The sequence below is a fragment of the Pelecanus crispus genome, chromosome 26, assembly GCF_030463565.1.
Source record: "Pelecanus crispus isolate bPelCri1 chromosome 26, bPelCri1.pri, whole genome shotgun sequence".
Taxonomy (NCBI): domain Eukaryota; kingdom Metazoa; phylum Chordata; class Aves; order Pelecaniformes; family Pelecanidae; genus Pelecanus; species Pelecanus crispus.
This window is the reverse complement of record NC_134668.1, coordinates 2,908,365-2,969,312: the sequence shown is the minus strand read 5'-3', so window position 1 is coordinate 2,969,312 and position 60,948 is coordinate 2,908,365. Positions and strand designations below refer to the sequence as shown.

Sequence of the window (60,948 nt, the reverse complement as noted above, 5' to 3'; positions counted from 1 at the left end):
CCTCACCTTCCCGGCATTGCCCGCATCCCCCGCGCAGGGGATTGTGGGAAGTGTAGTCCGCGGGGGGGCGGAGCGGCAGCTGCGCTGCCGCTCCGCCCCCCTCGCGGACTACACTTCCCAGCATCCCCCGCGGCACCGGATTCCCATCGTCCCCCCCGCGGCGGGGCGCGGCGCCGTCGCCCCCTGGCGGCGCGGGCGGCGCGGCGGCGGGACGGAGCGGCGGCGGGGATGAACGAGGAGGGGGCGGGCGGCGGGGCCAGGCGGAGCGGCGGCTTCCCCAGGTACCGGATACTTCCCTCTCCGCTCCGGGATATCCCTCCCACCCGGGGATCCACTCCCCGCTTTCCCCAAACCGGGATCCACCCCCCCCACACCCCTCCCCAACCGGGCTCCTGGCGGAGAGGGGGCGGTTGCGGCCTAGGGTAGGCCCCGCGGTCACCGGGCCTGGGTGACGGGGTCCACGCTGCGTGTGTGTGTGTGTGGGGGGTGCAGGGCTGTGTCCCCGCGCTGCGTGGGGGCTCCGGGTCTGTCCCCATGCTGCGTGGGGGCTCCATCCCCCTCCCCAGCGCGTGTGGTGGTGCCAGCCCCGTCCCCCTGCCCCAGGCACACGGCAGTGCCACCACTGTCCCCTGTCCCCATGCTATGTGGTGGGGCCAGCCCTGTCCCCATGTCCCCATGCACACGGCAGTGCCACCACTGTCCCCTGTCCCCATGCTATGTGGTGGTGCCACCCCTGTCCCCATGTCCCCCTGTCCCCATGTCCCCAGGCACACGGCAGTGCCACCCCTGTCCCCCGTCCCCATGCTATGTGGTGGTGGCAGCCCCATCCCCCTGTCCCCATGTCCCCCTGTCCCCCTGCCCCAGGCACACGGCAGTGCCACCACTGTCCCCTGTCCCCATGCTATGTGGTGGTGCCACCCCTGTCCCCATGTCCCCAGGCACATGGCAGTGCCACCCCGTCCCCCTGTCCCCATGCTATGTGGTGGGGCCAGCCCTGTCCCCATGTCCCCATGCACACGGCAGTGCCACCACTGTCCCCCTGTCCCCATGCTATGTGGTGGTACCACCCCTGTCCCCCTGTCCCCATGCTGTTTGTTGGTGCCAGCCCCGTCCCCCTGTCCCCATGTCCCCAGGCACACGGCAGTGCCCCATCCCCACGCTACATGGTGGTACCACCCCTGTCCCCCTGTCCCCACGCTGTTTGTTGGTGCCAGCCCTGTCCCCATGTCCCCATGCACATGGCAGTGCCAGCCCTGTCCCCCTGTCCGCCTGTCCCTATGTCCCCATGCACATGGCAGTGCCACCCCTGTCCCTGTGTCCCCACGCTACGTGGTGGTGCCACCCCTGTCCCCTTGCCCCCATGTCCCCACGCACATGGCAGTGCCACCACTGTCCCCATGTCCCCATGCTCTGTGGTGGTACCAGCCCTGTTCCCATGCTGTGTGGCGGTGACACCCCCATGACCGTGTCCCCACGCAGCATGGGAGTTCCACCCATGTCCCCGTGCTGTGTGGGGAGTCCAGCCCTGTCCCCGTGTCCCCCTGTCCCCATGTCACACGGCAGTGCCACCCCTGTGCTGGGTCCCCACGCTGCCTGAGGCTCCAGCCCTGTCCCCATGCCATGTGGTGATGCCACCCCTGTCCCCGTCTCCCTGTGCTACGTGGCAGTGCCAGCCCTGTCCCTGTGTCCCCGTGCTGCTTGTTGGTGCCAGCCCTGTCCCGGTGGCATGTGGCAGTGCCAGCCCTGTCCCTGTGTCCCCGTGCTGTGTGGTGGTGCCAGCCCTGTCCCCATGGCGTGTGGCAGTGCTATCCCTCTCCCTGTGTCCCTGTGTCCCTGTGCTGTGTGGTGGTGCCAGCCCTGTCCCTGTGGCGTGTGGCAGTGCCAGCCCTGTCCCTGTGTCCCCGTGCTGCTTGTTGGTGCCAGCCCTGTCCCCATGGCGTGTGGCAGTACCAGCCCTGTCCCTGTGTCCCCACACTGCTTGCTGGTGCCACCCCTGTCCCCGTATCCTAATGCTGCAGGGCGATGCCACCCCTGCCCCCATGTCCCCATGCTGTGTGACGCTGCCAGCCTCTCCCACCACCCCACTTTCCCCTCGCCAGCCCCCTCTGACCCCTGCTCGGGCTGGTGACAGCCCTGTCCCCGTGTCCCCATGCCATGTGGTGGTGCCACTCCTGTCCCCGTATCCTAATCCCATGTCCCCACACTACATGTCAGTGCCACCATGTCCCCACGTCTCCCCACTACGTGTCAGTGCCACCGTGTCCCCACGCTATGTGTCAGTGCCAGCCTCTCCCCTCTGACCCCTGCTTGGGCTGGTGACAGCCCTGTCCCCATGTCCCCATGCCGTGTGGTGGTACCACCCCTGTCCCCATACCCCAGCGCTGCGGGGCGATGCCACCCCTGCCCCGAGTCCCCACGCTGCGTGGCTGTGCCGGCCTCTCCCACCGCCCCACTCCCCTGCAATCCGTGCCCCCGCGGGTCCCCTCTGACCTCTGCTCGGGCTGGTGACAGCCCTGTCCCCAGCCTGGAGCAGATGCTGGCCGCCAACCCCGGGAAGACGCCCATCAGCCTGCTGCAGGAATATGGCACTCGCATAGGCAAGACCCCCGGCTACGACCTCCTGAAGGCCGAGGGACAAGCCCACCAGCCCAACTTCACCTTCCGCGTCACCGTTGGGGACATCAGCTGCACCGGTGGGTCCCCGGCACCCTCCGCTCCCAGGCTGCGGGGCGAGGTGCAGAGGGTGCCCTGGGGTGGACCTCGCTTGCCTGGGACGTTGGGGACAGCGAGGATGCGGGGATTGTCCCCGGGATGGTGGGAATGTGCTGGGGGATCCCTAAAAGTGGGTTGTCATGGGGGCATCCCCTGAGATCCGTAAAAAAATGGGTCCTGGTGGGGGATCAGCTGGGATCCTGATGCCTGGGGACACTCAGGGAAGCCTTGGGACCCCAAAAAAGTGGGTTGTGGTAGGGGATCACCTGGGACCCCCGATGCCCAGGATGCCCAGGGATCTCCTAGGACCCCGAAGCCTGCACTGATGCAGGGATCCTCCTGGGGACCCAACATCTGGGATGTGCCATGGGGATTCCTTGGGAACCCAAAAAACGGGTCCTGGTGGGGGATCACCCAGGACCCCGATGCCTGGGACATGGAGGGTCCCTTGGCACCCCAAACAGCAGGTTGGGGGGGGGGGGGATCGCCTGGCACCCTCATCTCTGGGGGACACAGGGGTCCCCTGAGACCCTGATGCCCGGGCTGTGACACAGGGATGCTCTGGGACCCCAAAAAGCGGGTCCTGGTGGGGGATCGCCCAGGACTCCGATGCCTGGGACACCTGGGGACCCCTGGCACCCTGCCACCAGGGTTATGGCAGAGGGGTCCCCGGGAGCCCCACCCTCAGCTGGCCTCTCCCCCAGGGCAGGGGCCCAGCAAGAAGGCGGCGAAGCACAAAGCGGCCGAAGTGGCCCTGAAGCTGCTGAAAGGGGGGGACATGCTGGAACCCGCCACCCCTGAGGAGCCCAGGTGAGGGGGGACGGGGTCCCCAGGGTGCTGGGGTTCAGGGTGGGGGTTAGGGTGCAGCACAGGGGAGGGTTGGAGGGAGCTGGGGGGGGGCCTGGGGGGTGCTGGGTGCACAGGGGAGGGCACTGAGCGTGTCCAGGAGGTGCTGCGGGGAGTTTGGGGTGTGCTGGGATGCTGGGGGGGGTGGGGAGGGCGCCTAGGTGCTCTGGGGGTACCCAGGGGGTCGGGAGTACCCCAGGGGTGCTGGGTGCCCAGGCCCCGTGGGTTTGGGGGATCTGCGGGGGGGTTGAGGGCATCCAGGGGAGTTTGGGGGTACCCAGGGTGATGGGGGATGCCGGGCAGCTTGGGCACCCCAAGGGGTTTGGGGGTGCCCAGAGGGGATTGAGGGTACCCAGGCAGGTCTGGGGGTGCACAGGGGGGGTCTGGGGGTGCACCGGGGGGGGTTAGGGGTGTCTTAGGGGAGCCAAGAGAATTGGGGATGCCTGGGGTGGGTGGGGATGCCAGGGGGTCTGGGCATCACAAGGGACCTGGGGGTGCCTGGCAGGATTTGGGGCCCTGGGGGGCTGGGGGTGCCCAGGGGGGCCGGCTCGGGTGTTAATGTCTCACCTTTTATCCCCAAGCTCTCCTTTCCCCCCAGAGCCCCTGGCTGAGCTCAGCCCCGCAGCCGCCCCCCCCACCCCTGCCGCGCCCCCGCCCTCGCCCAGGTAATGGAGTGGGGGGCACCCAGGGGCCGGGGCTGGGTGGGGGGGCACCGATCCCCCCAAACCCCCAGCTCCCGGCACCCCCTTACCCCTCCTTGCCTCCCCGACCCGGGGGTCCTGGCGTGGGGGGTTCAGCATGGCCGCCCCGCTGTGCCCCCCTCACGCCGTGCCCCCCTCACGCCGTGCCCCTCTGCCCACGCAGGGGCACCCCCCTGGAGATGAAGACGCCCGTGTCCCCCCCACAGTCGGAGTGTAACCCCGTGGGGGCTCTGCAGGTGGGTGACACCACGGGTTGGGACAAGAGGGACCCCCCACACCCCCCGGCTCGGTGGCCGTCCCTGTTTTGGGGGCGACAAGCCTGCTTTGGGGACGGCCATCCCTCTCTGGGTGGGGGGGGCCATGTCCCTTTGGGGGTGACCTCACCCATTTTGGGGGTGGCAGTGACCTTTGGGGGTTGCCTCTGCCCAGCTGGAGGGGGCTCTTGCCCCTTTTGGGGACAGTTATCCCCGTTTTGGGGATGGTTGTCCCTGTTTTGGGGATGGTTGGACTCATTTTGGGGACAATTATCCCCATTTGGGGACAGTTACCCCATTTTGGGGATGGTTATCCCTGTTTTGGGGATCGTTTGACTCATTTTGGGGACAGTTATCCCTGTTCTGCAGACAATTATCCCCATTTGGGGACAGTTACCCCATTTTGGGTACGGTTATTCCCATTTCGGGGACGGTTATCCCTATTTTGGGGGCAGTAGACCCATTTTGGGGCTGGCCCTGCCCGTTTGGGGGCTGGCAGTGCCCGTTTTGGGGCTGGCAGCTCCTTTCCACGGGCAGCTCCCCCCATTTCGGGAGGGGTCCATGGCCTTGCCCTCCCCGGACCCCCGCGTTTGCATCCCCACCCGCAGGAGCTGGTGGTGCAGAAGGGCTGGCGCCTGCCCGAGTACACGGTGACACAGGAGTCGGGGCCAGCGCACCGCAAGGAATTCACCATGACGTGCCGCGTGGAACGCTTCGTGGAGATCGGTGCGGGGCCGGGGCACCCTTGGGGGACGTGGGGGGACAGGGCGGGGTGCCGGGCTCACCTCGGTGTCCCTCATCCCCTCCCGCAGGCAGCGGCACCTCCAAGAAGCTGGCGAAGCGCAATGCGGCCGCCAAGATGCTGGTGCGGATCCACAACGTCCCCATGGAGCCGCGGGAGGGCAGCGAGGCTGAGGTGGAGGAGGACCAGTTCTCCATGGTACCGGCCAGCGAGGGGTTAACGGGGGACACGGGCACCCCATGGGCACCCCGGGGGGGGCTAACGGGGGACACGGGCACCCCGGGGGGTCCATGGGGGACACAGGTACCCCATGAGCACCCCAAAGGGGTTAATGAGGGACACAGGCACCCCACGGGCACCCCAAGGGGTTAATGGGGGACACGGGCACCCCGGGGGGGTCCATGGGGGACACAGGCACCCCACGGGCACCCTGGGGGTGCTAACGGGGGACACGGGCACCCCACGGGCACCCCGGGGGGGCTAACGGGGGACACAGGTACCCCACGAGCACCCCAAAGGGGTTAACAGGGGACACTGGCACCCTGGGGGGTCCATGGGGGACATGGGCACCCCACGGGCACCTCAAGGGGTTAACAGGGGACATGGGCACCCCGGGGGGGTCCGTGGGGGACATGGGCAGCCCATGGGCACCTCAAGGGGTTAACGGGGGGCATGGGCACCCCAAGGTCACCCAAGGGGTCCATGGGGGACACGGGTACCTCTGTATCCCCTATTTCAGGGCTTATGGCCCCCCAGAGATTAAAGTCGGGGGGGGCAGCAGGGGCAGGGGGACACCCAAGGGTGCCCTGGGGGGGGCTGCCTGGATTTGGGGTCCTTGGGGGGGGGGGTGGGTGTGTCCCGCAGTCCCCAGGTCCCCGGGGGGGGACACGCTGCGTGGGGGCTCCCAACAGCCCCCACATTCCTGGCATGGCCCCATATGGGGGTCCCTGAGCCCCCTTGCTCCCAGCGTGGCCCCACACGGGGGGGTCCTGGCGGTCCCCGAGCCCCTGTGTCCCCAGGGTGTCCCCGTGTAGGGTCCCTGTGGTCCCTGAGCCCCCGCGTCCCTGGGGTGTCCCTGTACGGGGGTCCTGGTGGTGTCTGAGCCCCCATGGGTGTCCCCATGTCGGGGTCCCCATGGTCCCCGAGCCCCTGCGTCCCTGGGGTGTCCCTGTACGGGGGTCCTGGCAGTCCCCGAGTGTCCCCGTGATCCCCGAGCCCCCACGTCCCCAGGGTGTCCCTGTACGGGGGTCTTGGTGGTCCCTGAGCCCCCGTGTCCCCAGGGTGTCCCTGTACAGGGGTCCTGGCGGTCCCTGAGCCCCCGTGGGCGTCCCCATGTTGGGGTCCCCGCAGTCCCCGAGCCCCTGCGTCCCTGAGGTGTCCCCGCGTGGGACCCTGGGTGGTCCCTGAGCCCCCGTGTCCCCAGGGTGTCCCTGTACGGGAGTCCTGGCGGTCCCTGAGGCCCCGTGTCCCCGGGGTGTCCCTGTACAGGGGTCCTGGCGGTCCCCGAGCATCCCCATGTCAGGGTCCCTGCGATCCCTGAGCCCCCGTGTCCCCAGGGTGTCCCTGCATGGGACCCTGGGTGCTCCCCGAGCGCCCGCATCCCTGTGGAGGGGTCCGGGTGGTCCCCCCATCGCTGGGGGGGGGTCGGGATGGTCCCCGAGCGCCCCGTCCCCGCAGGCGGGCCCTAGGCTGGAGGGGCTGCGGGGCCGAGCGCCCGGCTGTACCTGGGACTCCCTGCGCAACTCGGCGGGCGAGAAGATCGTGCAGCTGCGGAGCCACCCGCTGCCGCTGGCCCCCGTGGGCGCGGGCGCCTGCGCCCTCCTGCAGGAGCTCTCCGAGGAGCAGAGCTTCGCCATCAGCTACCTCGACATCGGTGAGCCCCCCGCCCCGCGGGCGTCCCCCTCCCTGGGCACCCCCAGCCCCACCGGCTGCCCCAGCCTGGGCTCGGGGGCGTCGCGGGTGGGTTTGGGGGGCCCGGGGTGCCAGCGGCCCGTCCCCGTGTGCCCCCCAGATGCGCTGAGCCTGAGCGGGCTGCACCAGTGCCTGGTGGAGCTGTCGACGCAGCCGGCCACGGTGTGCCACGGCGCGGCCCCCTCCCGCGACGGCGCCCGCTCCCAGGCCGCCCGCAACGCCCTCCAGTACCTCCGCATCATGGCGGGGGGCAAGTGAGCCCCCCCGCCCACCCGCCGACAGCCGGATGGACCCACGGACACTCCGACGGACCCACAGACGGACCCCCCCCCCGGACTCACCGACAGACACACGGACCTCTGGACGGACGCCTGGGCCCACTGGTGGACACCCGGCCCCCGCCCACGGACACCCGGGCAGACACCCGGCCCCACTGACGCACCCCGTGGGCGCCCAGACCTGCTGACAGACAGACGGACAGACCCGCGGCCCCCCCAGACGGAGCCTGGACAGACCTCAGGGCCCTGGGGCACCCCCCGCCCTGGCTCCCCAGGGGCGAGGAGGGTCCCCGGCCGCCAGCCAGCCCCAGGAATAAAGCTGGGGGGCTTGGGGACTCCCCGCGTCGGTGTCTTTGTGAGGGGGCGGGGGGTGGGGGGCAGGGAGGGCCAGGTCCCCCCGCCCCCGCGGCAGAACCAGAGCGAGCGTTCGGAGTGGGGGGCAGTGGTTTATTGGGTGACAGATGGACCCACGGACAGATGGACTCACGGACGGGCTTGTGGATGGGCTCACAGACGGCTTCCCAGACAGACGGCTCCCAGGACGGACGGCAGGACGGACAGACGGACGCTCAGCGGCGGCGGCCGAAGCGCTGCGGCGTCGCCATGGTCCAGAACGGGGCGGCCGGGGGGTCCCAGCTGCCCCCGAACCTGCCCCAGGGACAGCGCAGCGCTGGCACCCGCCGACAGGCCGGACAGACAGACAGGGCCGGACAGACGGGGATGGATGGATGGGGACAGAGGGGGATCCAGAGGGATGGAGGAGGATGGACAAACGGACAGGGATGGGTGACGGGACAGACGGAAGGGGACAGACTCGGTGCCGTCGGGTAGGGGCAGTGGAGCAGGCAGGGACGGACGGACGGACACACGGATAGACGGGACAGATGGGAACGGACCGAGGGACGGGGACAGGTGTATGCGGGACGGAGACAGACAGACAGACACCAGCGCAGCCCCCCGCCCCCCCCGCCACCGGCACCGGCCAGGCCGCCCGCTCCCCCCCCGGGTGCCCCCAAACACCCGGGTCCCTCCCCGGCCCCGGAGCCCCCGGGCCCCCCGGCCCCGCACCCCGACACCCCCCGGCCCCCCCAGGCCCCCCTCACCTCTGCGGCGGGGGCGGGGAGCCGGGCCCGGGGCGCTGCAGGGAGCGGAGCAGCGCGCCCAGGGCGGCGGCGGCGGCGGCGGGGGGCGGCCCCGGGGGGGCGGCGGCGGCGGCGGCCTGCGGAGGGGCGGGACGGGGGGGGTCACGGCAGCCCCGGGCCCGGGGGCCGCCCCCCAAAAGGAACCCGAAACCCCCCCCGCTCCCCCCGCCCGAGGGCGCGGCGCTGGCCGGGGCTCACGGGGCCGGGGCTCACGGGGCCGGGGCTCACGGGGCCGGGGCTCACCGGGCCGGGGCCGGGGGCCGCGGGGCAGCAGCGGGCGGCGCGCAGGGCCCCCGCCAGCAGCAGCAGCAGCAGCAGCAGCCGCCCCGCCATGGCCCCGCCGCCCGCCGCCGCCGCCGCCTCTTATAGCCGGGCCGGGCCGGGCCGGGGGTCCCGGGGGAGCGGGGGGTTGCGGGGATCAATCCTGGCTCCGCCGCCGCTCATGAAACCCATGCGCCAGCCGCCCCCGGGGACGGACGGACGGACGGGGGCGGCCCCCGCACCCCCGGACCCTCAACCGGCAGCACCGGCGCTGCCCGCGCCCCCGGGACCCCCCCGTCCTGGACCGGGACTCCCCGAAACCCGGACCCTGCCCCGCATCGCCCCCCCCGCTCCCGGACCCCTCCCCTGCACCTGCCCCCCCCGGCCCCCCCATTCCGCCCCCCCCCCCCCGCCGCTGCTCGCTGCCGCCCCCCCGTGGCCCCGCCGCGCTTCTGCAGCCCCGACGGCGCGGCCGCGGCTCCCCGGGCCCCCCCCGACTTTCAGCCGCTCCCCCCGGCCCCAAAGCAGCTGAAATCGCCCCAAAACGCTCAGCCCCCGCGTGCCCCGGCGGTCCCCCCCCCCCCCCCCCGGGCCGGCTGACCCGCACCGGGTCCCGGGCAGGGCTGGGGGCACCCGGGGGGGGCCGGGGGGTCCCGGCAGCGCTGCCCCCCACCCCCCCCGGGCAGGGCACGGCGGCCCCGGGTACCCCCGACACGGGGGGGTCCCCACGCGAGCCGGCTCGGGCCCCGCGAAGCAGAGGGCGGCAGCCAGCGTCTCCTGGGTAATATTTTAATGTTATATTTGCAGCATAAATAAAAGGCACATTACATGTTTGGTACGACGCGGTGGGGGGGGCTGGGACGCGTGTCCCCCACGCGTCCCCCCCATGTCCCCGGGCCCCCGCGGGGGCTGTGAGGACCCGCTCACAGGAGCCCGTGCGCGGGGGGCCCTCGGGGCCCGGGGGGGGCCGTGGGCTGGGGTTACAGCTGGGAAACCGCTTCGCTGCGTACGGAGCCGCGCATCCCTTGGGGACGTCGATACATGTCTATATAGGTCTGTATATACGCATAGATACGGGGTTTATAGATACTGCACCCTCGCGGTTACGCTTTCCGGGGACTGCCTTCTCCTTGGCTTCTTCCACTGATCGACAAAGCTCGCCGGGGACGGGGCCCCGCGTCCCTCTGTCACCTCCTGGGCTTGTTTGGGGTGGCGAGCGTCACCACTGCCAGAGCCCGCGTGCGCACGAAACCGGGGTGGGGTGGAGGAACCATGAAGAAATGGGTCTGCAAGTCCAAAAATGACAAATTTCTGGGCCAAGCCATCAAAATCCAGAAGCAAGGAGCCCATTTGGGGGGACAAGGCAGTGCTGAACCCACCCAGCCCCAACAATCCCAAGGGATTTGGAGGCTGGCGAGGAGATCTTCACCTCTGCCGCAGGGCGACGAGGGAGCGCTCCCTGCCCGGGTTCAGCATTGCCCCCGCCGGGGGAACGGCCGCCCCGGGACGTGTTTTTCAGCCCTTTGTTTCTATCCCATTCCAGCCAAGACGACTGACAAAAGCCCTGACCCCCATCAGCCGATGCCGCCATCCGGGCTCTCCCTGACTCAATCACAACCCGAACGCAACCTTTAAACCCTGCAAGGCTTTTCCACGCGCCTGCGAGGAGCCCAAATACCACTCTTCTCCCCACCCCCATCAATTAGGCCAGAGAGGAGGGAAGGAGACCCCAGACGATCCAAGCACCGCGACCACAGAGATGGGTTTTGAGGGAAGACGCATGGGAAGCCGGGACTGACACCAGCACTGCCCAGGGTTTCGGTTAAGGCACCGCGGCCGAGGCGCGAGGGCTGGCAGAGGGAAATGCGGGTGCCCGGCGAGCTGCCGAGCGGAGCCTGCCGGGCGGCTGCCACCCCCCAGGAGCCTCTGAAAAGCAGAAGAAATCACCCTAGAGCAGAAATCAGGTTTTTTTTGTCCCACCCAAAGATGTGCGCAGTCTTCAAGCAGGAGTTGAACCCGCATGGGAAGGAGGAGAAGAAAAAGCCACCGTCACCCTCACCCGTCCTCACGGGTTGGGGGGAACCCTGCATCGCCAACCTGCCAGAAAGCCCGTCCTTCCAACCAAAACCGAGCCCCTCGCTACCAACCAAACTCGAAGCACGTCCTCTACCGCGCCTGCCACGCTGGCCTGGAGGAGAAACCGCCTCCAGGAGAGGCGACGAGGAAGGAGGAGAAGGCGTGGGGCACAAACGCAGCAGCCGTTCGGCCCCTCGGAGCGGTCTGAAGCGCTCAGCGAGGATCCCCACGCCTCGGAGCCCAAAGGCTCCCCGGGAGCAGCGCAGGCAGCTTCGCTCCGGGAGAGGAGACCACGCCGGTCCCGGCTTTTCAGCAGCTGCCTGGGCAGTGTGGTGTATCCATGCGTGGCTGCTCATCGGCGTGGAGGTGCCAGAAAAAGCGCCGGTGGAAAAACACGCTCTCTACCTACCCTCCTCTCCCGAGCGCCTGGAGAGTGACCTCTTCAAAACCAGACCTGTTCCTCCCACCGGAGGAGCGACAGCCACCCCGGCGTCGTGACGTTCCGCTCCTCCTGAGGTTCAAGACAGACTCAGCATCGTCTGCCGGGGAGGATGAACCTCACCCACGTGCCCCAAAGTCACGTTCACGGCTTGGGACGCCATCGCACTGGGATGGGAGCAGAGAATTGCCCCGTTGCCTGAGGCCGGCGGGGCGATGTGTTAGCTAAGGGTCACGCTGGGTTTTTTGGCCGCCTTCCTCCTCGCGGGCTCAGCCGCGCTGGGCTGGGAGGATTCCTGCTTTGCACCACCCATCTCCCTCCCTGCAAGCAGGGACGCTGTCGGCAAGAGAAACAGGGACTGAAACCTGCTCCAGGACCTGCTTTTGCACAGCAATGTTGCTGGGGTAAAACACACCCGGAAGGTACACAGGGAAGCTGCAACTCTGTTGACTGAAAAAAAAAAATGCTAAGGGATGGTCAAACACTTGTTCCCTGATTATGGCTGCCCGGGTTTGGGGCTTTATAACCGCGTTTTCATGGGTTTGCAGATTTTTCAAGACATGAAGTGCTTGCAGGTGGAGGGGAGCCGAGACGGGGAGATGCTGGAGCAGGGCAGCGCCGGTGGCACCAGGAGCACCGAGGCGCAGAGGGATGGGGAGAAAAGCCGCTTCCACACCCCCCGCTTGTCACCAGTGAGGCCTGAGCTACCCCGCCGTGCCCGACAGCTACGAGCTTTCAGGGCTCGGAGTGGTCAGGGCAGGGAAAGCCCTTCCGTGGGATGCTCTCGGGTGCTCCCGGCTCTCTCATCACACAGAATTGGGCCGCTTTAAGTCCCTAAGGGTAAAAATAAGGGCTCGGGGAAGCTGCTGCATTCAACGCCAACACTGCCGGGTGTCTCACTGTCCTGGGCTCGTAGCCTCTCCACCATCGCCCTTCACTCCCTCCTGCCAACCCCACCAGCAAAGCCCCCGGCTGCTCCTCACCACCGCGAAGTAACCAAGGCACCAGCGGCAGGATCAGCCCAGAGCTCAGTTCCTCCTTCCCCTCCTTCCAGCGAACACTCTTCCTCCAGACGGGGCTGCTCTGCAGAGCCGAGCGCTCGGCGAGCACAGGAGGAGCTGGTGAGCTGCAGCTGGACACAAGCGCTCGCTCCCCGCGCTGCCCCAGCTCCAAGCACTGCGCACCAAGGGACGGGGACCACAGGGCTGCCGGGCGACCAAGCAAATATGTTTACAACACATTTTTGTCATTCCTGCTGTTCCCAGACAAAGAAAGAGAGAGAGACGCTTGCTTCAAAGCCCCCTGAAGCAAACTGAGCAGATTTGAAGACCAGAGCAAATCCCTTTGCCGCAAGACGGGTCATTTTTACACCTTTTTGGGCAATGCGAAGGGGTGCAGGGTTTTCTGCCCTTCCCTGTCGCAGCTCTACAACCTGCACCCGGCAGCAGCTCCAAGAGGAAGCAGAGCCGGGCTGGATCTTGTACCTCCTGCGAACGCTCTGCCTTAGATCCCGGCCCCCCCAAAAAGGTCCTGATGCCCCGCTGCACCTCACCTGGCTGAAACCCCTTTTTGTCCAGGCCGCACGGCTTTAAGACGCGCCAAACCCCCGCGCTGTGTGCTCTTCTCACAGCTCGCCCTCGCTGCAGAAACACATGCCGTGTCGGGACAGTAAGAGCCAAAACACCTGGCTACGCAGCGATGCTGCAGAAACAGCTTTGCAGAAACAAAAGGCGGGTCTGGGGGGGCTACGCAGGATCTGAACCAGAAGTGCAAACTGCCGAGGCCAGAAGCGACCCCGATTACGCACAAGACGACTCTCGAGATGAGCAAGAGAAACCAGGAGAGCACGAGAGCAGCACCGCATCGAGACAAACCAAACCCAGGAAATGCCGCAGTTGGTACTGCCGGGAAGTTGAGAAAACCTGAAAAAGAGGAGAGGGGGAAAAGACAGATCCCATCGATAGAAAAACCAAACCGCTGAACTTCCCCATCCGTAACGGGATCCGGCTCCTTGCTCAGACTTTGCTTTGGGTTTTGCTGTCCCTGGAAACCTTCCAAGTCTGGATAAGCCAAACGAAATCACTTTGACAAACAAACTTGGCTCAAAAGTGGCAAGTGCAACCTGAGGTGGGCGAGAGCTCGGGCGAGGAGAGGCCTCCCGAGGAGGAGAGGAAGACCAAGGGCTGATGCAGCTCCACGGACTTTGGCGAGGTTCCTTCCAAGAGCCCGAACGCACGCAGCACCCCTTCCCATTTCCAAACTATCAACTCCAGTCGCTTGCCCAGGGCCAGCGGCAGCCTCGGGAAGCACACACAGACACACACGCACGCTACGCCCGCCTGGCAAGAAAGCAGACCCGATTCCAAGCGTCTTTAACATCAGGGCTGGGTTTTTAACCTGCCCTACGAAACTGGAAGCTCTGTGAATCCTTCGTTTGCTCTGGCTGGGAAGCAATGGATGCTCCATCACCGAGAGCAGAAGATAATCGTGAGGAAGAGGTAAAAGACCAGGCAAACAGAAACACTACTTCGTGCTCCCTCCCCTTGGAACAGGCAACTAATCCGTGATTTAAGGCCACCATTATTAAGGTCATCGAGGTTATGTGTAAAGGAGATGATCCTCGGAAATGGAGGGGTTCGTTTCCTAAGGTGTGCAGTGGCGCTGGGAGCAGCTGATGAGTTCTGGGACTCGCATTGTTATTGCCAGCTGGGCCGGCTCATCCTTTCACGCACGCCCCAGAGCGCCTTCGCACCGGTCCCAGCCGACGCGGATCAGCACCAATTTACTGTAAGGAAGACTGAGAGCAGCCCCTCCGCTGCTACAACACACGGTACCTTTTCTCCAGCAACCACAGCGTCCCGGTACGAGCGCAGCACACGCATGTCTGCAGCTCCCGGTGCGGCACAAGTGACCAGGAACGCGTCTGTCATCCCCTGGCCCCGCGTCCCCCTCTCCCAACCGCTGGGCACAAACCGATTTACAGCGATTACACTCCCATCGTGTCCAAAATCCGTCGCCGGCATCCTGGGAGTGAGTGTGTGACGAGACTAACCTCGATCCCTTTAACCTCAGAGCTCAAGGAGGCTTCTTGTGCGAAGGTGCAATGTTTCAGGTAGCTAGAGCAGAGGGGTGAGCAGATGCCTGGAAGCAGCACGCTGTTAAAAATAAAATACATTGACAGCACGACTAAATGTCAGAGCCTCCCCAGAGCTATGTTTTCCTTTGCTGAGAGCGGAGGAGGAGCGGGGAGGGGGGGGACCTGGGAGAGTGAAAGCGCCAAGGGGCTCCACCACGCATGGAGGTTTAGTGTTAATGTAACCGATACCTGGAAGTGAACCTTGCAAGGTGCTTTTCGAAGTGAGGCTCTGCGTGTTCAGATAACTCTGCCAGTTGACGGATCGTCAACCGAAGGATCGAGAAAAGCACTCGATCCACGGCCGTCCCGCGGGGACGGGCGATGGCGGGGCAGCGGTCGGGGGCCAGGATCTGTACAGGCTATGCAGTGTAAGAAGCGCCATAGCTGCCCTTAACTCACTTGAAAAAAAGAAAAAAAAATAAAATCCTTATGGGCCCCCACTCGTCAGGGACTTAGTTAGGGTCAGTCTCTCCGGCTGCGAGTTCGCGGTTAGCTCCGTGTCACACGCACAGGCTGTGACATCATCTGCCAGCAGACTGCGACTGTGGAGCCATGATGACGTGTGACGGTATCGGCATGCTCAGTTCTGTCCTTTGGCTCGCCATCTGCGTGAGCACCGACGTGGCAACCGCTTCTGCCGCCGAGCGGACGCTGAGCCCGTTGGGGGAGGCCGTCACAGAGCTGTGCTGGATGACGGGAGCAGGGGAGCCGGTGGGCTCGGAGCTCTCCTTGGGGCTTTCTGCTTGACCAGAGAAGGAGAAGGGGATGGGAAAAAAAGAAGAAAGCAAGGTTAGAGAGAGGCTGTGCGTGTTGCTACCGGCGTTAGCAGCAAGGCAACAGGATGGGACGCTGCTGCCTCGGAGGGTGTGCAGAAATCCGTCAGGTATTTACTTAACACTCACCTTTGCAGCCAAAGCAGCCTGGAGCAGAGAGGCTGATCCCTACAGGAACCCCAGCTCCCCCCACCAAGCTGGGCCACCCCTCAAGCAGCTGTTTGGCAAAAGCAAGTGAGGACTGGAAATAAAACTGATTAGAGTTGGGACATAACGACCCACCGGGTCCGGCTGGCCCCGTCCCTTGGAGAAACACCACCGAATCTTACTGAATTCGCGCCAGGAAGGCATAAAGCGCAGGCTTCACACCAAGGATGGCAGACCCAGCATAACCTTTATCGTAATAAATCTGTTTCCTCATTATAACAAATGAACTTTCCTACATGTTGTTGCCTGGCGTGGTACTTGGTTCAAGGCCATTTAGCCCAGAGACTGAATAGTTCCTTCAGAGTCCTTACCATCTGTTGGGTGAGCACAGAGGAAAGCGTGCAACAGAAAACCTTCTGCAAAGGCAGGGTTTTTTTTGCCATTTTTTATACAAATTACCTGGTTTGCTCTTTATTGTTCTCTAGAACATTAAAATCAATTAGAGCCCATTACAAACTGTTTGCTTGCTCGATTTCTTTCAGTAACTTGAAGCAATATGATTGAAGGGACGGGAGGCAAACAAAGACAGACCTTCTTCCGTGCTCTTTTCTGAGCGACGCAGATTGGTTTCCAAAACTTTGGATTCTCTCCCACAAACAGCCCACTGCGCCCAGGCAGCGCTTCTAACACAGAGGATAATTTGTGACCTATCAAATGCCAAGGCGAGAGCAATCAGACCTCTCTCTTTGGGGGTATACACTCATTATCTACAGATGTCAGGAGGAAATTCCCTCCTGTGCACTTGGCTAGATGAATTACGGGTAAGATGCGGTCACCTTCCTTTAAAAGAGCAAAATAATGGCACAAGCTAGGATACTTCTTCCACATCAAGAGGGTAAAGCCCATGACACTGGGGGGGTGGGCAGGGGTGGGAAATCAGAGAAGAGGTTTACCACCTCACTGGGCACCGGCGAACGTGTTTTAGGGCTCCGTTTTCTAGCAGGTGCTTGAGTATCACGCCCCGTTCCCGAACAGGTTTTACCTTCCCTTGCGAAGCCCCGGCTCGGCCCTCGCCAGCACACTGAAAGATGCGGCTAGCACAGATTTGAAAACTGACTTGGCGGTGAGAGAGAAGGTCGAGCGGAGCAATATAATAGTTTGGCATCCCAAAAAGGAGATTTACAAGGTATTACAAATAAAACAACCCAACTGTACATGAGGCAGCTGTAATTCCATCGAGGGAATCTGGCATTTTTGTTTAAGGACCTGCTTAGTCACAAATCTCAATAATAAAAAAGGCAGCCGGGGAGGGTGGGCATGGGGAGGGAGGTGTGAATTTCATTTTTATTATTCAGATGTGTGATGAATTCCTATTATTGGAGTAGACAGACTGTGAGGAATAATAATAGGAACTGTAAACTTTGGAAGTTAACAGGAAAAATCATGTCGCCTCTCTGCATTATACACAGAGCGAACACCTGTCTGCAAGGGCTGGGGGACAACGAGGATTTTCACGACCACATTACTCAAGCTCTGAGTCACTGTAATGAGTGAAAATAAACTGGCTGTGCCAGGCCCTGTGCAGCACGTATCTGTGCCTCGCCGCACAGGCGAAGAGCGTTTCAGAGACCCGGGAGATGGGGAGCGGGAGGCAATCAGGAAGGACAGTGCCTGCTTTTCTGGCTTTTGTTTTCCCCCTTTCCTGTTCTTATCTCCATCCATCCCTGCCTCTCATCCCGTTAATCCAGGCAACGCTAGGGGACTCCAGCATCCTCCCAAAGTCTTTGCACAAATACCACAGCGTGGAATTGTTATTGCAGAGATGACATAAGAATCCAGACATAATGTTTAGCTCCCAGGTTGATTATAATGAAATAGGCAGCATTAAAAAAAAAAAAAAAAAGAAAGAAAGAAAAGAAGATAAAAAAGAGGCCTTCTTGGTTCCAAACCTGAGCCAATTTGATGTGAATTGCAGAGAATGAGATACAGAGCCCCATGATGTCATTTATAGAGTCTGGCCTTTTCTGACTCTGGCTTTGCTTTCAGAGCAGCAATCGTTTTTAACTTCAAAGAGAATATCAAGTGCTTGGCACGCTGCCTGGGAGCGGGTGGAGAGACGCCGGCCCACACTCCAGGGAGAAGCGGAGATATGGATCTCTGTCAAATATTCCACACTACAGAGACGCAGAGGGAGATGCACTACCTCCTTCCCTCGGCGCTTTTGCACCGCGGTTGCCCTCGCTGCCTGGTTGCAAGATCTTATAAACCAGGTTAAAGTGCCAATCTGCAGTGCAAATTTGCAGGTCCAGCCTGCGTGATCCTCCTCACCGTGGAGGCCGTATCAGCAGAAGACACAGGACCAAGGTCTGTCCTGTCCTGCCAGGCGCAGTCGCTGGAGGGTGATGGAGCAGAGACTACGAGGAAGAACTCCCTTCCTTTACATCCTACGCAGGTTTCATCTGCCTAGACCTAATTAAAGGGTAGTAAGGACGAGCAACAGTCACCACTCACCGAGATAGCCCTGTGTTTTCTTCTGTAGTGCAGTGACGGGGCAGTCCTTGTGAGCCAGCAGGAGCTGTTTAAGTTGAGCAACTTCGTTCCTCAGTAGTGTAACTTCATTCTGAGATTGAAAAACAAACACGCACGTATGCATCACTCATGCTCTTGACAGCAGCCTCTAGCAACAGCAGGGCGTTAATTTATGTGCCCTGCAAACTTACAATTTGTTGTCTAATTGGAGTTGCCTCTGCCTCAAGAACACCAAAGTAAGTTTCTGGGTTTGGGGAATTCAGTGTGCAAGACATGGACCTCAGCACTTCCCTCCGGCAGTCCCCCCCGCTGCCTGGAAAGCCCCTCGCTATGTTAATCGCCTAATCCTGGACATGCATTTGCCTGAGCCCTCCTGCTAATGCCAGCTGCTTGAGTCAGACACTCCGGCGCGCTGTTGGCTCCAAAGGAAAATTAATCAGAGCGAGAAGCTGAGTGTCCAACCAGCTCAGCCCATGCCAGGCCGTGGGGCACATCAGAGCTCCTCCAAGCTCTCGGTACCTCTCTGAGCTTCTTCTGTAAACCAGGTCTGCTCCCCTGAAAACTTTGTGCAGCCTGTTATTCCTCTATTGAAATGTTTGGAGAAACAGCTGAAACCCAGTCAATTGTATTTCAAAATTGCCCAAGGAAACAGTTTCTATAATTATCTTGGGAGGAGAATAAAAATACCATGATCAGTACTATTGAAAAAATCCCACTGCATGAGTCACTAGCCAGCAGCAAAAGAAAAAGCCCAGAACGGACACAAATTCAGTCTTTGCAGACCCTTCAATCCTCGGCCAGCGCTGAGAGCATTAACAAGGGGGTAATGGCAATGGAAGTGAAGCCTGTATTTTCAGATGCGCTGCACTTCTGCTAGGCACACAGGGGGTGCTGCCAGTGAGCCAGGGAAACCCAGTTCTCCAGAAAAATCAGTATGGCTGCAGCCAGCCTCCCCGCTCAGCCCTGCGCCAGGTCCACCAGGCAGGGAAGGGAACTGGGACTGCTTCTGCTGACCCCGTGCCAGCAGACAGCTCTCCCTTGCGCAGGGGAGGGTTCCACTCTGCAAATACAGCTGCTTCCCGGGGCCTCTGCGCTTGGCTCCTGAGGCTGGCATTGCTCCTTGCGCTACCGCCTTGATGGGCAGAGGCAGAGCCCATTCGAGGGGGGCAGGGAGAGAAAAAAGAGCACTGAGGTGGCTCTTCCCCCACGGCCTCCTCAAGGCAGAGGATCAGGATGGAAAGCAGGGAGGGAAATCTACGCACAGAGGCAGCAGCCCCGCTCCGGAGAGCAGCATCCAAACGCACGTTGTCTCTGCAGCACGGGGAAGATGTTCCCTCCGGAGCGACGGTCCTAACGCTGGCGAAGGGCTGTGCTCAGCCTCCACGGTTACATACTCACGCTCAGCTGGATGTTCTGGGTCGTGAGCTCCTCGGCTTTCTTCTCCAAAGACGACACCCAGAGCTTGCGTTTCTGACGGCAGCGGGATGCGGCAGCCCGGTTCCGCTCCAGGAACCGCTGCCGGCGCTCGTCCGGGTCTTCGTCAACCGTGCGTCTCCGTCGCCCGCCAGTGCTGGGGGTGGGCTGGGCAGGGGAAACCTGGCGATGGGGGGCATGAAAGAGAGAGACTGAAAAGGAGCTCTGGTGCAAGCAGGCAGGCAGACACACACCGGCGTAACCAAGGTTTGGCAGAGGAGATGCCAGCTCTTGCGGCTGGAGCAAAAAGGGATTTGCTTTTGCAGAGCAGCCAGCACTGCACGCCGCAGGGATGGATCGAGGGCAGCCCAGGCTGCGGCGGGGGGCTGGGGACAAAGCCCCTTTCACAGCCGTTTCTGGAAGCCCTTCCCCAGCTGAGTCTGAAGTGTGCAAGCAAACTTAAGGTGTGAATCCACATGGACTCTCTGAGATCCTGAGCCCAGTGAACGTGTGAATATCAGGGGAATTAGTTAAATCCCAAACTCCTACAGTCAGCTAACGGCATGTAACTAACAGCAGAAGCTTCCTCCCCTCTGTGACGAGGAGCTAACTAATGTGGTAAATGACCACGGGCAATGCAGAGAAAACAGCCTTCCTTTTAATTTCACTTAAGAGACTTTAAAAAGCACTTCACACTGCAATGACTTAGGAGATTCCCACACGTCCAGCGACCACATATCAGCTGACGAGGGCAACTTCCAGCTGCAGGGCTGGGAGCGCTTCATCCTGCTCTGACGCACGTAACCACGCACGGTCAAAGCTCCGTCTCCATTTGGGTTCGGTAACTCACTCGCAGAGCACAAATCACAGTTTTTGAGCGGGTGATTTGCTTAAAAAATTAATTTGGGTTAAATTTTCCCTGAATGTCTTCAGCTAAACAAGCTCTCAGGCACCCGGTACAAAAAAGATTTTGTATGTAACACTGCACATTTCCCGGTTTTATTTTGGGAGAACAAAGGGAAAGTCAGCGAGGGCAAACAGTCCTGCAGACGCAGCCTTGCCGGCACTTCTGCGAGGGCTCTGTAATTACACTGCCACAATCGGGGAGTGCAGTTACACTTCGGTACTCGCTGTCAGGCAGCATATGGATATTAAACTTTTGGAAGCCTATCTAACTGACGGAGCAGGTGGCGATCCTGATGGAAGGCTGGCATTTGGTTAGCTGGCAGGAGCCAGTGGAGTTGATTGCCTAAGAGGGGAGCGTTTAACCCCAGTAATTGAGCAGGGAGAAGAGAGCGAAATATTCTTTCGGAACTCCAGACCTTGTCAAACAAATTAACATGTTGCTGAAGTTTTCTGCCTGGTGGTGTTTGAGAGAGCATTAGCGCTGAAGTGGCACTGAAAAAACAAGTTTTTTAACCCATTCTGCAAACCAGGAAGCTGCAAGATTTTCCTCCTCTTTCCCCGAGGCCCAGAAACCCGCAGCACCTCCAGCCCAGCCTCACGGGCTAAGCAGTAGCAGACCTGTGGCTGAGCCGGGGAAGGGGCGTCAGGGTGCTGGACAAGTATCTGACTTTGCTCTGGACGCGCAGTCACCATCGTGCTGGCTGAGCCCACCACCAGGTTGCTGCCATTCAGCGAGGAAGATGCCGTCAAGCTGGCCTTCAGCCTCTGTTAAAGGAGAAAAAAGGACGTCAGTGGACCTGTTCTCCGTGCTGTTAAGGTTTTAACCAGCTCCTCTATCATCCAAGGAGCCAGGCCGCGGGGGAACGGGCTCTTCAGGGACTGCAGCTGATTCAAATCCAACCGAAAGCCATCACCATCTGGCCTACTCAAAGACAGACAGCGGCTTCCAACTTAAGCCCAAGCAGACAGGTGTCCGCATCCCAAAATTGCTACTGCAACTGGCACCGATCCGCTCCCCAGCTGGCAGGCTCTGCAGAAAGACCACGGACTGAACAGGCTGCGGAGCCCAACTGTCCTTGAGCACCTGCAGAGCGGTCCTTCTGGGATGGAGAAGGACCTACGCATGATCAAGACCATGTCTTGCAAGTTCCTTCTCTGGGCAGCCAGGCACAGGCCAGCGGGGCAGGATGGCTGTTTCATGCCTCCGAGTTTAAGATCTCTCACCCCACCTGTAGATCCGATCTGCCCATGGAATCCTGCAGACACCTAAACAGGGTACAATGGGAGCAGCGACAACGCACCCACAACGGTGAGCAGCACGGCTCTAAGAGGTGGCTTTGCAAACATCTCCACCCTGTCTCAGCCAAAAAAACACGGGGTTTCGTTGCTCTTTGTTTGCAAACTTAGGTTTGCTTCCCCCGCTCTGCACGCACCTAGCTTGAGCCATGAGGAGCCAGGAGAGGAGAATTCCTTTCATACACTTCTAGTTAAAGAGGTCTACATGAAAACTATTACCAGGCTCCTTGGATTACAGCACAACATCTCTTCTCTTGGCTCTGCCTTCCTCAAGCTCACCTCCAACCCATCTGTTATCTTGGAACTAGAAGCAGCAGCTTTACAAAACAGCCGCGTTTAGGATGGGGCTGAGGTTTGTCTTGACAATAGCGTGCCTGCTCTGCCTGCCAGAGCCGCAGCGCTGATGAGTCTAATATTCCTGGTGGCATTTGTAACACCTGCTCTCGGTGCAGGGAGGCTGTGCAGGATTTCGGAGAAGCAGTGGCTCTTTGCAAAGGCTGCAGGGAAAAAGCCTCCAGATGGAGTCTTTTCTGGAGGAGCCTGTGAAGACTTAGGGATAACACCGTGGACGTGACACCCTGCCCGGCATGTATTTGGACACTTACCATTTTGGCTTCAGAATGCACTGGAAGTCCTGATGGTGAAATGGACCCACTGCTGTTGATGGGCGGCCCAGGAATACCGGGAATGTTCGGCACCATGGACATCGGCCGAGCCAGCTATCGGGGAGGAAGCAACGCGTGGGTTTTGGAAGCTGAGGTGCTTTCACAAGCCCGCTCTGCAAAGCATCTCTGTAATAATTCCCCAACCAAGCACATTTATAAATCTTGACAAACGTTCAGCGTTTAACTACTGCCATCAATTACGCCTGCTGTCACTGAAGGCCAGCAGCCACTCCTTTGGTGGCCACGGTGGCTGTTTCGGAATCACCCAGCCATAGCAGCCCAGCGCTGAGGACAGGGAGGAGTGCAGCCCTAAAGCCTCCCTCCTTCCCTTCCCTCCCAGAGGGCTTTTCCCCACCAGTACAGGAGAGCGAATGGAGAGGGAGGGTACGAGATCCCCTCCGATTCTCTGCCTGGCTCTATTGCAAAGCTGCTGCAATGCCAAGGGTAAGTCACAGCATCCCCTCCTAAAGACAGGGAGCTTTATCCCTCACCAAAGAGGGGAAAAACTGGAATTTGTGCTCGCTTTTATAAGCCACTCAGGTACGCTGTTGCAAAGCACTACAAACGCAAGTCGCGTTTCAAACAATCAGGAAGGTGCGAAGATGTTTCCGTGCCCACGAGCTATGCCGAGCTGCCTGCAGTCTGCCTACTTTGACGTCAACATTCCTGTTACCTGAGGCAGAAGGTTTTGGCCATTACTCACTCAAAACCCAAAAGACATGCCCAGCAGGACAGACAGGATTCACACGGGGTGCTCGGTCGGAAGCTGAAGCGCTCGGAAGACGTACAAGCCACCCACCAGGCAAATCTGCTTGTGAGTTCTGCACCACAGAACATTCTCCGTATGCAAAAAGCACAACCCGCAAGGCTGATATTCAAACAGCTCTTTAGCTCACTGGCGAGGTTAGGGTGTCTTTCCTGGACTGCAAAGACCAACATGTTCTCTGCAAGCTCGAATGGTTTCAATTGAGGCACGCTGTTCCAAATGGAAGCAGCTAATCAGGGATCCTACAGTTCCCAGCCCTGGATCAATGGCATGAGCCATCTGTCCAGGCAAGGCTTTGTTTTTTCCAGACTTATTGCCCTCTAGTGCGATCGACACGTTATTACTACCTTGCCAGAGCTGGGCCCCCCCCTCCTCCTCCTCTTCCAGTCGTATCTTGCACAGAGGGGGAGATATATTTTAATTTTTACAAAATGGAAGTGTCTGCATACATTTGGCAGGGGAAAAACACCGTCCCCTCCTCTGCCGCGCAGAGCTGTGTTGGAAGTTTCTCTCACCGATATAACAGAAGGCATCTGTACGGGAGGGCCTGGGAGGACGGGCATGGTCTGTCCGTTTGCAAGCTGCACGACAAGTGGAAGAGAACCTGTGGGAGACCTGGAGAAACGACAATTCAAGTTCTCATGGATTATTTCAAGTTTATGCTGTCCCAGCAGCCCCATGAGCTCAAGGGCAGAAGCACGAATTAGTTCTGCTTAGTGGATTTGGGCTCATTTTCCCATTTCTGAACGGCACGTTCTGAACGGGTGGGTGCAAAGCCCAGCTGAGCATGTGTTGGGGTAACCAAGCCCCCCGCACGCTCACTGCAGGGCAGCCAGCACGCGCCAACGTCACGCTGAGGCGACCCAGGCTGCCGCTCCTCGCTCGGGGCTGGCAGCGATGCCGATGGCCAGCGTTGCGACGTGCCCTGGTTAACTCCTGGGCGTATGCTAGCTGGCCAAAACACCACGGCTGCCAAAGCCCCGAGACACAATGCCCACCTGAACTGACAGAAAAGCACACCCAGGGGCTGCTGCAACTCCTCCTCGGGGAGATTAAGAGTGCTCTCCTGGCTGAGCCGGGCACTGGGCAGATGGGGGACCAGGGCAGCAGCTACCAGTGACTACTCGGCCTGGGAGCCACGTCTGCTGAGCTCCCACGAGAGGGTTTGCAAGGATTTAGCTTTCCATTAACAAGCGCTTCTGACTCTGACTCCAGAGAAAACCTCCTAAATATGGAGTGGATGCAGGGCTGGCTTGTGCCCGCCCCGACAATGGCTCTGGGAGACGGGAACGGCCCCGCTCACCGCAGGCTGGGGGAGGAGGCGATCGTGCCGGAGCCTAATTGTGACAAATTAAAAATACCAAGAACTTTTTCCATTGCAGATCACTTTGCAGTGAAAGGCGGCATTTCTGCGTGTGGTGACAAACGGGCACACAGACCCCTGCCTCCATTTCGGAGCGTCACAAACCTCACCGTGCTCCGGCTCTGACTCTCCGGACTCAGCCTTTCTAGGAGAGCGGAGGAAAAGCTGGAGCTGATCTGCTCCGGCCAACGGGGAGAGGAAGGAAACCGACTCTGCCAGCAAGGGCTGATCTCCTGCTCCTCCTCGGCTCGTGACAGTGCGGCAGGGAGCCGAATGGAGGCAGAGCCGAGCCGGGAAGAGAAGAGCAGAGCTGCTAGGAGCCTGGCTTTGGGGAAGGGAGAAAAAAAATTTGCTGCTGCCTCCTCTGCCGAATCCAAGGAAAGGGACAGAGGAGGCTGGGCTGCCTGGGATCCTCGGAGGAAGCCGCGCTGGCATGGAGTAATGGCGGGGTGGGGAGAAGCAGGGGATGCAGGTCAGAGGGGGGAGCTCATCGTGCCAATAACTCAGGCTGGAATTTTTAAGGCTGCCTTGGGAACGTGAACGCTCGACTCTCATTCATTTCTATTGGGCATCCCAAATCCTCCAGGCTGCTTTGAAAATCCCAGCCTAACAAGCAGAGTTACAGGGAGGTCACAGCCCCCCCTCCATCTCTGTCACGCTGACAACCCCACCACATCCGCAGCGGCACTAACGCAGGGACGCTCGTTAAAGCTGCAGCCCGACCTCACCGTAGAACGCGTTCAACGCTCGTGCCCTAGGAGGGATCTACCCCCGTGGGCTGCAAAGGGCACATAAAAGCGTATTAAAATCTAGCTTACTCCAGTTCTGATTTTTTCATGCCTCCAAGCGCGAGGGGACCGGGTTCCAAACAGCCCCGCAAGTCTCTGCCTGTGCGGGGTTACAGAAGGAATACACCGCCCTTTCAAAACCCCAGGACAATCACTTAACCCCTTAATGCCTCAAGACAGGATTTAAAACTTTCCGTCAGGAAGTCTGGATTGATGGTGCCAGAGGGTCAAAGCAAAAACACACACAAAAATATGAGCTGACAGCCAAAAAGAATGGCCTGGTTAATGTAAGGAGCCAGCCTCAAACAAGGGTAATTAGAAAGAGGCCAGGACCACAGCAAAAAAGAAGCATCCTGACACCAAAGAATAGGAGTGGGGCTAAATATACGTCTCCTGAGGGCTCACTGTCATGCGCTTCCTGCATCCTTCAGGCTCCTTCCTTTTATGTGCAGGGCCAGAGCTACCTGACAGAGTGGCAGGCTCATAACCGCTGCAGCGAGTGCTCTGGAGCCTCCGATCCAGATTGTTAAAGGGGCAAAAAGGAGCAGGTCATTAGATCTGCTGAAACAAACAGCTCCCGAGGCAGAAGCTGACCATGAAGGAGGCCAGCAGGTTGCAGAAGAGGTTACACTTCAGAGGCAACAGCTGTCTGAGAAAATCCCAAAGCCATTAAAGATCCAGACAATTTCCTACCGTCGGTTTAGCTGAGCTCTCTCCACTGCATCAGGCAGCAAAAGCAACTTGGGAGTCCCCAGTCAGGCCACGCTCCCATCGTAGACAGCGAGCGTCATGTCAACGTGTTTGGGGATCGGGTTTAATTTCTCCCCGCGGTGAGTTTTGCCTCGTTTCGTTACACTATGACAATTAGTTCCTGCTTTCTGCACTTACACCCCATTCTGCTTTTGTAGACAGTGCTGCAACGAGGCCCTTATGCCCAAGCAGCCGCAGCCGGAATCGCAGCACCTCAGTTGTTCTGACAATCAAGGAACTTATTTAGGTACCTAATTACTGCCTAGGAAGCCTGACGGTACGGGAGAAAAACCTCAGCGCACGTGTCCCTCCTCCGCACTTACCCAAGCTGTCTGTTGGAAGGGGGAGCCTGGGTAATGACAGAGGTTGGGGAAGGCAGCGTAGGGTGGAGCGGGTCATAACCCAAGTGTAGTGGCAGCGAGCCTGGACGCACGATGGTTGGAGTAGGCGTAGAAATGATTACAGGCTTGGAGGTGATCTCCTGAAGAGGCTCAACAGACAAAAGGAGACACGCTGTTACTTATTAGCTTCGTAATCACCTGGCTGTCTCTTCCTTCGGATGGCTTAAAAGCATTTAGTGAAAATTAAGGCACCTTCGCCACAGAAACTGAGGCACAGAGGGGTGTGACTTATCATAGAATCATGGAATGCTTTGGGTTGGAAGGGACCTTTAGAGGTCATCTAGCCCAACCCCCCTGCAGTGAGCAGGGACAGCTTTAACCAGATCAGGGTTTAACTAGCTTTAACTAGACTTACCCAAAGCCACACTGATTTGATGTCAGGGCACAGAAATTCAGACTCCTGCTGCCTGCAGCACCCACTGGGAAATAATCCCCCTCCCCACATCACCGCCCCAGCCCCAGGTAGTGTCTCTAGAGCAGGAAGTTATTGAGATGGAGACTGTGTCACCTGGACTAACCTGCTCTGAACCACCAGCCAGCCCCCTCAGGACACAGGGAGCTGCTCTCGGAGAAGATGTGTTACTTGTTTGGCACTTTCGCCCTGCCAGAGAAGCATTCCCAGGGTGAACAGCAAGGCTTTCTGCATTAGCCAAATCCACATGGAGACTTAAGGGCAGCAAACGTGTATTTTAGCGAACAAGCTTTTCTCTTTCTAAAATGAGGGGAACCCCACAAGCCCAAATCAGGCCTTGGGACCCAAGTGGACAAAAAGCTTCTTCTCGTCCGGTGAAGGAGAGACCAACATCTCCGCAGGGCACGGCTGGGGGCACCTACCTTCTCCTTGTTCTGTGGCGACTGGGGGTTAGAGGCAGGGCTGTCTGGCGGGGAAGAATCCACCTCCACCGGCTCTTCCTCCTTTATCTTGATGTCCGGGGTGGAGGGCAGAGACATGTCCAGGGCTCCGGCACTCTACAGAAGAACCAGCCACGGATTGAAAGGACAATTAGCTCATATTGTTTGTGAAACATTCGGCTGCTCCCAGAGGAAGAGCTACAGCTCTGAGCTCTTGCCAAATTATTATTATTTATTTGTACTGAAGTAGCATCTGGGAGCCCGAGGCAGAGAGCGGTGCTGCGCCGCGCCGGCCCCGTCCAAACAGAGACGGAGGCCTAGGGAAGACCGTCTCTGCCCCAGATGGCACCATTTTGTGGTTTCTCAGTAACACACACACACACACACAATTCTTTCCATGGGTTAGGGTGGTTTGGTTTTTTTTTTCATAAAGGGCTCTGCTAAGGAGAACAGGTAACAAAGCCAAATGCCTGCGAGTTACAGAAGGCACTTTCATTCACAGAAGAGCTGTAAAGCATTGTATAAATCAGCCTGAATTATTTTATTACCCGATTATCAAAAGCAAACAAAGAGCCATGCAAGTTATTAAATATCTATGAGCGCCCCATTAAAATAAAACCCAACCATATGCCTGAACCTGGCAACTTGCCACCACCCTGGGTTCCAGCAGTGCCACGTGCCCCATTTTAACCAGTTAATGACTTGCTGGGGATGGGAAAAGGACAGGGTGACAGCAAGGGAGGGGGGCTAAACTGCCTGGCCACCTCTCCCCTCCCCAGACCTGGAGGAAGAGAAGAGCTGGGAGAAGATGGCGTACGGGAGCACCGGAGGAGCACGCAACGGAGCGAGACTCCGACCGCAGGATGCTGCATTCAGTCGGGCTCCAACAGACCTCGCAAATCACCCGGTCCCTCCCTCCGTCCCGGGCAGGAGAAACTCTCCCTAAATCAGTCCCAACGGCTGTTTGTCCAACCTGCTCTCCCTCCCTCCACAATCAATCCCAGCGCTTTCCTTCACTCGCCCGACTGCTGACAGTTTGTCCTAGCATCTAACCTAAACCTCCTCCTTTGCTGCATTTTAAGTCCTCTCAAGGGAGGGAAAATTGCGGCAAGAGGGTAAATCCGGGCATCTACAGATGCTCTCTGCTCTGAGCGGGTGCGGCTCCAGCGCCTCCCCTCTGCGCTGATTTACGCAGGAGCTTTGCTTGCGGTAAGCGCAGTAACCATTTACCTGCCCTCTTAAGCAGAGATGTTGCACTGGGAATCACAAAGGAGAAGGGATTAACATGCAGGAAAGTTTCAGACCACTTAAAGCGCTCCAGGGAAGCTCCTGCTGTGCCTATGTTTTTAATTAACACGCTGGTGTCGAGACCACCCTTGGAACTGGAGGACAAAACACAACAGCAGCAACTGGGCTCAATGCGGCCAAATGTTGAAAGCATCTCAGAAATGCAGCAGGCAGCCCTGGCCAGGCTTGGTGAGTGACAAGCCATCTGGGCCCGTGGACCTCGCCTGTGCAGAGATTTTCTAGGAGGGATAATGCTTTCCCTAACGCCTGAAACCACCCCAAGCTTCACGCCGCCCCGTTTGCCTGGCTGCCAGCAGAAATATTTAGACTGCAGTCATCCTAAAGCAAAAACCGAAAACATCTAACAGCCTAAGGATCTTAGCTGCAGCTATTAGGTAGCACAGCCCAGGAGATGGGTGGTCTTACATATAAAACAACTGGCTAGACTGTGGGCTGCTCAACCATTTATATGTGAAACCACAAACAAAAAGCTACCTTCTCCTAGCGCTGGGGTCTGGGCTGCAGAGAACAAAAGGCAGGGAATTCAGAGCATAAAATGCCACGCAGCCCCAACGAGGGCCTGCAGCATACCAATGAGAGAGATCAATTTATGCTTTAAAGAGCCCTGTTATTAGGAGAGCGGGTGAAAGACAGTTTTCAGTTTTAATTCTGAATTCCTCCGTTCCCCATCTCGGTGAAGATTTACGCGGCTGTGCTCCTGCAGTTTATTTCCGAGCAGCGCCGCTGACTGTGAGCGTATGTACGTACATATATCAATTTAGTAAATGTATGTGCCAGTCTAAGAGCCCAATACGCATCTGCTGCTCCTCAGAGCCTGGAAAGGGGGGGAGAAATGTCCTTAATTAGCTGCTATCTGACGAGATCCCGTTGTCCTTCAGACCCTTGCGCTCCTGAGGTTGGCAGGGGCAGCCTGAATCGATGCCGCTTGCATATGAGGGAGCTCTTTGTTAGAAGAAGCCTCACTCCTCCACGGAGCCCCTCTCTCTGTTTGCACGGAGCGTGACACCGTTCAAATGCTAAAGGCACGCGGCCGAGCTCAGTCCCTTCCCTGCCGATGGCACCTTAAAGGCACCATCGTTAAGGTTCTTGATCCCCAAGGAGGCTCCGAGTGAATTTTTGCTCAGATCCTGAGCACTTAACAGAGACCTGCTCTTTTCCTGCATCTCCCTCCCAAGGTGTGAGGTATTTTGGGTACTGCCTTTTTTTTTTTTTGTTGTTTTTTTGAAGTGAAAAGCCAAAGGAATAATAAACCATTAAAATCTGCTCTCACCAGGCCTCAGATTGCAAGATTGCCAGCCAAAGTCACCCAAGTTAAAAAAATAAAGTCCCATGTAAGCCAGCATATTAAATGCGAGACCACACTTAGTTACCCTACAACATATGCCTTTCATCAGAACAGCACCGTCCCCCCCAGCCCCCACAATATGCACCCGGCTCAGTTTTATCGCAACGGTGGCCTCTTGCCTTTTTCTCATCATCCTCGGCAGCTTTCTTGAACTCGTGCTCAAAGGAGCTGGCCAGTTCATTGAAGAGTCCCACTTCTTCGCAGTTCTTCAGGAACCTAGTTGGGGTCGGAGTCTGATCTGTTTGGATTGTAACACCAAGCACCGGTTAAAGAGAGGCTAGAGAATTCATTTTAACCACTGTAGCCCTCCCCGGGGACCCCTAGCAAATGTGGCCTCTGTTTTGTGGAAGTCTGGATGCTTTTCCGCTAAGGTATGTGTCATGTTTGCAAAGCAAGTGACAATTCAGAAAGGGGAAAAATAATTTCTTGTTGATTTTGCTGCTCTGGCAAATGCTGTTTTAAAAAAAACACAATCATTGCAGCGAGAGGCGTGCAGTGATTTCTGTGAAATTCCTGCCTTTGGGTCATGTCCTGTCCCTCCCACCCCAGGGTTTTGCTCGTCCTCATCTGAATTGCTGCTGCAAGGAAGGAAAATAGTGGGATTTGATCTCCCTGAAACAGCAGATCTTAAAAATATGGAGTGATGAGAGGGGAAACGGCCGATCGGAGCAGCTCCACCGCTGATGTGGAATAGAGCTGGGCAGCGTCGCTTCCCTCCCTGTGCCGGCTCCGTACATTAACGCGCATCCTAGGACAGACGGCTACGTGGGAGTGCTAATAATTACCACCACTGTCCAAAGCAATCCCCCTGGGGCCTGTTTTCCACCATATTAACACGTTGAGTCATGATCTCTCTGGCCATCACCCAGGCTATAAAGCAGAAAGAAATCTCCCCGCTCCCAGCGAGCCTCGCTTTTCTGCGTGACGTTAGGTCAGGAGTCCAGGTACTAGAGGGAGCCCGGCACGAGCACATTACACCAAAAGAATCCATCTGGCAGAAAACTACATAGATTTTTAAGCACAAAGGGGATCCCTGGGATAGTTTAGCCTGACCTCCTGCATAAAACATCGGCTGTTTGGCACGGATGCTCCCCGTTCGAGCGCAGTAGCTGTGCTCAAGCCGAAGCATCTACGGAAAACATCCCATTTGATTTCAAACCGGCCAGTGCTGGAGAATCTCCTGCAGCCTTCGGGAAGCAACTCCGGCGATTACTTCGTCTTGCTGTCGCAGAACTACATTTTATTTCCAGCCTGACTTCAAACCCTGCCTACTGGTTTTGTTAATAAAGCAAGGGCCTCCTCTGAGCACACTTTGGTTCCCCCCAAATCTCTCTTCATTAAACCAGGAAACTTTGTCAACTAAAGATCTCAGCAGGAGGCTGTGTTTCCAGCGCTTTAATGGCTCTCAGGGCTCTTTTCGGACCATTCCCCATTTAGCAATGTCCTTCCGAGCTGCACACGCCAGCCCGGGGCCCAAATCTCCAGCAGAAGTTTTCACAATGCCACAAAGCAAAGCCGTATAACCTCTCTCGTCCTGCCCTTCCCCAATTCGTATCTCCAGGAATTGCAGCAGCTCTTCCGCCCACAGCATCACCCCAGAAGCGCACGTTCACATTTAAATAAGTCTCTCTGCTGCCAGCTATAACCGGTAGAGAGAGAACAATTCTTTACGACTCTCTTTAGCTTAACCGCAGAGTTACGGCAAGAGACGTACGCTGAATCCTCCTGCTCATTAACGCACGGGCTGCTGCCCTGGACTCAGCACAAAGCAAGAGGGAGGGAGAGAACAAGAAAACCCAGAGACAAAATGGTGGCTTAAAAAAAAATAAAAGGACATTAGGAATGTAGGGCAATAACGCTCTAGATCTCGCTGCTCAAAGCCAGCATGCTTTATAGCCCTCGCACCCCCCGGCAGCTCTATCTGCCATCAACATCTCAGCCAGGGAAAGCCTGTGTTAAACAGGCTGGTCTTGCACTGACCACAGCTAAATAAGTTTGGGGTTTTTTTTGTTTCTGGTTTACCCCGGAACAACCTGCTGAGCATCAGCCCAGAGAAGCTGGGAGAGGGGGCCAGACTCACCCTTGCTGCTGCTCCTTGTGCTAAAACTTGTTCATCCCACCCGCGGTCTTACCCTTGCGTGTTTGTGTGCGGGAGTGTGCTCCTGCGGGAGCTGCAAAGGTGAGGGCTTTTCATGCTGCATCGCTGTTAGAGCAGTGGGACTTCGGCTAGACATGGGACCGTAGCCCATTTCTGCTCCCCCATCACCGCCTGGCCAGTTTACACCCCGGGTTTATCAAGCAAAAGCTAACCCTCCTGCTGTGCACCCTGTTTAGAAAGGGGGCGAACTGAAAGAAAAGTGACCTTTATGAATCTGAGGTTTCTTTTCAGCCCCTGCCCCAAATTCTTTGCCATCAACTCCCATTAGCCTGATCCCATTTGAAATTAATTCTCCTTCTGGGAGCGCGTTTCATCTCTGTGAGCCCTCCCCTGGGAGAAGCTTCCTGCCCTTCCAGCAAAGGCTGCATGAGCTCTCTGAAGACTCTACCCACAGCTACAATTACCTCGAAGGCTTTACGAAACCAACTGCATTGCTATTTGCTACTTCAACAGCGAATTTGGGCTGGAGATGAACCTGGGAAAAGGCTGCCAGGCTCTTGCAGCAGACGCGTCGGTCCCCCTTATGAACTCCCAAGGCTTCAGAAAGCATTTCCTCCTCTCTTCTTGTTCTCAGCAACAGCCTTTTCATCCAGGGGTAACACAAACCTCACACCCTTTTAAGAAGCCCGAACGAAAGGGGACTGACAAGGCAGGAGAGTATCTGTAACTGGCAATGATCTGCTGCCAGACAACAATATACACGGGTTTTTTTTCTCAGTCTTATAAAGGCTGCATTGACCGTGTGCTGCCAGAGCGCCTCATTTGGGCTCTGTAAATGCACTCTCGGCAGTAGCCAGTGCACTCGATGGCGTTTTAATTTATTAACTGCTAGCCTAAAAGCTCAAGAAAATTGACACCTGGGCTGAGGAGAGGAAGCTGGGTTTGTCAGATTTTGTTCATCGTCCTCAAAGCACATGCAGAAACGTGAAAGACCTTTTGTCCATAAATCTTCCAGTCTTAATAAAAAGGGCGAGAGCTAAAAAAAAAAAAAAACCACCCAACCGCCCCCCCCCCGCCAAAAACCTGATACTACCATAAAAAAAGAAAAAAAATAGAAACTTGGAAGCCTCTGGCTTTCCTTTCCTCCTGATTAAATGCAGATCACAAGAGCTTTTTATGGGAGGTAGAGACGTTTTTCAGTGCATCTGGTCCCTGGCATTAATCTTGCAGTCATGCTGTATTAATGTGCACCGTTTTCAGAGCTGGCCTGGATTGAACGCCACATACCTGCTATGATGACTGAGTCAGTTCGAGCAGGGCCGAATTTCAATGTCATCTCATGCTTGTGTTTATGAACCGCCAGGTGGTCCTCGTTTGTAAACCTCTGAAATGAAACAATTTAGAAAATCGTGAATAAATGCATTTTGTGTTTTACGGGTACATCCTGCAGCAGGGTGGGGGAGAGAGCCGCCCGGAGAGCAACTGTAACACAATCGCTGCCGAGCGTTAAGCAAAACCAGAGCGGGACAGATTGTTTGAGAAGTGGTGTGTGAACGCATTGCTCAAAATGAAAAAGCCATTACATGGGGCTTCTGGGGAACGAGGGACAAATATTTTTAATAATCCATTTTTTTAAGCGGCAGGGCCACGCGGTGGCTGCAACCAATCTAGGAAATGCAAACCCGCCCTGCTCGGCGAGATGCGCCGCTTTATTGCCGGCTAATGGAGGGATGAATTAGGCGCTATTAGGGGTCAGGCAACTTTTTTTGGACGGCGTGCAACAGAGCTGGCACCCGCCCGGCAATTCGGGCCATGGCTTTATGGAGCAGGACGGCGGCGGCTGCCCAACGTCCCTGCCCGTGGCTCCTGCGACAGCACGGAGCAGCCCGAAGCACGGCTGCCGTCGAACCCGGGGGGGATGCATTTCACGTGTCGTAAAGATGCTGTCTGAAATTCCACCCACGGGAGAATTGCAGGATGAAAAACCCAGCCGCGATGGCTGTAGGGACGTGCTGCGCGGGGGGCTCGTGCCCACCCCGCGAGGCAGGTCCGGGCGCACGCGGCCACCGCTGACACCCAGACAAAAGGGCATCGCCCGCCGCGGGGCTGCTTTGAACGGCTGCGCCAGCCCCCGGCGTCGAGACCGAGGGAAGGCGGGGGAGAGGCAGGGACGGGGTTAAAGCAAATAATCATAAAGACCCGAGGATGGATTGCGCCTCTCCTAATAGACTGCGACAAACTGGGAGGCTGAGGGCACTGCACGGGCCGTACCGCAGGATTTTTATGCATCCAGGAGCCGCGCAGCATTGGGCTTGTTGTTTCTAGAAAGAGCTGCTGCTGCAGCAGCAAAGGATTTCTGCCCTTTTCCCCTTCCTTTTTTCTCTCTCTTTACACCAACCAACAAACAAAACCAACCCAAAGCCACCTGTTTCTGCGAATTAGCTCAAGCGTGACACCCCGGGTTCACTCGCTCTTTCCAATGCTTATTTACGACTCAATTTTTTTTATTGAGCAAAGCTGCATTTTCCAGGCTGGAAGCTGCGGCGGTGCCTTGCTGGGAGCCGTGCGGCAGCGGGGGACGTTAGCAGGGGCAAGGGACAGCACGGCCGAGGCACCGGGCGCATCCGCACACGTCCCATCGACCTTCCCCTTCGGTGCAGTAACAAGTGTATTATGCAAAGCGCCCTTCAAAGACGCGGTATCAGAAGGTGCTTTTGATGGTGACTCGTAACTGGGGCTCAAATTAGAAGAAATTAGAGCTGGCGGGTCTGAACACACTTGCAGGGAGAAAACCAAAGAGGTTTTTGCCCGTGTAACTCCAGGCACACACACCCTGGCTTTCCCAGCCTCTGCTCCCCGATCTGGTCCACAACGAAGCCTTAAATAAAATTTCTCAATGGTTTTCCTAAAGATACGCGCGTTCTCGGTTTCTTTCCTCCCCACAGCTTCCGAAACCCTCAGCTCTGCTCCAGCCCAAACGTGACTCATTTCCACGCAGCGTTACAAATCTCGGCGACACCAACACGCCACCGAACAAAGGACAAGCGAGCGAGCCGCCGCTGTTTTCCGAGGGAGACAAAATTTGCAGCATCGTTTTGCATTGCACCATAAAGCGCTCGTGGAAGGGTGGACTGGGGAGAAAGGGTGGGCACCGACACTGTCGTATTTCTGGCCCAAAACCACCCTGGCTTTTAACGTACTTGGCTGCCAACCCCACTCACCCCCTGCGACGCAGTGACGAGCCCTTAGCAGAGGAAAATAGGTGGGTTACGGTAAGCGGAGAAAAATAAATCAGGTTTTTTGTGAGGACAGAGGAGCAGCCGGTTTCCGATGAATATTTAGCAGGCAGGCGGCCGCTGCTCCAGCAGTGTCTCCAAATACTAAACATGCAGAGACAGGGAAAAAAGGGAAAAGGAAGAAAATTCCCAATTCTCCAACTCCATTTTGTACTGGGTAAAGAAATGGGAGATTTTTAGGTCAATGAGGGAAGCAGCAAGAGGACAAAGCAAGGAATGGGGTCACATTTCTCTCCCCGCCAGCCCCGGCTCCATGAGGGGCACGTTTCAGCCCGGCCTCAGAACCTCTGAATTTATTTTAATCTTTCATTTTGCTCCATCGCAGGATTTTTTTTTTTTTTTTACATTTTTTTTTTTCTAGGGCAATTTTCCTGCTTTCGGTGTGCGTTACAGCTCTATTTAACATCTTTATGTGGTCTCACTAGCTTGGGAGCTCTCTCTTTCTCTGCACAGAAATGCTCACAGACACAATATATCTTTCTACATACATTTCCAAACGCCGAAACCTAGAGGCTGAGTCTGGCACTTCAGTTCTAAATCATGTCATTTTACACAGAGAAGAAAGCGGGGGGGGAGAAAGGGGGAAGAGTGTTGGGGGGGGAAATCGAATGAGTTAAAGCCACAGCACTGGCTTTAATATTTAATCTCCTTCCATCAGCAGCTGACATATAGCAGTGTTATTTCAGCCTGCTATTTTGCGGGTGTCTGAATTAAAAAGAAGATGTAGACTGTAAACTCTTTGGGGCGAGGGACAGGCGCTGGGATAACGCCACTGCCTCTGCGCTGCACATCGGCCCCGAAAGCGGTGGCGACCCTTCACGCTGCAATGGCGAAGGGCTGCGTAAAGGAAGAGTTTAAGCACCGCACGCAGCCCCGATTTCTGCTTTTCTCTCCCCCCACGATGGCTCTACGGTGCAGGGGACGGAGCCGGCGGATGGCATTCGGGGTTTGGGTAACGTGGGGCTGGGTTTATTTACCCCAGAGACGGCAATAGCTTTTTGGAGAAAAATTTGAGGCAGACTAAGGCTGGCCAGTCTGCATTCTTTACTCAACAGGCTGTGACAGCTCGATGAATAAATGTGCTCATTTAAAAATCTTTATTTAATAGGACACAATACTTCCAGCTGGACCAACGTGCCATCTCCATTAGAGCAAGAGCCAGAGAATAAATGCAGTAGGCTGCAGCCTGGATCTTTAGTCAGAAGGAGATTTTTCCATTGGTTTAATAAGCACAACATGAAAAACAAGGGGTTGCTCAGGGGTTTGCCTTGCTTTTGTAAAGCCTACAACTGTGTTTGATGCAAAAGGAGGGTCAGGCGAGCACCGAACACGCCGCATCCAACCCTCCGGCCGTGCAGGAGCCCAGGGGCTCGCTAGCTTGCCCAGCAGCTCCAGCGCACAAGCTGCACGGCTATTTTTTAACCTTGACAGTAATTTTCAGAGAACATAAACACCGGCTGCGCACCGAGCCAGTCACCTGGCCAAAATTCAGTTTTAATATAGACCAAATGTAGGCTGCAACAGCACAAACTGTTCCACGGGCACACGCTTGTAAAAAGGAGACTTTACCTTGCCAAAAGCACAAGCCCTGGTACAGTCTCACCAGAGCTGAAAGGGGTGAGGAGCCAAACCTGTCTCCATCAAGCTCATCACACGGCTGAATTAATAAGCTGTCATTAATACGGGGAAGCTGAAACACTGCTCCAACCTTAACTCCAGCACAGCGGCGTGCCATTCTGCCCGTGGACGCCACGGTACTGCCGTGACATGGTTGAAACACCTGGATACCACGGGAAACAAAAGAAATCAGCACGTGTCTTGCAACTGCAGTGCTAGAGGTAAATGACTGCACTAAGTCCTCCGGCGTGGATAAGCTGCGCTCAAAGTCACTGATTTTAGAAGGAGCCACAACAGGTTTCCCTTCCAAAGTCCGTCTGGTTGCTGCAATGCCCTATGGTGAGCGATCGCGGTGCGATCAGCCCAGGACAAGGGGGCTGGGGGACATCCTGGGGTCTGCCTTGCTCTCCTGGCACCGCCTCGGGCGAGGGGCACCTACCCCCTTCGTTTGGGGACCTCCCGGCGGGCAGGACACTCACGCGAGCCGGGAGACAGCAGCGTGCGGAGAGCAAGGCTAACGGCACGGGGAGATGCTGGACCTCCCGCACGCATCCCAGCCCACCCAGCATCCGACGCAGCACATCCTCCCCGCGCTTCCCGGCTGCGGCAGACCCGCTGCCTACGCCCCATCCATACATCAGGCCGTGACAGGGCTCAGATGGATTTCTAGCCGCATGGCAGGCTGGATAGATATTCCCCGTTCATTCGGCACAACTGCAGAGGTAACTAATGCAGGGTCACGGATGCCCCCGAGGGCTGGGTGCCCAAAGGTTAGCTGTTACGGCTGTGAGTGATGTGACCCCCCCAGTTCTTGCGCAGATCTGGGCTCCATCTCACCCATTTCCCATCTGAGCAATGACAACGATAATTCCCTCCCTTGCAGAGAGGCTGTAAGGATTAATTCGCTAATGTGCATAAAGTGCCCCGATATCGGAGTGATTCATAGATTTTAAAGGCCGGGGGGACCATTACAATTATCTGCCCGGGACCACGTGAATCCCCAGATGGGCCCATTTCCATAGGAAAGGAGGTGTCGCAAGACGAGGATAACACCGCAAAGACTTGTTGGTTTGAAAGAATGCAACAATAGCACGGCCAAGTTGTCTTATTTTTACACTTACGAGCGACGCCACGCAAACATTTCGGACCCGTTTCCTCCTGGAGGGTTCCCCATAAGGCGGTGCTCACCAGGCCAGGTTTCAGAAGAGCTCGGAGCCCAGCTGCTCCCACTGGAAAGCTCGTGGCTTCGTTTTCAAAAGCAGCCAAGGCACCGAGTCCGTGCAGCTCGAGGGCGGCTGCAGCAGCTCTGGTTACCGAGCGCTTCTGGAAAGCTGGTTTCAGTGGCAGCATCCTTCCGCTAGAGGAGGGAAGAGACAGCACCTCCGCGAGCCTGAGCCAGGATAAATGAGAAGAAGAGCGAAGGTTTATGAGTGATCAGCTCAAGAACAAAAAAAAAACAGATCGTGTATTGCATGTATAGGTATTCAAAGAGAGCTCCGCCGCTCCCACTCGAGCGCAAAGACTTTTGCAGGAGGGGGAGCGGCTGCTGGGTGGGCTGGGAGCGCAGCGCAGGCTTTATACCGAGAACGCCCCTGAGCCAAGGTCATTTCACCCAGCCCATGCGGGGGAGAAACTGAAACCTGAAAGAGGGGCGAGAGGCAATCTCCACGGCCGCATCAGCCAGGGGATGTCAGCTCAGCATCCGCTTCAGGGCTTTGCTTTGTCGCTGCCGCAGCGGGGCCGTTTCTCATTGCAGCAGGATGCTCGCCTGCAAAATGCTCGGGCATTAAGTGCCTGATGCCCTTCTCAAGTTGGAGGCAGCAGGAAAAGATTATTTCTACTCACACAGGTCCTGTGAAAATCAGAAAGGCCACAGCCAGCTCGATCACTTTGGAGCAGAGTGGGCTTGGATGCATTTTGTGCAGTGCCCCCCTGCAGCACACCCACACCCCCCCCACCTACATCAAAATTAAACCTTGAAATGTTATTTTTGGCTCAGGCAACTCCAGGGACCCATGAGGCTCTGCCTTTTACTTTAAAAATCTGCTTACATCCTGCCCTGTGATTAATTCACGTTCCTCTCCCTGTTTAAAAAAAAAGAAATAAGAATAATAATCAGAAACTTCAGCCTGTTCACAGGCAGCGTTCAGTGCTGGTGTTAGGAAGCCACGACCCAACAGCCAAAACGCCCTCTAACAAGCACTTTGTTTGGGATGAACATTGTGCAAGCCACAAAAATTTGCTTTTTTTTTTTTTTGCTTAGAGACAACCATCTGCCTTCAGATTTTGTTTCTCTGGGGGATCGTGTGTTTTGTTTTTAACCTAGTTATCACAGATCGGCGCTGCACAGCAGCATTTTCTCCGTGTCATACGATCTACCCTCTGAACGCAGGCGGCTCCACATCAGCCTTCTCCCACCTCCAGCGAGCTGAGGGAGAGCAGCAGCAAGGTTAAGATGCCAACGCGTGACACAGGACGCTTTGGTTTCCCTGAGATCAGCACCTGGGAGGTGACAGAAGAGCTATGTTTTTTATAAGGCAGCGAGGACCAGGCCGGAGGGAGCGGATTTTTATGGGCAGTTCAGTATTCGGCTCCTACCAAATCACTGGCAATTAGTGCCGAGATACTCAGGTTGCTCCACAAACTTCCCTGCAATTTAAACAAAGAGTTAACCAGGTTCTGGAGCCCATCCCATCCTGTTCCTCCTTGGCCAGAAGGGCAGAGCATTTAACTCAGAGTAGGTAAATAATTTAATTTACATTTCTATAGCTTCACTTATCCCAGAGGGCTTCTCATACACATGCCCCTCCGCTGAAATGCAGGTGTTTCAGCAGGGGGGAAGGCAGCAACCATCTGGCCTACAGCACACCATGTAGCGGTGAGGAGGGAAGCATTCGGCCAAGGACATACGGGGCAAACTCTTTAATAAACTCTGTATTCAACTTTTCTTTTTTTTTTTTTTAAATTTTAATAAAGTCTCATATGGTAGACACAGCCTCCCCTTCATCTCCAGCGCACCTGAGCTGAGCATGAGCACATCTGGGTGCAGACAAAAACAACTGCCAACCCTCTGGAGCAGCCAGCAGCCGACCCGCTCAGCCAGGAAGGCATTCGTCCCAGCTGGATTTAACCTGGCTCGGACACCGGGTGCTTTAGCTATCAAACCCAGCCCTCCAGCTACCGAGGAATTTCTCCACAGCACACTGCAGGACCATGAGCCAACCTTCTCTCCTTTCTAAAAAGGCATATGTAGAAAAACAGCAGATGGCTGAGGTGGTTTATGGAGCACCTGGGAGGAAAGCAGCCCCTTGTTTTGCCCAAAGTACACCCGGTCCCACAGACGACGAGCCCTCAGTGCCTCGTAGGTACGGCTCCTCCGGGATGGCCGCTGGGATTACAGCCCAAACCCCAGGATGCAAACCTCAGCTGGGAAGACCAGGCTCCTAAATCTCCAACAGGTCTACACTACGTGAGAGCAGGCAGGATTTTCTAGGACACCGATACCCTCCTCCTCTGCTCGAATGATGCTCGATGGGGACAGACGCCCCAAGGAGTCCGTCCGCTCCTCCCGAGCTCTCTGTCCGCAGGTGTCGGCTGCTCCACCCCACTGGCAGCAGCCTCTGCAGCCAGACGCAGGGAGCGAGGCAGGGACCTGCCTGCAGTCCCACCAAGCCCGTGGCGCTCAGCTAGAACCTGCAAATGCAATAATTATTTACTTCCACACGGTGGAGCATTTTTAGCCTCGTTTCGATAAAAGTGAAGGTTATTAAAATACATGTATTAATTACCACTGCCACATAACTTAAGAGGAGAGGCACAGCGGTAATTAACGGAGGTGAGCGAGGGGGTGGAGTTGCGGAGCGTCAGCGACTCCACAGCTTGTGCCTATGGATACGCGCCTGCCCCATGGGAACCCCCAGATAGCTCCAGTGTGGATGTGAATCATTATTACGTCCCCGGCTCGAATCCCAGCAGCACCACAGGTTTTCAGTGTGACCTTGGGCAAGCCATCAATTCTTCCCCTACCTACCAGACAGAGCAAATAAAAAGGGAAAAGGCACCATACTTCACGAGGGCGTTAGGAAGCCGACCGCGCATGCAAGTACCAGGAGCCATGTGAGAAGCACTGCAGAAAAAAAAAAAATATTAACAAAGGCAATTACAGCTGTGTTTCCCTAACCGTATTTCAAGCGCGGGCGCTCGGTGATTCATTAGGAGCTCAGCATCTCTTCCCGTCACAAGAGCTGGGGAACAGAGACCAAGGAAAACGGGCAGAGGCACGGCGGAGGGCAGGGAACTCGGACTAAGTGAAATTCCTGACCTGCCCTACCGCAGAGAGCTGCTCGGGCTGAGCAGTTTAGGAAGTTATGTGGCATTGAGGGAGGAAAGGGGTGAATTATGCAGCCATGCTGTTGTGTTATTTGTGGGGCCCTGCCCTCGTGCAATGTGGAGAAAGAACTGGGAGCCCCTGGTGCTGGCGGTAGAGAAGAAAGGGTAAAAAAGAGGAGAAAAAAACCCCAAACCGCCCCCCCCCCCCCCCCCCCCCCCCCCCCCCGACTTCAGATTACCACAGAAACCCAATCTGGGCTCCTGCCTTCCCCTGCAAGCCTCTGCTGTTTACTAAATGAGTCACCCTTCCTGCCTTGAACGCTCCACAGCTCCTGAATGAATAATCTGGGAGCAAAGACTTTCTCGGCAAACAAACAGCATCGGCATCAAGTCCCGCGCGACGCATGCATGCGAGAGATAATTTACAGAGTGAAAAGAAAAGAATAACAGGAAACTCCTTCTCTGCAAACCCCGAGAAACATGAATGTATGCGTAAAAATAATTAAATCTGAACTGGAGTCGATTAATTTGTCTACAGGGCTGAGGATTTGTGCTTTGGGAGGCTGCACGGGGATCTTAAAAAGTCTCTGGACGGTGGCCAAGCCTGTCAATACCGCACGGGCGAGGAGAGGCTTTGGCAGCAGGTGCCGGAGCACATGCAGCTCCGGCAGCGCCGTGGTACGAGCCACTCCGGCTTCCCTGCCAAGCCATACATCGCAGCCGAGCGCTCGGCCTCGGTGGAAACGCAGCCCTTAAGCCCAGGGTGACGACGGGGAGCCTTGCAGCCTGCACGTCCCCTGCACCTGGCAGGGACGCTGCGATGCTCCCCCAGCACGGCAGCGCCGCTGGCACCGGGGAGGCGAGCGCAGAAACGTAGGTAAAGGGAAACCGAGTGGTCTGAGCCAGCAGAACTGAGCCCAAACCAGGACTGGGACGTCTCCCTTGGACCCGAGATACCCAATGCAGTTGTGCTGGCGCAAGGGTCTGCGGTCGGGTCCTTGAGCAGCAGGACAGCGCTGCGGGGAGCGGCCGTGCCCGCGCGCGGGGCGGCGACGTCTCCCTTTCTGTACTTACCCTGGGAAAAGCCTAAGAGAAAGCTGTGCTGGGAAAGCGGGACTCCAGCAGCGGACTCTGCTCCGGACAGCCAGTCCCTCGACTCCGATCCAACCCCCTTATGGTCATTTCCAAAGCAAACTCTCCGCTGAGGGAGGGGAGGTTAAATTTGGTCTCACCCGAAAGGTTTGGTGGTTGTCCTCTCGGATGATGCCTTTGCACCAGGCTAACACAATCCTCTCTGCTGCACTATTGTTTCAGGGCTACAAGAAAGCCGATCCTAAAAAAAAAATTGGCTCCAATGGAAAAAAGCGCTCATTGTGCCAGTATGCTGCAGCTTGAAAAAGTCGATGTGACTCAGCCTTGACCTTTGAACAACACTACAATTAGAAGGAGGATGCCATGGTCCCCATTCAGTTTTTTAATGCACTGGAAGGGTGATTTCCTTCAATTCATTTGCAATATTGGGTATGCGCCCACCCATTCACGGTGTGCGAGCCTCTCCTTACAGGCTTTACTGCCTGAAAACGGGGGTGTTTTTTGTGGGCCTGGGCTAGGACCTCTCCGGGGGAAGCTCCAACAGTCGGGAGCGGGCATCGTGTTAAATGAAGACAGAATTCAAGTGGCTTAGAGGCTTGGGGTTTTTTCCCCTTTAATGTTGGCATTTGCTAGTTGGAGGGAATGAGCTGTAAGGAAGCGCAGACCCACATAACCAGAGGTGCATGGGCACAACAAATACACTCATGCAGTCTAAAAATGGGGAGGGTAATTACTGAGGGCGGTAGATGGGGTATCATCAAGTGGAAAGGGACAAAACACAGGAGGCAAATTGAGATTTATGGATCCTTGGCCACCTTGAGAAGCAACTGGGGCATTTTGGAAATGAGCCGTAGAAACAGGAGGGGTCTGGCCCCCATTGTCTACACCGAGAGGTGCGAGCACTCTGCAGAAGCTCAGCGGAGATGGCTTCGGCCAGCTCCGATTTCCACAGGCGTCCCAGTGCAAGGTGTGAAATGAGAGACTGAGGAATTCACCGAACCCCTGCAGTGACCCCCGTCAGGACGGAGCCAGTCCTGCCCTCGCACCCCTTCCAGCCACCCGCACCTATGGGGCTCTCGGATCCTATCCGAGGGCGTGATTCCCCCCACAGCTAACCCATTCTGTAGCTCCCTCCTTTATTCCAAGGAGCCCTTAAAGCACAAACAGCTTTCCAGAGCCAATCTCACCAACACCACTTATGAAAATGCATCCTTTCTTTGCACCTCCCCACAGCTTTCTCCCGGAGATTTTGGCCAACCTGCAGAGCCCCTTCGCTCTTTTTCTGCCCCTGCCTTCCAGACACAGATGCAAAACCAAGTCCTGCATTTTATAAGGACCACGATTGCCGGTGATAAGTTGTCAGATGTCAGCGCACCGCGGTAATTAAGCTTTTAAAAGGAGATAGGCAGCAGCAGAAAAAAAATTCCGGGCATTTGACTATTTTTGCCTCTTGGAAGAGCCACCTGTTTTATCGTAACAGGTAGATTTATGGACATATTAATGCGGCGCTGCTGCTCCCACCCTGATGAGGTTCTCAGTGACCCTCTCCTCTCTGGAGATTTATGATTTCTCAGAGCAGACTATTGCAGAGGGGCCTAACTCCGAGCACTTTGCCTGACTCCATCCTGCACCCAGAGTGCTGGGAGATCTCCCGCAGCAAGGATCCGGATCCCTTCCCCCCGCCCCCCGCCCCCACCAAATCATCTGCAATCATTGCACAACTGCAACATCTTTCAAAAGGTGCCAAGTTTTCCCCAGCAAGTCAGGTCAGGTTTACAGGGAAGCAAGCCTCCTTGCTCTTCTCACGTTCGTCTCCAAACGCCTTGCAACGCCTGCCATTACAGGAGCTCACGCCGGGGAGGTTTCGCTGTCTACACCACAGGGTTACATTCGAGGAGCGCACTGCCGCTCTCCCGGCTCCCGGTGCTTGTGTGTGCACTTAGTGACCCGACAACATCCCCAGCGAAAGCCGTTCTGCATCCGAAGCGGACTCCCCCGCTGCAATTCGCACCAGCCCAGGGCTCTCGCTCACTTCTAATTGCCTCCTTAGCCGCTCCTGGCTAATGGTAAACCCTTTTAACATTACTTTCCACCTGCAACCCTTAATAAAAATTAAGTGGATAAACTCTTAAGTGCAAGAAAAATCAGATGAGATAGAGCCAAGCATAACGCAAGCAGCTTTCCCATAAGCTCTTCCCCACGTTGTTTGATGTACAGCCCTCCTCCCCGGCCCCGTCTGCGCTCCCAGCCTCGCAAGGAGAGATTACCCCGCTGAGGTGCCAACTGGGTGATGATTCAGCGATGTAGAAATATACAGCTGAGGTCACCAAAATCGCTTTACTCGCATCCTTAGGGTCTTAACAATTTTTCCGCCTACGTTATGGGCTGCAGATAATAAAATTTCACATGCAGTCAAAGCAAAATGCATTTAAATTTTCTTCTAAAGCTTACAAATGTTTGAGGTTTATAGCAAACATCACACAAGCCTCTTAAAAGGGAGACAAGCTAACACAGCAATCACAAACTGTTTTTAATACCTGAAACGTGTGCAGGAAGCACCTCCCCCAGCCACAGAAACAAAAGCTTGGATTAATACCCCAGCGAGGAGGTGAATTAGGAGATTTTACAAGTGCAGAAGCCAGAATTAAGATGTTGGCAGTGATGCTGCGCAGTGAAGAGCTCACACCTGTATCTCCAGCACTGCAAGTATCTGTAACACATCGCACAGCGACTTTGCAGATGTCTGGGGTAGCAGAAGCGGTGGGGAAGGCGAGTCTCGCAACAAAAAAGCAAAGAAAAGAGCCAGCAAGATACACATGAGCGAGACATCAGTGGAATGATCTGCTCCTTACTTTTAAGTCTAGCATGGGTTGCTTAAAATCCGGTCCTTTGAATATTTATTCTTATAAATGAGCTTTTTTGGGACTGAACTGCTCGTCTCCCTGCCTGAAGCCCACATTAAGGGGGGTTAAGCAGATAAACATGACAGGTGATGCTTTGAATTCCTGCCAGTTATTCTAGTGACCATAAAACCCTCCCCGTCTATCCCCCAAAATAAACCGCGCTTCTCTGCCTAAAAGCAGCGACTGACACAGCTACACAAGAGCCATTTACCATTTATAAATAACCTGAACAAGATAAGAAGCCTAAAATCTTTAACTGCCCCAAAGACAGACTGATTCAATGTTTTGCAAGAACTTCATTTTATGAAATGGTTTAATTTAGCAGGCTTTACTGCTGAGATTAATTTATAGCTTGTTTTGCACTGCTGCAAAACTCTCCCACCCCATCCCCTATCCACACACAATTCTTTATTGTCTAGATGTTTACTCTCAGGGGGAATTTTAGGACTTTAATGTTTTTATTGTTTTAATCCGGCATATAAAAAAATTATTTGAGCAAAACAGCTGGTACAAGTGCTTGGAAAGTGGTGGTGCAGTTTCTCAGCTTGCATCATTAAGCAGGTGTTAAATAAACACGATGCCACGCTCCTCCCGAGATTTACCACGGCAGGAGATTTGCAGGGGATCTTTTTGAGAACGGCAGGGATGTTACCGAGCCAGCAGCTCAGCCTCTCCTGCACGGACCTTTGCTTTTCTGCCAACACACCCAGGACCTGCTTTAGCCTAAATTCCTTCAGACAGTACCACCAACCCAGGGAAGGGGTGAACCGTGGCAAAGAAAAAAATCCCCGCTTGCTACCTTCTGTAGACAAAGGGGATTTCTGCAGATCAGCCACGTGCCCTCGTCTTTATGCACAGAGAGGAAAAAGCCCAAAAGGTACTTTTTTTTTTTTCTTTCCGACACGCACACGCCAGTCCTTTGTGCGGCTACAGCATCGCAACCCCCCAGCGGCAGGATAACGCAGTGTTTGCCCAGCGAATCCATCAGTTCTTTACAAACCTCACGTTTCCTCCCCCGTCAAAAGACCTACTAGAAATAAATGTATTTATTGTGAGCTTTTACACCTCAACCCAAGAACTGACTCTTTTAAGGAAGGCTCTCATGCAAAGCAGCAACCACCAAGGGATGAGACGTGTTAGCCAAAAACCCCCTAAAGCTCAAAAAAAGCATGATTAGAAATCACTTCTATGAATAGCTCCGCTTTCATTCTCAGATCTCACATGAAAACTCTAGAAAGGACCCGAGATACTGCGGCTTCAGGGTTTTTCCCCACCCTGCTCTCCGGCAACAAGATGCTCGGGGGTTTTCTCCCCACCAAGCGCGTACGGACACGGCCTCCCCTGCACGCCGGCATCACCGCTACCGCTGCCACCGCGGCCAGGGAGAGCCGCATCGATCGCCCGACGCGCTGCTCTGCGCCAGCGGCCATGCCGGCCCGGCTGCCGCAGAGGGGCGGAGCGGCCGCCACCATCCAACAATGCCCGGCTCCGGCCCGGCGAGCATCCTTGGGAGAAAAAGAGAGGATTTTAGCTGCCGTTCCAATTACCGGGAGCCGTCTCTAGCTGCCTCCTCGTGTCTTTGCAAAGCTCGGTTGTGTCTTTCGGGGATTAGAGAACTGAACAGGGGAAGTGGGCTCATGAAAAAAAAAAAACCCACAACCCGATTATTTAGTATTGAAATAAAACCAGGTAACAGGCTTGTTGATCACTAGTAACTCCGTGCAGGGTCTAAGGAGCCCAAGGAAAACATGCCCGTCTTCCTCCTTGCGACTCAAAGCAGCCTCCCCAGCATCATTTTTGCTGGGGAAGCAGATGGAAGTCCCAGGCAGAGTACCCCCTCCTGTTTTTTTTGTCCTTAAGCGACAACACGGCTGGATTTTATGCAAGAAGTTTACAGAAAATCCTGCAAACTCACGCACCTTTCTGAAAATGAAACGTATCCGTGATGGCATGATAACGAGGCCTTTGTCAAAGCTACATGCTGCATCCACACTTGGGCAGTAAGTTATCTGCTCATGCAGTAAAATACAAAGCATTCATAATTTTCTCAGAGATTGGCAGACAGGTCGCAAATGAGGCTTTGAACAAGAACAACAACAAAAAAAACCCCACAAAACCAAACAGCATTGTCTTCAAAAGGCTGGTTTTAATATAAGAAAATATTTTACTGACCAAGAAAAAAACCCAGAGCTCAAAAGAGGCAGGAAAAATTCAATACGGAGCGTACGGCAGCCTTTGATTGTACCTTAAGATCTCTCTCTCGTTTCCAAACCAACCCTCCTCCCTCTAAAACCTCCAAACCCAGAGCCCTATTTCTCATTTGCTTTACGAGGGACGGTGGCTGCCATACAACACGGATGAAAAACAGGTTTTGCAGTTCTTGAGATAAGATCACATGAGGTTAAACTCACAAGCCACGGTCAACATGGCAACACTCGCAGGTTCGCGTTCAGCTGCAAGAGCATGCAGCCACCAGCAGCTTTCTGCTCTTATTAAGCTCAGGACCACAAGCAAGCTTTAAGATCGGTCTAATTTCAAGTTAATAAAAGAGCCTGTCTCAATTTATGGCTTCGTGCTAGCAGCACACGCAGTTTGCATTTTTGATATAGAGCAAGAGCTTTAGGTAGGGACTGGGCTGAGATTAGTTCGTTCCAAGCAGAAACTCCATGGTTGTGAAACGCCCTTAAATCAAAACGAGAAGAAACCATTCCCTGCAACTGCACGGCCATGTTCCTTTGTGGGTATTTTTGCAGCCCTGATCATGTTCCCAAGAAAGGGGAAACCCTCCCTCCTCGTCCCCCCTGCTGCAGAAAGGGGAAACCATCCCATCATCGGCGAACGACGAGGACATGGCTCAGTTAAAAAAAAAAAAAAGAACCACCAAAAAACAACAACAAAACAACACACAACAAACAGAAATTTAAATCATTAGAAGCCTGGCAGTGTCTGAGAAACTCCAGCCCTGGTTCGACAGGCTTCGCTGGCCCGCGAGTGGCACGAGGCGAGGGAGGCGAGGACGGCCGTACCCTCTTTGAAACAGCGAGCCCGAGCAGAGCACGCGCTTCGACGGGTACCCTGCGAAACCCGCACCCCCCGGTGCCGTGCAGAGGATGCTCTCCTACATCCGTGCCCGGAGTCACGACTGCTGCCGACTTTCCTTCCCGCTGCCCTCAAGCACGCGGCATCAAACAGCCCCCGCAAAGGGGGACTGGTAGCCAGGATACGTTCACGTGCATATAAACGTATATGTAGCTATACATATACGATTGTTTATACAGGAACACACCCTGTCGTGCGCTTGCTCTATATAGATATGCTTAGAGTTGCTGAGTCTGCAAGTCACCCATGGAAAAGCAGACGGCTTCACAGTCCAGCTTTCCCTGGAAATAAGGCTTGGTGCCCCGCAGCGCTACTCAGCGCCCTTCCTCTGAAGCGAGTAAGGTTAAAGGAAGTTTTAAGCGGCTCCGAAGAAAACCGTGCCGCTACCTTCAAGCTCTCAAGCCCGTCGCGCTGGCAGGAGGGGCTCCCTTTGCACGGGAGACCAGAAACGCGCCCTCCCCAGCGCCGCAGCTCAGCGGCAGGCGCGCTTCTGATGTGATTTGTGACCGGCTGAAGAATCCTTGGGGAGAAGAGATGCTCCAAAAGGGCAATTAGATCCATTACTGGCTATTCTATTGCCACGTGAAATAGGTTTACTGGTTGTGTGCCGCCTCATATACTCCATTTTTACGCCAAAATGAACAAGTATGCTAATGAAGCAACTGGAGACCGTGCCTGATACGGCGGCAGCGGACGGCGAGCCCAGGCTTTGCAGCACGGCTCATCCTCCGATAGCCTTTTCTTTGACAGGACCTGCATTAAAGCCGGCTTCTGCATATTTTAAGGTGTTATTAGGTATTCTGCAGCCTCGGCACAGCATCTCTAAGACGATAAAGGGGAAAACCGTGCAGCTATTTTTTCGAATCCAGGGGTGCTATTTCTTCATTTTAATTGCTGCAGCAGCCAATATGGCTAAGAAATCCTAACGAGGGCTTGTTCTAGAACAGGCATTCCCCGGAACAGAAATGGAAAAGCTGTTGCCAAACCTCACTGCGTCTCCAGAACAAGAAGCCAAAGTCACAGCCCAGACGTTTCTGAGAAAATCCGAACTAGGAAGGAACTAACATGAGTTGAGTTACTTATCTCCCCTACGTACCCGTTAAAACAATTCGTGCTAGTAAGCAGTTACTTCACACAAAAAAATGCCACAGACATATTTCATCAGCCAGATCTGGGAGGTTTCTAGTGAAATATGCAGCAAAGCCTTATCAAGCATGTCCACTGCGGCTGCCAGAGACCTTTTGCCAGACAAACTCTAGTGCTGCATGTGCAGTACACACGGGAGGAGGACACTGCAGCAGCCTAACACACATAGAACAACAGCGCCCGGATGAATTTTGCTTCAGTGCCTGCCCTTTAAAACAGCCCCCTCCCAGAACGGCCTTAGGGGTGGATGTCCCAGCTCCTGGCTGTCCCTGCGCAGGAGGGAAGAGCTGCTCTTACACAGCCAGCCCTTCACACGCGGCTGCAGAAGGCAGGGCAGCTCCCGTGGCTCCCAGGAGGGAGAAGGGCAACAGTGTGTGCACCTACACACATGCTTGTAGCACTGCAGTTTTGCCTACAAACATTCCCGATTTCCAGGTGTCGTCGCTTTCTACCTGGTGTCATCTTGCAATGAAGACTTTTTTAAAAAAAAAAACACACAAAACCAAACCGACTAACCCTATACAAAGCACGACCCCAACAGATTAAGGTGTCTCACGGGTCTCTGCCTCCTGCTCTCCGCATCCCCGATACCAAAGCTGGCCTGTGAAGGTATTCGGCAGCAGGGTTAAAGCCAGGAAGCTTATTCACCTGCAAAAGAACAGCAGAGAGCAAGCAAGCCAGCGGGGAACGGAGAGGACGGCCTGCAGTGACTGCAACTCTCCCACTGCTAGTTCCACTTTCACACCGGCCTCGCGGCACCGAGTGTTGCAACAACCCCTGCATCTGCGGCACTGCAGCAAGCATCCAGGGGTTATTTTTAAACAGCAGCATTTCACGGGGGGAGGGCGGCAGGGGGAAGAAAGGCAGAGAAATAGAGGAATTGGCGAGTCCCGGAATGGGGGCAGGGATGAAAACCAAGCCGCACGGCGGGCGGGGTGCGACAGCTGCGCAGCGGCGTCCGGCCCCGTGCACGAGGCCTGGGCCTGGCACCGGCGCCGATAAAAAGGGCATCGGGGAGGACCGCGGCGCGGAGCTGCGCCGGCGAGCGCGCTCCCGCAGGAGGGGGGAGACGCTTGCGCAAAGCCATTGCAAAAGAAAAGCCTTTTCTTGTTCCCCACAAGGACGGCGCTCCGAGCCGCCGCTCTGCAGCGCGGGGGGCTTCCAGATCCATCAGGGCCAGCGCGGCTGCTCCGTCCTCGGCTTTCCGGAGTGCCCCAAAGGCTGCCGGCGTGTGCCGAGAACCACAGCAGCCACCACGCCAAAAGCACAACTCCTAATTAATACCTAATCAGCCAGAGGGGATGCAAACATGTTTTTCCGCAAAGAACGAACCACCGGCGCTTCGCGTTATTAAGAGTCGAGTCGCTGGCAGAGGCTCGCACGGCAGCTTCTTCCCAGAGCCGCAGGATTTCTGCGGAGGTCCAGCATGTCCTTTGGCATCCCGGCTCTTATTTAGAAAAGGGGAATTTGGAAAGCTGTCCAGACCCATTTCCATTTGACAGACAAGTGTCTGTGTCGGTTCAGCACCGCACACGTGCTCCAAATGCAAAGCAGAGCTGGCATTCTCAGAACTGGCAATGAATCCCAGCCGTAGGAATGATAAAGATTTTAACTTACAGGAAATGCTGCTATTAAATAATATTTAAGTCTTAATTATATTTTAAAACAGCCATTTTATAAAAAAAAGAAGTTCTATTATAGTGCTTTTGTAGTTAAAGGTCTGTCAACATTTCCATTTTAAACCTTCATTTCTAGGGGGTTTATAATTTGGTCATAAAAATTCATTCTAGACTGGAACTTGGCATACAGGGGCTCAGCCTAGGAGCAATATTTTTTATTATCCAATTTGGTTTAAATTGGTTTGGCCATTTTTAAGTTATAGGAGTGTAAAAAATAAACGTTTACTGGTTTCAGATGCCTTCTCAAGCTTATTATTATTCAAAATTAGCTTTCTCCTCCCCACCTCCAAAAATACCTTCAGCAAGAGGTGGGAGATATCATTTTACTCTGCTGACAATACATGACTTACAATTCAAATTAATTCGCTTCTTTTGATGCTAACAACCTGAAGAGTTACTATAACCAACCACTACTTTTACGCGGACCCATTACATACTGTAAACGCTCGGAGATTTGTGTAGCATCTGCCATTTTGTGCTTGATGTACAGGTACTGCAGCTGTAAAGGCCTTAATTTGAAATAAATAATTAACTCTGGAAACCTGCATTCCTGTAAAATAATAGAAGACCTTTAACCAAGATGTTTCTCTGTAGAATTTTATTTCAGCTGTGGCAGCTTCAAATAAAAATCTGCAGATGTGAAGCAAGCAGGCATATACAGCTAGGAATTCCTCGCCGCAGAGCTTCAGACGTTTCCTTCAATTTAAAAAAACGAAAAGAAACTCTAGTTTATGGCTCAGCTCTTCAAATCACTTGGGTGCAGTAGGGACACAACATATACGTGACTTTGCATGCTAACTACAGCCAAGGGGTATCTGTGCCCAAGCATAACAAAAAGCTCGGAGAAGGATTTTATTCTCGCTCCATCGTTAACATCCACAATTTTTCATTTTAGTATCCGACTGGCAGAGGGGGGCACCAGCCGCCGCTCGACCCCAAGGGGAAGCGACCCTTTGGGGCACGCAGGGGAAGTCTTTGCGCCCCAGGGGCCACCTTCAAGGGCTCGCAGGTGGGGGGGAACCGCTCGCCTTCCAATCCAGCCCTTGCCCCGGGCGCCCCGGCGGCATGGAGCCCCCCAGCATCCCGGCGTGGGGCTCAGCTGGGCCCCCGGAGCTGCGGCCTGAGGGCGGCGGTGCCACGTAACCCTGCGAGTCCTGCCCTGGCCCGCCACCCTCGCCAGCCCTACCCAGCTCTGGCCACTGGCGTTACCCACCCTGCTCCACAGAAGCCGTTCTCCTGATTAATAAGGCTCACATTTCCAAAGACATAACGGCTCCTACCTCATTAAATCAGTGGGTGTTAGGAGCCTGAATTCTTTAGGAAAAACACCCTGCGCCTGCGTCCAAGCCCAGTCCCACTCAGTTCCCATGCCAGGACAGTAACAATTTCTACTGGAGGACAGGGTGTCATAACTCTGCTTAATAACCATTTAAATTCCTGTTTGCTCTAACAGCAGGTAGCCAATTGGGCTGAAGTTGCTCAAAGATTCAATTTTAACTCTCTGAATTTCTTCGGCAGTTTGCCTGGCTTCCCTTCCTAAGCTTCAGGAACAAAGTCTCAAGAGGCAGCCCTAAGGAGGCTGTTAAATCAACACACAAGTATTTCTTTCTGTATGTGCTCACATTCAAACCAAACACACTCGTGTCCTGCGCAGGCGCGGTCCTGGCCAGGGCTGGCAGCAAGCTCCAGCAGGGCTGAGGCATCCCTTTGGATTTTCTCCTGCGAGTAAAGGTGGCTCCTGGCAGCCTGGAGACAGGGAATGTTTTCCTACCTTTTGCTTTCACCCGTAACTGGAAGGAGAGAAGGACGGTAACAAAGCAAACCTTTGACACGATAGCGAAAGAAAGATGCTTTGCTGTACAGCAAATGGGCACGGGCACTTTCTTCCTCTCACCTCTGCGCCGCTCTACGCACCCACCTACTCGCTCCACTATATCATCCTGCCTCTTGTAAGCACAACAGCTCGTCTTGCACCATCTGCTCCCACTCAGGACGTTCAGCCACCGACAGCCTGCAGAGTCAGGGACAAGACTCCTTCCTCGTCCTGGCCGAGCTGGTCCTCGCCCGAAGCTGGGACGAAATACACGGGTACAGACCGCAACGCAGGCTGCCGACAGCCGTAACTCCGTGGGTGGAACCCCCCCAGCACCCCCCGAGCGGCCGAGGCACCGCGCATGTCCTGGGCCGCTTGAAAGTTTGAACCGTGACAGGGAGAGCTGCCCGCTTCTTGGAAAGAGAAGAGGGCCATTTTCTCCTCTCTACACCAGCACTCATATAAAAAGAATAATCTATATTCGTTTGGATTATACAAGCTACAAAACACACCTTAGCTTCAGTTCCACATTTAACCAATCACAGAAGCCATTTGTTGCCTCGTATATTACAAAGCAATAGAGATTTAAGGGATAATGGTCATGGCGGCAGAGTATACAAAGCAATAAACTGCTTTTGAGGTTGGTTAAATGCCAAGTGATGCTGAGGCCTCAATGCCATAAACATTATTTCTATTATATGACAAGATAAGAGGATACAATAAACCACAAAGAAGAAAAATCATTTTCTGGCCTCGTGAAAGTTCTGGGCTTCGCGTTTCTTGGACACTGCATGAGCATCACCTCAGTGGCATGGGTTTAAGAGGAATAAACTGTTAAATTAAGGGTGGGTTTAAAAAGCCAACGATTGTTTGAGGAAATGGCCTGTATAACTGTAGCGCTAGAATTAGGACCTGAATGATGATTTGTGTCGCTTGTAAAAAGTGAAATGGTGTGGAGTGGTGGGGCAAGGGCTAGGGAAAGTCTCAGCCCCAGTAGAATATATTCAATATTACAGCCCCTCCATTAGTTTGCGCAACGGGAGCGGACAAAACAGTTTTATTAATAAAGATGTTCCTCCGTTATGACACTTCATAAAGCCCCAAGCATCCAGCGCTCCTGCAGCCTTCAGGAGAGGGGCAGAAGAGGCACAGCTGTCGAGAGGCACGTCCGCCCACCAACCCGCATTTTCACGCTGCCGGCCTGCCTGCCCAAAGCAGCCGTCGGGCACCCCGGGAAGGATTTGACACAGATTTACAAGGGAAGATACAGAGCCAGGCACTGAGCGGCTTCCCTCTGCCACCGCTCCTGGTAACGAAGCAGCACCAGAGCATCCAAAGCCCCCGCCTTCCTTCCAGACCTTTGCTCTAGATGCCTTAGACAGGACGGCCAAAGTTTTAATTACCCTGTGTTAATTAGTCAGAGCTGTCTCATTATGCAGACTTAGTTAATACCTTTCAACTTTAATGGCAACGCTAAAGTTTACAGCTAACACTTGGCTGTGCGAAGGCTGCCTTTCATCAGTCAGTATGTTTTAAATGGGATTAGAAGATTTTAATAATGATTAGCAGTGCACACCACCCCCAGATTAGTTTCACTTAACAGATTCAATGAAAGCCTTACTTGAGGCATAGCTCTGTGTCTTCTGCAGACATTTTGGAGGCAGGGGCCTGCCTCTACCTCCCTCCTCACCTTCAGGCAGTGCTACAGGGGACGGACGGACGGACACGTCCCTGCTGGAGACCAGCTCTTCTCCCTCTACGCAGAGAGAGCCGGGGGAAGGGGGTCAGGGAAAAATGTGTCACCTGTCCTCGTAGAGAAGAAACCAGATCAATGACCTTGAGAAGAATCTTTTTTAAAAGCAGTATATGCGGCACATTTAGAAGTCAGCTGTGTCACAGCAGACTCACTGTTGGGAAGTGATCGCGTACAGAATCCAAAAATAACAGCCATTAAAGACCTAGCAACCAAAACATGTTTACATACCCACTGAAAGCCCACTGGATGTGATGATATGGGGGGTACAGCAAGATCTGCTCATCTATTTTCGGTGGCCATTCCCTCTTCCCCCTCCTCGCTTCCCTGAAAAGTTAGCTTTACAGCCTTTTTCTACATAAAAACAGTGAAGGAAAAGGAGGAAAAAAGGGCATACAGCATAAAAGAGAGGGCTGGTACCAGCTACAGAGGGAAAGAAGCAGCTAATGATTCAAAGAAATTACACCAGGAAGCAAAATAATTTTTTTCCCCCCTTAAACTAAAGGGGCAAAATCACCACTGGCTTTACAGTAATTGTCGCCGGTCTCCTGTTCAAATTAGTTTGGCTCTGCTCTCCCTTCTCCTTCTCCCGTGACCTCCCATGCTACCGCACATCTCAACGCCGCGTTTGCAAGAGGCAGATAGCTAATTTTAGCAAGCGGAAAAGGACCGGGCGATTTGTCCCGCTGCCCCAGCTGATAGTGAAATCCAGGAGCCCATCCCAATTTACTCAGGACCAAAGCAGCCTGGTCCCATGGGAGCAGCCCACCAAAACCAGAGTGCACCCCTCAAATGGGGGAATACCCAAAAAAGCAGGGATAAAAACACTCCAATGGATTGAGCACGAGATCAAAGGCTTAGAAATGAGAGAAAGGAATGGAGACGCTGGAGCCACTGCAGTGAAAGGACCCCGTGAGCCAGGCGTTATCCCAAAAATGTTGACCCTAATAACCACAGAGGCTCAACAGCCACTAACACCCTCCCATTCAAACAGCTTTTCTCCTAAGCAAAATGCACCCAAAGGTCTTAAAGAATCAGGAAAAAAAGGCTGAATCCTGCATGGAAGTCTCCCTCTCCAGTGCTGGCCACAGTCTGGCTTGGTTTTGAGCTGGGAAAAAGCTTCCCGAGCTGTAAGCAGTAACACAGCACCGCTTGGGCACGTGTTTGTGTGCCTGGGTGAGAAAAGTCAGATTACCTTTCCCAAAAGCTCAAAACACTGGATCGTACAGATTCCGAAAGGAACCGCAGGCACTCAGCACCTGTGGGAAGGCCAGGATGTTTCCGTAGCAGATCAGAGCCGAACGCAAGGGTCTCTGTCTTTAGGAATGAGCCGAGATAGGTGCAGTCCCCTCTGACCCTTATTAAGGCTTCGCTTTAACACGAGTCCACACGAAGAAGCCATTTCTGATGGGATGGCCCACAGCGGCTTGTGACGGGTCAGGGTTTAGTGCTAAAAGGCAGCACAAACTGCTGGGGCAGCAGTGCAGCACGTGCTTCAGAGGTCCAGCCCTGCAGACAGCTGCTGGCCACCATCAGCCCCCCAACTCCAAATTCAGATTTATTTTTAATTTTTAAAGCTACCAACTGCGCTCCCCTGTCCAGCTCATCGCAGTGATCCAATTTTAGTCCACTTGACCCAGAAAGCACAACTCACTGACCATTAATTTTAGCTGATGATCCTTCTACGACGGTCTGTACGGCTCTCGAGTACCGCTGCGCTTCCACAGCGGTCCTGCTGCGCATTAGTGGTGAGCAGGATTTGTAAAGGCTCTTAAACCCTTCAACGTGAAGCTGATGTACAGAATAGAGGACAAAAAAAAAAAAAATGCACGTAAGACACTAGAACTCACGGGGAGAGGCTCGGGGCTCCAAGTATTTAGTCAGTCTGAAGGACTGTTAAGGGGTGACTTGATCGGTCAGTAAACACCTACAGACTTCAGAAATTTGATAGCAAGGGTCTTCTGTCTAACAAACAAAAATTAACAAGATCCACAGCCTGGAAGCTGCAGCTGAACAGGTTTAGACTGGAAATAAGGCATAATTTTTCCTTACCAGCAAGAGCAATTAACTATTAGAACAACTTAACCAAGGGCTGTGGTGAATTTTCCATCACTGGAAATATTTTAAATCAAGCTTGGATCATCATTATTTAATACATGCTCTGGTTTGAACAGGTATTGAAGGACGTTCTAGGAAACTGTGCACGAGGTCAGGTTAGATCACAATGAATCATACCGGTATGAATTACCCGGATTCTAACATTTCAATATTAACATGAAGAATTGTCAGAATTACCCATAAGCAGCAGTCTGGAACAGCGAAAGGAGGAAGCAACCACCTTTATATGTCATTTGTGGGAGATTGTGGGAGATTAAATTTAAATACATTGTTGTTTGCCTTAATTGCTTGTTTGAATCCGATTTTAAGGTTGTATGATTGAAGTCCTCACATCATTAAGTGCTCAAATACAGCTAATACATTTTATAAATGACTTGCACAATTTCACAGGCAAAGAAGTTCAAGACAAAAAGCTGCCTAAAAAAAAAAAAAAAGAAGAAAAAAGAAGATGATCACCTGCAAGTGGATAGAAAATGCTTCGGATGAGACTAGCACTAGAATGACCAAAAAGCTGAGAAGTTCTGTGTATTTTTAAAAAGCCCCAGTCCCCAAGAGTTACCAGATGGGATTTTTGACCCATTTCTGTGACACATTTATTTTTATAGCGCAGATTTCACACGCAGTCTCAAAGGATGTGCCCTGGGGATGCAGAATTAGCTTTAGTTTCAATTGAGAGACCCACAAGAGGCATTGAGATATTAAATACGCTGAAGAATTGGGACACACACACGCACCCCCCCAGGGGAGGTCCCTGGGATCGGTTAGAGCTCCCAAACGCGTCACAGCCGTAAGAGTTTGGCAACCCGACATCCAAGGGCTGCAGCCAGGAAAACAAAGTGTGTGCGCATCACTTAATACCTAATTAAAAGCCACAGTTCCCGCCCCACCTCCTTCCCCTGCAAAAAGCATCTTCACATTTTGAGGTTCGAACACTTCAGAACAGACAAACCCAGTTCTCCCTGGACTCTGCACAGGGCTGTACTTCCGCAGAAACCCCCAGTTTCTAATACTCCCATTAAAATAGCCCCAGCAGTAATTGCACAATCCCCCTGCTCCTCCCATTATTACGGTGTGTTAGCCGCCAAGACGCTGCACCACCGAGCGCCGGAGAGACCCCAAGCTTGGCTTTGGTAAAACACGAGCTTCATTGCAGAACTAAGCAACAGACGATGGAAAGGTGCCTTCCCAGGCAGGCAAGCCGACGAGAAAGGTCGTATGACTGAGAAGGGGATGTGACTCATTCAAAGCAATAATCATTCGCCCTAGGAAAGCGAGCAAAAGTTTTGCAAGGCCTAGCCAACTCTAGCATGCTGTCCGTGGAGGAAAAAAAATCACAATGGGTCTTTTTTCTTTTTTTGCAAGCCCAAAATAGACTCTGGCAGTTTGGGGTTCGCATAACACAAACCATCAACTGTCACATTCTCAGCTGCTTTACAGAATATGCTATAGCAGCTAACTCATCCCGACAGAGAACGAGTATCTGTCCTTTGGTTAAATAGCCTTGAAAGAAGATGAGCAATGTTATCAGAAAACATTAACGGGAGATCAGCATGTTTTCTCTGGGCTGCGTGGGTCTTATGGAAAACACCAGCAGAATAACAATACGCCACAAAGCACGGCAGATTTCATTACTTTGGAGTGCCTGCACTTGCTCATAACCTGGATTTACACACTGCAAATCCTCCGATCTGATTACCTCCAGTGATCACGTAAAACACCGGCTTTAAACTCTTTGCCTCAGTGATAAAACAGCCACTTTGATTCACAACGACACATTCACAATAAAGTATACTGTAAACGTACCTGTCCACAGCCGGGGGCATTGCACACAAACGGCCTGTCGTCTCCCATATTTCATGCAGCTGAGCTAAGCTGAGGGGAAAGGAGAGAAAAGGAAATTGTTAAATAAGCTAAAAAAAAATTAAAAATATCAAGAGCAGAAGCTGCCCTTTGCAGGGCTGTAATTAATCAACGCTGCGCTCGCAGGGAAGGAGGATCTCTTTGTGCCCTAGACACAATCAGGGAAGAGAAATTAATCCAACCCAAGTTTAAATAAGACTTAGGAGGGCCCAGTCGATTTTTCACGTATGAAGAGAAAGCGCGGCATCGCAGCTAGAAGGGCTGACTGGGAACTGTGACAGTGAGACAGCGCGGGCCAGTGGGTAGCAAAGGAGCAGTTTTCCACGCCCGGGCTCCCACCAAGGCCCACCACCAATTCTCTGAAGGGCCAAGGGACTTCCCGCATCTCAGGGTCACCACCTGCAAGACAGGGACAACGCTCATCTCTTGCAAAGGACCGTCGGGCGCAGCAAAGACCTACGAAACATCCCCCCCGACGGAGGGTGTCGAGGAAGGGCACAGCCTGCTTCACCCTCCCTTAGTATTTACGGTAGAAAGCACAAACACATAAGCAAAGACAGTGACAATCTGCAGGAAAAAAAAAAGTACAAGCAAGAAGCGATCAAATAAATCCAAGTCCTCTCTATGTACAAGTTATATTTTCAATGGGAGAGAACTAAAATTTGTCATTTAATTAATTAAGGGATTATAGGAGTGGTGCTCCGTTTTACAAGGCAATAATCTGGCTCCCTAGTGGGTAAACTACAAGGCTGATGGCAGGGGTAGTTTATCACAGATTATAGCCAAGGATAACAAAACACTCAGTCCTATTATGCTACAAGTGAAGCTATTCTTATTAATAAAAAATAAGAGTAAATAAAGTAACCCCCACCACCTCAAATTCAAGAAATAATGGTTCCCTCCACCCACTGATATTTTTATAGCAGGATTTTAAAAAGCTATAATAAAGCAAATGCTATCTCTTCAGGGGGTTTACTGTGCGAACATGTTCTGGCTGTTCATGTTGCTTCCAGCATCTCTTACTCCAAGTTCGGCACTTGGCTTCAGCGACGCATGTCAGCTTGCTACAGCCAAGAGCAGAAATGAAACCAGAATGTGGCCAAAACGCGTCCACGAAGACACAGGCTCTTTTAGTTAGCTTTTTGCATTTCTAACCATTAATACACGCACGCACACACACACTGAGCAGCAGCGAGAGGGTGGGGAGACTTGTTATTTTTAGGAGCTATATGAGAAAGTGCTCCAAGAATGCGACTTAGCAGCAGAGGGTGAATGCATGCGCTACAGAAAACAGTCCCTTTTTGCTTTTATTGAAAAGAGACAGAAATCAATTACTGTTTAATATGAAAAGAAGATTATTTTTCTATTACCATGTGCTAAGGCAGTGTGCAGCTAAAATGGGTGGCTACGAGAGGTGGAATTCCCCTCCCTGAGTGCTGGCTCAGCCGCAGCGCACAATGGCAACAACCAAAAGCTACGAGAAAGTAGCTGCCAGTTCTTCTCCCACAAAAAAGGGGAGAGACATCCACAGCGCTAGACTATGTTTGGATTTATTAAGCAAAACTCCAGGGTCTATGCAAACACGAACTCCGAAAGGATAAATAGCCCTCTCACAAATGGAACGGGCGAGCAGCCAAAACGCTCCCTCGTATAGGACAAGTGTAATAACAAAGGCAATAAAGATGGCCAGGAACATCCACCCACCACAGCAGCCCCCCAGAAAAGCCCACAGAAGTGAAACGGGGCTTGCAGAACTGGAGGGTGGCACGGCAGGCGATGACAGCAGCTCTATATCGGAAGATTAAATCCTGGCGAAGGCTTGCCTTGAGGTGACGTGGGCGCAGATGTCAGCAAGATGAGTCTGAGTGAGGACACAGTAAAACAACAGGACTCCTCGTACCATCCTTCTGAACTTCACCACAGCTCCAAACTGGGAACGCGAGAAACCAAAATACTGACCCATTGCTCCTGCCAGCTACACAAACAGGGATCGCACCTCCATCTCTCGACAGCCAACTGGATCCTCCTCCAAGAGGAATCTCCTTCGGGCCCTGAAACAGCTGACTTACACGCGCATGCTGCATCCTAACCGTGGACATAGGAGCTGCTGTCACGACCTGCTCTGAAGGCACGGAGAAGCCCAGGCTTCCTCAGAAAGTTTTAACACGCAAAAGTAGCCTCTAGCAAGGAGGGACGAAGAGATCAAGCCTTCTTGTAATACCAAACCTCTGCTCAGATCAACTCCCTGACAGTGCAAAGAAGAGAAGCACAAAACTGATTAAACGCTTCTTATCACCTGCGCTTGAGGTCCAAAAATACTGCACCTAAACCTTCCAGTTAGCTGC

General features: G+C 54.7%; 2 protein-coding genes across 4 annotated transcripts; one reads left to right on the top strand and one right to left on the bottom strand.

Annotated features, from left to right (window-relative positions):
• The first annotated feature begins 236 nt into the window (after positions 1 to 236).
• On the top strand, positions 237 to 7,424 carry TARBP2 (TARBP2 subunit of RISC loading complex). The gene is made up of 9 exons (XM_075725005.1): positions 237 to 281; positions 2,512 to 2,693; positions 3,417 to 3,522; positions 4,140 to 4,223; positions 4,423 to 4,495; positions 5,122 to 5,239; positions 5,326 to 5,453; positions 6,933 to 7,128; positions 7,267 to 7,424. Exons 2-9 carry the CDS (start codon positions 2,534 to 2,536, stop codon positions 7,422 to 7,424), a joined length of 1,023 nt encoding a protein of 340 aa, XP_075581120.1. The 5' UTR covers positions 237 to 281; positions 2,512 to 2,533.
• Positions 7,425 to 14,992: 7,568 nt separating this feature from the next.
• LOC104033388 (cyclic AMP-dependent transcription factor ATF-7) lies at positions 14,993 to 58,594 on the bottom strand. 3 transcript variants are annotated; one of them, XM_075724982.1, is made up of 11 exons: positions 58,547 to 58,594; positions 33,186 to 33,282; positions 29,907 to 30,038; positions 27,130 to 27,254; positions 26,218 to 26,375; positions 23,509 to 23,608; positions 22,168 to 22,281; positions 20,885 to 21,031; positions 19,346 to 19,543; positions 17,930 to 18,038; positions 14,993 to 15,237 (listed from the first exon to the last, which is right to left on the bottom strand). In XM_075724982.1, the coding sequence occupies exons 1-11, from the start codon at positions 58,592 to 58,594 to the stop codon at positions 15,020 to 15,022; spliced, it is 1,446 nt and encodes a 481-aa protein (XP_075581097.1). In that variant the 3' UTR covers positions 14,993 to 15,019. The 3 variants fall into 3 exon arrangements, with proteins under 3 accessions (XP_075581097.1, XP_075581099.1, XP_075581098.1); XM_075724984.1 differs by having other exon boundaries at positions 27,193 to 27,254; XM_075724983.1 differs by having other exon boundaries at positions 27,130 to 27,264; positions 29,920 to 30,038.
• Positions 58,595 to 60,948: the final 2,354 nt, after the last annotated feature.

Excerpts from the sequence above, each read along its gene's own strand:
- LOC104033388 (XM_075724982.1), bottom strand. The coding sequence starts at position 58,594 with ATGGGAGACGACAGGCCGTTTGTGTGCAATGCCCCCGGCTGTGGACAG. Across the intron at positions 22,282-23,508 it reads AGATGCCTTCTGTTATATCG|CTGGCTCGGCCGATGTCCAT; the intron begins GTGAGAGAAACT and ends CCTCCCCGATAG. Across the intron at positions 18,039-19,345 it reads CCCAGAACATCCAGCTGAGC|AATGAAGTTACACTACTGAG; the intron begins GTGAGTATGTAA and ends TTTCAATCTCAG.
- TARBP2 (XM_075725005.1), top strand. The coding sequence starts at position 2,534 with ATGCTGGCCGCCAACCCCGGGAAGACGCCCATCAGCCTGCTGCAGGAA. Across the intron at positions 3,523-4,139 it reads GCCACCCCTGAGGAGCCCAG|CTCTCCTTTCCCCCCAGAGC; the intron begins GTGAGGGGGGAC and ends TTTATCCCCAAG. Across the intron at positions 4,496-5,121 it reads ACCCCGTGGGGGCTCTGCAG|GAGCTGGTGGTGCAGAAGGG; the intron begins GTGGGTGACACC and ends CCCCACCCGCAG.